This window comes from Saccostrea cucullata, unplaced genomic scaffold, assembly GCF_032062105.1.
Source record: "Saccostrea cucullata isolate Sc308-1 unplaced genomic scaffold, CSIRO_AGI_Scuc_v1 ctg495, whole genome shotgun sequence".
Classification (NCBI taxonomy): domain Eukaryota; kingdom Metazoa; phylum Mollusca; class Bivalvia; order Ostreida; family Ostreidae; genus Saccostrea; species Saccostrea cuccullata.
In genome coordinates, this window is record NW_026923961.1 from 1 (window position 1) to 58,372 (window position 58,372).

The 58,372-nt window shown below is 34.3% G+C and overlaps 3 protein-coding genes across 3 annotated transcripts; 2 read left to right on the forward strand and 1 right to left on the reverse strand.

Annotated features, from left to right (window-relative positions):
* The first annotated feature begins 1,429 nt into the window (after positions 1-1,429).
* On the forward strand, positions 1,430-5,852 carry LOC134265345 (calmodulin-4-like). The gene is made up of 4 exons (XM_062747564.1): positions 1,430-1,710; positions 3,413-3,602; positions 4,864-4,955; positions 5,297-5,852. Exons 1-4 carry the CDS (start codon positions 1,673-1,675, stop codon positions 5,511-5,513), a joined length of 537 nt encoding a protein of 178 aa, XP_062603548.1. The 5' UTR covers positions 1,430-1,672; the 3' UTR covers positions 5,514-5,852.
* Positions 5,853-5,994: 142 nt separating this feature from the next.
* Positions 5,995-14,693, reverse strand: LOC134265337 (uncharacterized). Its single transcript, XM_062747557.1, has 7 exons — positions 14,516-14,693; positions 13,003-13,038; positions 12,570-12,776; positions 12,040-12,086; positions 8,879-8,993; positions 8,514-8,724; positions 5,995-7,073 (listed from the first exon to the last, which is right to left on the reverse strand). Exons 1-7 carry the CDS (start codon positions 14,585-14,587, stop codon positions 7,006-7,008), a joined length of 756 nt encoding a protein of 251 aa, XP_062603541.1. The 5' UTR covers positions 14,588-14,693; the 3' UTR covers positions 5,995-7,005.
* A 241-nt stretch (positions 14,694-14,934) lies between these two features.
* Positions 14,935-31,302, forward strand: LOC134265343 (double-stranded RNA-binding protein Staufen homolog). Its single transcript, XM_062747563.1, has 16 exons — positions 14,935-15,093; positions 16,565-16,658; positions 17,052-17,264; positions 18,415-18,629; positions 18,984-19,188; positions 19,535-19,703; positions 19,941-20,140; positions 20,439-20,518; positions 22,649-22,867; positions 23,236-23,388; positions 23,501-23,653; positions 27,589-27,637; positions 28,092-28,202; positions 28,286-28,422; positions 28,655-28,803; positions 29,609-31,302. Exons 1-16 carry the CDS (start codon positions 15,085-15,087, stop codon positions 29,682-29,684), a joined length of 2,232 nt encoding a protein of 743 aa, XP_062603547.1. The 5' UTR covers positions 14,935-15,084; the 3' UTR covers positions 29,685-31,302.
* Positions 31,303-58,372: the final 27,070 nt, after the last annotated feature.

Genomic DNA, 58,372 nt, shown 5'->3' on the forward strand with positions numbered 1-58,372 from the left:
AGCTGTTGTACATTTTGCATTTTTATTTCAAAGCGGGGAAATTACCAGTATAGACAGTTACACAGATTGATAAGACTTACAATGATTAAAAATTACAGAAGAATCTTGTTTATAGATGATTACAGCGACTTTAGAGAGTGTGAAAAGTCATTGAATTATTATCAGAAGACAGGAAGACTGAAATAAGAGGGGTCGGAAGGAAATGTTTAGCATGGTGTCTGATTTCAAAAGAAATTCGTGTATCAGTTATGTAATTGGAAGGACACTGTCTTATTATACTGTTCAAGGAATTTTGACAACGGACTTATATATAAGTTATAAAAAGAGTGAATGCACAATGGCTACCAAGAATTCATTTAAGAATAGAAAGTTGTGAACTCATTCGAGAATCTCAAATGTTTATAAATATATAATTTTAAAAGTATCATTTACTTTGAAATAAAATTTTCAGGTCTGATTTAAAAAAAAATATAAAATAAGAAATAAATAATTGTTCCAACATTTATAGTTTAGTTGTTGTACGTCGACTAATTTTATTGAAGTTGTGATATTACTTTTGGATCAACCCTCGAATCACAGATGCTTGTGCATAGGACCAACCCACCCCACCCCCATTTGATTGTAACAAAAACTGTTGTGTCCCAAATTAAAATTCGGTCCTAATTCAAACATATCAAAAATACTCACGAATGAAAGGAAAAATTTACATTGGAAACTAAGACAAAAAATTAGTCAAAACATTAAAATATCCCCATTTATCCAGGGTATAAAGTTAGTCATTTTATCATCGTATTCGTATATACACGTAAGTATGTATATAATGAAAAATACTGAAAGTAGCTTTGAGCTACAATTGCTTTTTTAAAAAATTTTGATATTTATTCTGATTGTTTGTTGCTTTACCTTTTTGTTTGTATATTTTTTGCATCTCCTGGGAGAGGGTGGGGGGGAAAGGAGGGGTTATCTTCAGAGGAGGACAGTAAAATTTGTAACGTAGACTGTAGTTTAAATTGAGCTTCTGTGTCATACACTGTACAATGTATTAAAACAGAGTTACTTTAACAACAGTGTCCATAGAACTCTTGAATCTCGTCACTTTCTGACACTGTCACTACCTTTCTTACCGAAATTATGGAGATTTTTTAAACTTCATTTTTTTTTTATTAACTATCGCTTTATTAAATTGATACATGAAATGTTAATGTTTATACTTTGTTTATAATTTGTCGCCGATAAATAATTTAACGTGAGCATCTCGTCAGCTGTTGATATATCGATCAAACATATGAACATGTCAGACAGATTATATCTATTTTTATTACTTATTATTACTTACGATCAGAGATAAAGCTACAAACTTCATATTGACAGAAATGCAATTCAGTTCTGGTGTCGTCAATTTAAGAGCAAATACACAAAATATCTGTCATATAGTTATAGGACTATGCTGAATAACAGAAAAAAAGATATGGAATTAATGAGGAAAAATCATAAGGGCAAGTCGAAACATTGTCCTTTTCCGATTGTTGACTGGTATAATGATATCATGGATTGATACAGAAGTGGTACAGTGTTAGACTGTTACGGTGTGAAGCGAGGCGTAGCAGCCTGAGTTCGCTGCTAGAGGGAGACAGCTGTATGACTTTTTACTATATATGGGGGGACTGTCAGTATGGGAGGAAAGAAATCTAAATATCAGAGCATGGAGGGGTAGGTAACGCACGCGCGCTTCAAAGCACGCGCATAATTGCGCGGTATTTCTGTAGGATAATAATGCATTTATCATGTTATTTTCTGTAAGGAATATGCATGAGTTCAGCTGCAATGCTATTTTTTCTATTACTTAAAGGTAGGGACCTGACTAAAATCTGATGCTTTTACTTGTACCTGTAGGTGTTGATTGTTCTAACATTTAATTTTTTTCCTTAGTTTGTGAAACCTCGAAGTAATTATATAGATAATCTAGAATTATTATTATCTGCACAATTAAAGCAGAGCATTGATGCATTTCATACATGTATTAATTATTTGCATGCATCAAAGCAGAAATCGATGGCATCTAGTTAAGATTTTTTTTCTTTCTGCATAACATGATTTGATGTTACGAATATCTGCTTAAAAGGAAAGGGAATACGAACAGTATAGCCGTAATTTGATAACGAAGAGAAATGACTTCAGTGTTGTTTTTGGCTTTAGGCGCCCATTTAAAGTTAAAGAAACCCTTCAGAATCCTCGTGATTTATCATTCGAGCAGATGAGTTCTTTTTGATGTCTACTTTTTAGAGCTGACTGGTTTCGTGGCGCTTTTAAAGAACTGAAAACCTTTATTTCTCAAATAAGTCAAAAGTTCATTTTTTTTCCTGATAGGTACGAGTATTTTACCGCCGTTGTCTGTCATCGTCGATACTGACTTTTCACAATTCCATTCTTCTTCAAAAGAATAAGCCAGACTTACCACACAAAAAAATTACTGGATTAAGGGGGTTTCAACCTTGGGTTAGGAGGTTCAAATTTCTTCCCTTTCTTCCAAGGCGAGATGAATAAACATCGGTATAAATGTAATTATATCTATCAAATTTCTTTTTCATAGAAACCAAATCATTGGGCAGAAAAGATTAAACATAAAATCTTCATTACATACTGCAGATTCAAGTTTGTTCAAAGCATGACACCCTGGGCTAGCTTTATGGGACCACAACTGTGGATCAATGTAATACACAGACATGTTTAAGAATGAAATATATGGAGATAACGAGCAGAAATCAAGCTGTAGTCATTCAAAGTGCGGGTGTGGGGGTATAAATAGCAGCCAATGAGAAAAATGGAGGAAATTTCAATTTACTTGCCACTCTTCACTTCGCAGGAGATTTTTTTTTAATTATACAGAACAGGAGCAGAGCAAACACGGACCTCCAGAATATCCTAGATGGGATCAGGTGCACTGAAGGAGTAAGCATCCCCTGCCGACCGGTCACCTCCACTGTGTGTGCTCCTTGTCATGATTTCATTAATTTTCATTTCTGCTTTTCTCTGACAAGCGTACTCAGCTGAGCGATGGGTCTCTTTTTTGCTTATACACAGTATATAGAGTAATTTCTTCTTGTCCTCTTATTTATGCATATGTATTATACTCTTTACATTTATGTTGCACAAAATATCGATAGTGAAACACGTGTATCTATACGGTTAGTCACCTATATGTATTCTATTATAAAAGTGATGAAAAAATCGAACTCACTTTCATACTAAGCCTTCTTATAATAACAACGCTCAGGATATAATATTGATGATCGGTGTCTATATTTGTGTGCGGCATGTCATTTCAGAAAGTTGGAGAGAGAGAGAGAGAGAGAGAGAGTCATTAAAGTTTTGTGCATTCAATTTATTGTTGATAATAATTCTCCAATTTCAGTAAATGTACAACGGCTAAAGATGATTCGTCTGAAAAGAACGGGGCGGAGCCAAACCCGATTGATTACGAGAAGCTCTATTTCAAGGCCGAATTCACGGCCATGGACAAAGAAAACCGCGGGAAACTGACTACGGCAGAGTTCGTCAAGCTGATGATGTTTCTGGGGTACGGAGAAAGATGGAAAGTGGAGGTCAGTATAAAATCTAATTAAAACTAGATCCACCCCATGCACCTCACTAGACATTGTCCAATGTAGCGAGAACTCACTGTATCGTGTCTAACATCATTAAAATTAGTATATACCGTTAAAGTTTATCGTAAAGTATGTAGGGAGTACATCTTGCAAGAATCTAGCAAACCCACTCAATAATATACTTTTTAACTGTCTTATTTTACCGATACAAAGTTTATAAAAATTAGAGGATAAAAGATTACTGCAGAGATTAGCTTTCGGAGCGGGGATTAGCTCACTTGACTAACGCTCCGGAATTAGTCCATTAACATACGGTGTATTTTACCGATTATTAAGGATATGGAGTATTCTATATCAAAGTCCATAAAACAATACAAAATAGGAGCAAAGCAAAAACGGACCTCCAAAACATCAGAGGTGAGATCAGGTGACAAACCTAGCTACCTATTCGCACCGGTCAAACACACTTGTCATGAAAAAAACGAAAAAACACATTAGTGTTTATAATGGACTAACAATTAGTATGAAAAACGTCAAAAGATTTGATTTCAATGATAAATTGTATTTGCTTACAAAGTCATTGTATCGACCATAGAATTTAGGAAAAACGTAAAATCAAGAGGAATACGGATAACCGGGAATTAACTTTCGAAACAGGGATTAGCTCATTTGACTAACACACAGGAACTAGTCCAATCACAGTGATTTCTAGGGAATAATTCATATTTAACGATGTAATTTTTATATAAGGAAAAAATAGCACAGGTATAATAAACTGAAATAAATACAACAATTGTTTATATTATACTTTCATGTAAATTACTTGAATCTGATTTGTCGAGAAACATTTGATAAAAAACACTACTACCCGCTGAATAATGCAAAAAACTCCTGCGTAGCAACAGTCAACATTCTTGACGACGGGTGGTAACACAAAAAACTGCGGAATTTATGCGCGCACGGTTCACTGTAATATGTATTTGTATAAAACATTTTCATATAATATAATAAATATTGCATGCATAATAAACTGAAATAAATACAAAACCATTGTTTCTGCGCCTCTGCTGGCAATGGTTTTCTTGGGGTGAAAATTTTCAATGTTACACTCAACTACATGCAATATTTATATAATGTTGTTGAAATTTTTGTGACTAATCACCCATTCTGTCAGTTTCAAGAGAGTACCTCGTCAGTTTTCTTGTTTATATGAAGTTTTGCTGCCAGATTGACTTTATTATTATTTATGGACTTGTAGGAGCTTCTAAAGTCTATCAATACGGAGGGCGATGGATTTATAACTATTGACGAGTTCTATGACGCCATGGGCCGCCCAGGAGTAAAGGACGGGTGAGTGACGACTTATAGACACCCTGGTACTTATACACAGCTGTATATATATACCTACGTTAACATTATATCTACAAATATATATTTACACCATGGATAAGTAAAAGACAGATGGAATTTACAGCCACAATTGCATTAAAAATGGATTTTTAGGCACTTTGTATGCTTTAAAATTTATTCTAGGCCCGACCCAATCCAAGCTTTTTAGGTTTGACTGTACATTTTGTAAGCTCTTTGCTTCGATCATGTCTTTTCAATTTGGGTAGAATAATTTGTGACATCAATCAAAGATGCTGTAAAACAGTCGATACGTACACTCCTACTTTGTTATTTATTTTCAGAACATCAAGGTTACGCAATATCTTCTTTAAGTTTGATGACAATAAAGATGGGCGCGCGACAAAGGAGCAAATACTTCAGGGGTTCACAGACATGGGGGTCGAGGTCGATGACGAAATCAAGGACAAGGTCAACAAACTGGACACCAACAACGACGGGAAAGTGGCTTACCAAGACTTCGTACAGAGTCAGCTGGTGACAAAAGGCGTGCTCCACTAGTGTCCGAAATCTACACTAGGTGGAGATAATCAGCTACTGGCAGGCAGGTATACTTGTGGTCAGTTATTAGATTTGATGGTTACGGGAAGGTGAGCTCTACTGTGGACTAGTCATTTGTTGGATGTTTATGTAGAACATTGATAAAACAATGCTGGGATAACTGAGTTGATGTATTTATTTATTATATCATATTACTTTACTTTATTTATTGATTTTTATCTTCTTGAGAGAGTTTTTTTTTTCTATTGATTGATTTCAGTATTTAACAGCTTTAAGGAATAAAATGTGCAAGTTTTATCTATTCAATATTATGTATTATGTTTATTCATGTGCAAAATGAAAATAAATTTTAAAACTATTTACCATTTATTGTTTTTCGACAATACTGAAAAAATTGTCACAACAATACTCATAGCATAATATCACTGTATAGTACATAACTATCTAAGTAAATATATTATAAACATCTACAAATAATAGAAAAGAAAAAACATGTTCATCATAAAATCAGCTGTTAGTGTTTGACATTTGAAATATTTTCTGACAATTGATAAACATGAAAATTTGTATATACTGAAAAATTTCTAATTTCTGGTTTGTACATAAAAACAAAAAAGTAAAAAAAAATCTATCAAGAAGTCTTGATTGAATAATCTGCTAAAGATCATTGTCCCCAAAATTTCTCATTTGAATCTAAAAACAAAATACATTAAATATTCAAATACGAAGTAAAATCAATAATTTTATCTGTATAAAATCAATAGGAATAATGGTTATAATGTAAAATATTCTACAAATATTTAACTGTAAAGTATCATCCCAAATAAATAATTAATGGACGGCATGAACTCAACGGCATGTACACAATGCCAGTAACAGAATAACATCTAATACAAAACAAAGGTCCTGGAATAATAAATAAAACTAAAATCACTACATAAATACATGTAGTCAAAATATTACTGTTACTTGTTAAAATAAGACTAAAATTTAGCAATCACATTTTCAAAAGTTACATGTACAAATGTTTCTAAATTCTAATTACAGTATAAAATTTTCTCGAGTCAAAAAATATTCTAGAATCCCCTTCAGAGCACAATATCTTACCAACAACAGAAATACATGTATTTGATATCAAAGACAAAAAAAAATTGTGAATCGAGACAGTGATGTAAATGATGGACACTTAGGTTGATATCAGCTCTAGAATACAGTCAAACCTCTTTATCTCAAACTCTGTGGGACCAAGAAGGTTCCACATATCAAGGTTTCAAATAGTACATTAAGAATATAGTGGTAGGGACTTCGATTTATCTGTAGTATTTGAGGTATCAGAGTTTGAGATAGTGAGGTTTAACTGTATTTTATAAGTCGAGATCTATATGATTAACTGGACAGGACACGTCGGAATCTGAACATATATGGCTGACTGGTCACCAGGCTTGGAACATTGAGTGGACGTCTATAACTTGAGATATCTAGCTATGGAACATTAAATGTCTTCATCAGAATCCATACCATCAGGAACCTTCCAGGGCTTCTCTGGGAAAAGTCTGGCAGCTGTAGAGAGAGAAAAGTAAGAGATGTCATGATGATGTGTGAAGAGTATCTAGACAATGGAGTAACATTAAAAGATATATATCTAACCCACCACCTCAATATGGAAAATTAGGACATCTTGCTACTTGTCTAATTGCCCAGTGTCCTAAAAATTTAACACTTCAACCATAATACATGTATAAGTTTATATGTTAATTACATAGAAAAAAAAATCATTTATCAAGATCAAGCAGAGAAATTGGCCAAAACTTTCCATGGACACTTTTTTATGCTATACAGATTTTTAGGAACCTTCCATTTTGTAACTCAATAAAGAATATTTACATTTGCTGTGTTTTTCTAGTAAACCAACTGTGAAATTGATTTGAAAACCATTTTCGTGTATACTCATGCGTAGAAATATACACGGAGATAGATGCATTAACGTGACGTCACAATGAGGCTGCAGCGACGTTAGCAAAAATGCAATGATATAGGGCAGCGAGAAATTCAAATATTGAGTAAATTTTTGGTGCTTCCAAAGATGTAAAATGTAAATATAAGGAATGTTTTTCAGTTTAGTGTGAATTATTGGTGTGTGAATCACACAGACTTCCACGTAGGCATATTTTTCATGAAGCGCTAATGCGCTTCATGAAATATGCCTACGTGAAAAGTATGTGTGATTCAAACACCAATAACTCACACAAAACTTAAAAACATTCCTTAACAATTGTAATGCATACGTTGTTTTGTAGATGTAAATGATTTAATTTCCACCCTCTTACTACTGAAATGATGAAAAAGGTCAAATAAAAAAAATTTCAAAATTAATATAAAAATATAGTAAAGTATAGAATATGATTTAAAAAGATGAAAGCTGCTGGTATTTACATTTGAATCAATTAGAAATTGCCAATAAATTGTTTTGTTTACAGTGCTAGGTATAAATTAAATAGGTTAGGCCATAATAAATAAATTGCTAGATTCTCATCCGAATTTTTTCAAAAATCGGGGCGGGCGGGCGGTTTTTATTTTATATTTTTTATTTTTTGAGTTTTGCAGATTTTTTATTGACCTGGTCAATCGATGTAATTTTATCTACAATACCCGAATAAAAGTCATAGTAAAGTTTAATTATCTCTTATTTCACATCATCACCAATCTTTTTCAACCAATGACCCTTGTTTAAAATATATATGCATGTATTACAGCAATTACCATCTTTTCAGCTGTCAAAATCATGTCGACTTTCGCGGAATTTAAAACGAAAGTAGAATGGTAGATGAATACCGATCCTGATCAGAAATAAGACGAAGAAAAACAAAAAAAATCGAGGCGGTGGTAAAAATTCAGGGCGGGCGGTAATGAGAATCTAGGAACATTTTTATTGTGGCCTTACTGTAAGTAATGAATGAAATGTTGTATCTTTATAATTACGAATCATTACAATAAACTCACTCGGTGGGTCTCTTTCTGATCTGGCTGTTACGGGTCGTGACCCGGGTTTGATGGGTGAAAACGTCTGTGAAGAATTGCCGGTATTGCGAGTGGGACTGATGTTGCGTTTATTTTTATCTACGACCTTGGCCTCAAATGACACGTAGGGGGAGTTCATGGTTGCCCACTGCGGCCTCTGATTGGACATAGCATCCTCTGAATAATTTAACAGCTACAACAAAAATTCTAACTGAGTAAGCGATATTTTAGCAAGGCAAGGGAAGCAAACACGATATGTAAATTTTTATCTTTATTCAACTTTAATATCATGTGTTTATTCACTGAAATTTCAAGAATTTACTGATGAGAGTTTTAAAAAGACTTACCGACAGAGATTGGGATTTCCTGCTCTGGTTAAGAACATTAGTTCCAGTCTTCACTTTACTCTTGGCTTGCCTAGTAATCTCCTCTGCTTCGTATCCATAGTAACCCCGCTCTCTCCTACAACAAAACAGTATAAAGTAACTTCAGTTGTCATTATAGTCCAGATCTCTTTTACAAAAATTAAAAATATCAAAACTCTGATGACAATGCTCTTACAAACAACAAGAGGCCCATGGGCCTTATAGGTCACCTGAGCATCATGCAACAACTTTCAAATGATTGAATTTGGTTAATGTTTTAAGCTAGATGCTATGGCATTCACAACACTGTTACAGTAACACACCATTGCTTATCATAATTATACACTTAGCAATTGTTAAGTTTGTTTACTTAATATGGATAAGCAGGGTAGGGGAACAAAAAAAAAAGTATGTCAACTAATCAGTAATATTCAACAATAATCAGGAGTGCTCCTTCCACACAAGAACCACTGACCCTAGGTCTACACATTGCACAATTTTTGAAAACGCACACTTGCTTATCAAAAATGTTTGATTAATACCAAGGAGCAGATTTCAAACAATTCATTTTCAGTATATCAGTAACTATATTTAAATTTTGGTATCTAGATGACTTCAATGTTTTCCTTGAAATTCACAATTCATGTTTGAGGAAGAGCCCATCCCATCATAACTTTGTTAATAGTTCATTCTGCTTATTACCCAGGAGTAGAGAAAAAGATTTTAATAGATGTAATGTATTTTCACTATATAATCATTATAGAGCCACATCCTAACACCATAACCCCTGACCCTGGGGCCATAAAATTCAAAATTTTGATAGAAGCATTCTTTTCATCACACATGTCCTTAATATAGATTATTTAATACTCAGAAGCAGAGAAGAAGATTTTCAAAGATTTAATGACATTTTAGGCTATATAAAGAGTCTGTCCTAACACCAGAACCTCTTACCTATTGAGTGTGAATTTCACAATTTTTGACATTTATCATAATTATGTACTTAGCATATTCAACATTTGACACTAAAGGAAGAAGATTTGCAAAGAAGTAATGCATTTTCTTATATAATCAATCTCTGTTATCAAATTTATTTTTGTATCTATTTTTGCCTTAAGTCTTTTCTTATAGAGTTTGGTCTATTTCCAAATGAAAGGCAATGTCATAAAGCTTATAAACTGCGATGCAATAAAATAATTTGTTTATTTAATACCTCTTTGCAAATAGAGAAAAAGATTTTCAAAGATTTAATGCATTTTATATATATGCATAAGAGGCGGAGCTAACACAAGAACCTCTAAAATGGGGAAAAGTTACAATTTTTATATTTGGTGCATTCTCTCTCTCTCTCTCTCTCTCTTATATGTTTATCAAATACTATTATTTTTTAAGTTTTCAATTTAGTATATAACTAATAACAAATAACACCAGAACCCCTGAAGTAGCCATTGAAAATCAAAGCAATGGCTGATGTCATCATAACTATGTACTTAGTTAGTTTATTTAATACCTAGTAGTAGAGAAGAAGATTTTCAAAGATTTAATGCATTTTCACTATATAATCAATTGAGCCCTGTCCTAACACCAGAACCTCTGACCCTGGGGCCCTGAATATCAACATTAAGACTTTGTTCATAATTTTTTAGTTTTTATTTAATAAAAGCAAAGAAAAACGTCACAATTATTTAAGCATTTTTCTATATAATTTCTTCTCCCCATAAATTAGCGTGCGGGGGATGAATTTCATTTTTATTTCCTGGATCTTACTTTGGATGTTCATGTTAAGCAATGGTTCAAAACATAATAAATAAATCTCTTTTTTTCTTATAGACTACGAACATGTAGAGACATACAATACACTCGAAAATATGTAAATATAGTAGAATGAAACGCTTTTGAGATAAATATAAGAATAATCTTATAGATGTCTAAGAGAAAAAAGAATAACCCGTGGCTCGATGGGAATGGTTTGAAACAGATATGGACAATCACTATCGCCTAGCAGAATGCGTGTTTCCTTACATGTCACGTGATGGAATTTTAGTATTCACAGATTTACCTGGGTATAGAAATCACGTGGTTAATTATAATATTCAACAGGTAACAACGTGGTCAAAAAATGGCATTTTACTATATAGAAAGTGAACACACTTTTTAACCAGAACGCATGTTTGTCTTTTGATCTCCTTTTGATAATTTTGTTAACATGGTTAATATATATAAATATACAACTAAAATAAAAAGGTTAAAAAATACAAAAACTTGCGCTGACTATGTATTAAGCCTGTAAAAAGGTGGGCGTACTCATTATCCTATGGAGATTCCAGGATATGCAATGACCCCTCCCAATAAAAACTACTTCAAACTTCGTTAATACGAACTTTTAATTAACGTAATTACACAAAGTTGCAGTTAAGACACTGGCCATTTCTACCATTAAAAGAAATATGCCTATTTTTAAAATTAATTATGTCACAATTTCTAAGTTTCCTTAAGTGCAGTCATCCTTTAACCCAAAATGTGTATCAATCTGTCTGACTCTAAACAAGAGGCCCAGGGGCCACATCGCTCACCTGAGCAATTGGCTAGGAAAAAGCACATGAGATCAGAACTGAAAGTTTACTGAGGGGGGGGGGGGGGGAGGGGGGTCACCTGAGTTTACCCCCCAGGTGGTAAAAATGTTAAACAAACTAGAATCTACACTATCTGAGGGTGATTCCATATAAATATCACTAAGCATGATTTGAAATACTTGAAAAGAAGATTTTAAAAGGTTTCCCTATATATACCTATGTAAAACTTTGATCTGCCATTAGGCCCCACCCTACCCACGTGGGTCATGATTTGAACAAACTTGAATCTTCACTTCATGAGGATGATTCCACAGGAGTTTCATCTTTCATGTCTCAATGAGAAGATTTTTCCTATATATTCCTATGTAAAAATCTGCCATTGTGGCCCCACAATCACACTTAATCTACACTTCATGAGGATGATTCCACATAAGAAAGTCATTTGTTGGCTCAGTTTTTTAAATAAAATTTTTAAATATTTACATTAATTTCATATGTAAAACTATATTTACATTTTGGCCCCAGATAACCAATGTTTTCCATGATTTGAACAAACTTAATCAAGTTTACCTGAGAAATGATTCCACATGATATTCATCCTTCCTGGCCCAGTGGTTCTTGAGAAGAAGATTTTTTAAAAATGTCATTAATTTTTCTTTTCCACACACCAACTTGGAAAAGGGTGTGGTCCTGGCAGAAACAAACCAAATCGTAGACCTTTACCCAAGGATACTTTGTAGCAAGTTTGGTCTTGAAATTACCAGTGGTACCTATTGAGTGTGGATGAAAATGTGAAAAGTTAACGACTTTATCGACAACGACAACAACAACATTTGACACTAAATTCAACCCAAAATGTGTATCAATCCATCTGACTCTAAATAAAAAGGAGTCAGAAGAAAAAAATCTGCCTAATACAATGTAACTTCAAATAAATTAATCAATTACAAAGTATTTTCTCCACCCCCCCCCAAAAAAAAAACACCAAGCATACATACATATACTGACCTTTATGGTTTAAAAAAAATAGTCTATTCATTAATTGAAGGAAACAAACCATTTGATGATTGGTTTGGATTCCAAATAAATTGCTATCTTACCCTTGCACATCGACTTAGACTTCTAGGATCCAGGAATGAAAAAATGTAAACAGATAAAATTTTGGGCAGTTCTCGGGTAAAGTCTTCACGTATACAGGGCACTTTTTCGTTCACGATCTCTTGTACAAATTTTAATTGTTTTATTTTGGACCTATTCATCAGGTCTTCTAAAACTTTTCTTCTCTGTTCATCTGTCCACTTATCATACTGTCAGAAAAAGAATAAAACAAATAGTACACACAGAATGTGCTTTATAACTATAAAAATACAAGTTCAGATGTCTCAAGTGTGAAGAAATTTTCAACAGCATTGTCAAATTGATAAATTATAATAAAACTACTCAGTGTAACAGCTGATTAATGGTTAATTAACTTTTCTCTATCAGCTGAGTGTGAAAAACATCATTATAATAAAAGTCTGTTGGAACACTCACCCATTTTCCTAAAAGGGAAGATCTTTCTTCAAATATCTACAAAAGTAATAAAAGTGACTTACACATGTATATAATCCAAACATATATTTTGGCTAATGTCTATATCTATAATAGTATTAAAGAACATGTATCTGGGTAGGGGTGGATATTGCCAGAAAAATTATATTGCGATATATTGCAATATTTGATGGCAAATTGCAATATTGCAATATACTGTCTTGTTCTCTATTTCATGTAAACTTTTAAGTGAACTGGAAAATAGTGTTTTTTTTCATTAAAATTTAAACCAAAATACCATATCTAGATCATTGTATCCTATTATTCAGACCCAACAGCAGAGGGCAATAGAAAAAAAGAGCTATCCCAAGCACCGATCAGGAAAAAACAAATTGACCTTTTGCTTGTGTAAAGGTTTGGGCCATGGATATCATCTTGGATAGCTCAGTAAGCAGAGCACCTGACTACCGGGTAGTAATGCAGGGGTTCCGGGTTCGATTCCCGGTCCAGGAGGGCTGGGATGATATATCGTGATATCTGTGAGGACGATACGCATATCGATACAAATAAAGAAATATTGAAATATTGCCCATGAAAATCTGACTTCTATTTTTCTTTGTTTATTTAACATTTGGGGTTAATAAATATATAACATAAATAAGCTTAATATAGATGAAAACCACTTGAATGAAATATTTTTGTTTTACAACGTATAAACACTATTTTGAATGAATTATTCTTAATTGCAAAGAAATAATTTGTTTATTTCAATGCAAAAAAAGATTTTAATTCAAAAGTAATTAAACATATCGTGATACATATCATGGCTCAAATATTGTGATACAAATCGATATAGAACAAGTTGTATCCTCCCAGCCCTACCGTCCAGCCATATATTTTCTCCTTTCCTGTTACAGATTTGGTGCCATTGACCACCCCTGGTATTGCAGGTGAAAGTCCTGCCAGGGGGTAATAAGAACTTGGGTTGTGTCTTCAAGGGCCAAGACCATTTAAGGAGGGCGGAATGTAATGGTTTGGGCTGTGTATATCGGTCTAAATGGTTCAGTTGGCAGAGCACCTAACTGAGGATGCAGGGGTCCGGGGTTCAATTCCCGGTCCAGCCATGCATTTTCTCCTTTCCTGTAACACTTGATTTAGTCATAAAATAAAGTTAGAGCTTTGTTTTACTTACCTGATATTACATTTTCAAGGGAAAAATGTTTAATCATACTATCACATCTAAGAAATTACACATAAGTTTTGAATTTCACCTTTCAAAAACAATACACATGTATAAGCCTGTATTATTGTATGCTCTCCACATTATAAAATTGAACTTCAAATCAATAATTTAGATATTAAATAAGTATGCAGACCTTTTTCCGTTTGTAATTGAGTTAAATCACAAAACTAAATTGTTTACAAAGTCAGATACATAGATATTGTTGATTCAGGTCTACTATATAACTATTTGTGGATGAGAGAAGAACGGGCACCTGCTTGTTCCGGAGTTTACCTTATTGTTAGTTTCCTCGTTACTCAAAGGCGTCCAGGAACTCTTAGTGCGATTCTTTGCAATCATTGACATTTTGGCAAAGTTACTGTCGATGCTATTTAAATAAAAGGAGAAGAAGCATCAAATTATTGGCACAAAACAATACTCAATTCAACCCTTGGTCGCCATTTTGAAGCTATTTTCGTTGCTACTAGTAAACTAGTTCTCAAATGATAAGAACCAGTCAAATATCAGCCAACTAGCTTTATTTTGATGCAACGTAATTTTATGTTAGATTTTATCTAAGATTTATGTTATTGTTAAAATTTCTTTTATAAAGAAAAAACAATTCTCACATTTAATGTTCATATTTGTGATCAAATAAATGTTTAATAAACAGTGAAATCAGGGAGTCAATTCAAGCTCCTAAGTCACATTGATTAGATACTTTGGGTGCAGACAAAAACATGGTGGAGTGTTAGTCTAAGTTCTCTTTGCTGTTTGCCAAATATTTATCTTCTCTTTTACTGCAATGAACTTTTAGGCCATTTTTACGTTTAGGAAGGAACATTCTACAATATTCCATTAAAATGAAGAAGGTAATGCGTGTTTAACAGAACAAAATTTAAATTGAAATACGGATCATTAATTTCCTCATCACTCATCAGCACACCATGTATGGGGTACTACTAAACAGAGTACGCTAGAGTACGATAGAGTACTTTAGAGTACGCTAGAAAAATTATGTTATTTAATGCAATTAAATTGTTTATTTATGTATGTACAACTTGATTAAACATCATTATAAACTTATTTTCCAATATTTGTTTCAAATATTTGTTTTTTAGCGATATTTTGACAAGAAATAACATCCAAAATTAAAAACATGGTCATTAAATTGATTACCATTGGCTTATACCTATAGCTAATAACACAATCTCGATTAGGCCTATATGGTTGTTTCAGACTTTCTTAATCTAAAGTAACTTGCATCAAAATTTTTTCTAATAATATTAAATTAATGAAATGTGCATGTGTAAATATTTTTCAGAAACAAAAATATTCAAAAAGACATTTTAACGTTTCAGGTAAATGGCGGAGAGCAAGGCAGATCAACCGTAACCTGAAATCAAAAATTGAAAAAATTCATTAATGTCAGAAAAATTGAATGTTATTTTTTTAAAATATATATTCAGATGTTATGTTTGTACTAATGTAGAAAAACATAGGCATAAAAGTAAGTTTTAATTGCATATAAATTATAAAATATAACCTGCATACTCTAAAGTACTCTGTGTACTCTTTTTCAGTAGGACCGCCATGCAACGGCAAGGTTTGCCATTTTCATTTTGCAAAGATGACTGTTACGGCTGTATATATTTTAATGGAAAGTAAAAGTTATTTATTTAAAGAATTGGGTTATTTTGTTAGACTTTACTTTTATCAGTGTTTATATTTTTACATGGAAAAGGCATAGGCACTTGTTTCTGTAATGATTTTTAAACCCATAGTAGAATATAATAACACAAGGTATATAACTCTGAATTACGATGCCAAGTAAATTTGTTATCACAAAGTCAAAAAACATGTCATTTATGTCTATTTAAAGACACTTTCAGAGGAAAAGTGTTAGATTGAAGGCATGAAAATAATAAGGGGCAAATTGTTGTTATTCATTGACTTTCTACGCACCAAAATAAACACAAGCATAGGTCTGATACTATGGCTTTTGTCAAAACATTTCTTTTAGATCAAATGTCTGTAACAGTGATAAAAACTTTTTTTTGCAAGTCTGTCTAAGATAATTCTCAATTCTTGGAAGTAAGCATTTGATTGGATAATTGAAAGGTCATCAGAGGATGAGTAAGATGACCCTGAATGGAGTTTCGATCGTCAGATCCTTGTGTAGTGATCTGTGTGAGCGGATCAAAGGATCTGATTTTAATCAGATTGATCCACTGTCTGTGTATTTTTAGGAATATAATATGTTTAATAATCATTTAATTTACCATACAGGGTTACTAGATGACTTTTCTTGCACTATATAGACTTGTTTTCTTTCATTTATAGCAAACCAGAGGAATTTCAACTTTTCCAGCTAATGCAGGGATGGGTGTGCATGTAAATTCTAGTCAACCTTCAAACTCACAAACACAAAATCAGCGTATGTAATCCATGTTTAATACTTCAGATAATGTCTATTAGTAATATTTATGATTGAAATATTTTCAAAAAACTTAAACAATTTTGAAATGATATGAGAGTTTTGTTGAAACTTAAAACCTAAAACCACAATTAAACAAAAACAAGTAACTGTTGATGAGACTATTTAAAAAGTGAAAGCAAAGAGATAATTCTTTTGCTCAATAGTTTTGTATTCTTCCTAATGACAAAAATAGTAGATGTTTGTTTTCCTCTTAAGATTTGATTGAATTATTTTATGCTGTATGTTTGTTTTAATTATTTTATGTGGTGTGTTTGTTTTCCTCTGAAGATTTGATTTAATAATTATTTTATGCTGTATGTTTGTTTTTGATTTAATTATTTTATGTGGTAGGTACAAAAGGTGGTATGATGGGACCAGGCATTGTACACAAGAACACAGTTACCTCAACATTAGCAAATAATACCATGATGCCTGCTGCCAGCTATACCACAATGCACCAGATTCCAGCAGCCAATCATACTCCGGCAGTAACTCCCACACAAGTCCCATTGGCCAATCAGAATGGATCTATGGGACTTCCTGTGGGGCAGATTTCACAGAGCGGTGAGTAAATGCAGCAGCAGAAGAAGTAGAAATCTCTATCAGGAAATTTTCCTTAATGAGGATGCAGTGAAGTGTTCAATAGTATGAATTGGATTAACACAATTTTTAATTTAACTCTTTCAACACTGAGTAACTTTTACAGACCCAGCGTATGTAATTGAGTAATTTAAGCCATCATCAGAAAATCATCTGTCATTAGAAAAAATACTATAACTTGATTCTTTATTTAATTAAATATTTTAATAAAAACACATCATGAGAAAGAAAGACAGTTAGATTGTATGAAATTTATATGCATGTAAAATTATTTAAGAAGACAAAAGCGCCAATAAAAAAAAATATTTTGTATTTTAAATGACTTTATGTAATATTTTGATAAATTTACTGCTATGAAGTTTCAAAGATCACATATGTTCTTACCATGTTTAAATTAGAAATTATTCTCCGATTAAAATCAATGGAATATGTCATTATTTGAAAAAATTTCAAAAAATAAATAAATAAAAACATGGTGTTCTTTAATTATTTAGAGCTGTAGGCTTACAAAACGTGGTCCATCTTGGAGACCATATTGTTCCAAGTCAACACAGTGACTACCTCACAACATTAGCATATCAATGTATATGAACGTTTATAATATCCAAATCCCCGTTTTTACTTAAGATTTCGTTGTCAGCAACATCGGACATTTTGATGTTTACGCCCATTTTGCTAGTTTCTTTGTTTCCTTTAACATTCGTCTAATTTTCCCTTTTTTTCCAGTGTTTTTTGCCATATGGTCCGCCATATTTGTTACAGGATGTTTACATCAATCTATCCATAATTCATAGCAAAGATTTTGCATAGAGAATACTTTCTATTTCTAAGAATAAACATGTTACTTCAGTTTTGTGTCTGAAACCTCCACAACAGTCTTTCGTGTTGAAAGGAGAAATTTTATCAGACCGTTGTGGAGGCCTGCAGTGTTGCAAGGGTTAAAAAAATATTTGTGTAGACAACAAAGATCTCTGAAAGAGCATTTTTTGTTAAATTTTTTCTTCTTTATTTTCAATTCTAATGGCGGTGCAATATAATGATGAATGGGTTCATTTTGAAAGTTTACAGCAGAATGTTGTTGTTGTTCATTGACTTGATTGTATTTAAATTACAGGAATGGTGCAACAGCAAACAGTCATCAACAGCCCAGCAGCAACAATGCCATCGCTACAAGCAACCAATGCAACAATGCCACCACTACAAGCAACCAACACAAACGGTGCAACTCCCATCAACGCAACAGGTGACCATAATCCAGCAAAAGACTTGGCAAACACAAAAGAGAAAACCCCAATGTGTCTTATCAATGAATTGGCCCGATATAATAAGGTAAAAAAAAATCTCTACTTTTAATTAATAAAACAGTGAAAAAACCTTTCAGAGACATGACAACATATCTTCCTTAAATAATAAAATCATGTACCTAAAAAATCTAAAGATACACACTGTTGAAATCTAATAGAAATTTTGGTTCTATCCTGGAATTCTTCTGTGGTCAGTAATTCTGAATCTTACTGAAACCAATGCTGTACTTCCTTAGGAACTCATGAGATTTATGTTTAATAACAGTTTTTGTAATCTTTCCATGTATACATTATTATATAGATTATGTTTGTAAACTAGATGTTGTACTATTATTTTTGTTTGTTCTATAATGTTGTCTCTTTATGCCCTTCTCTGTAGATCTCTCACCAGTACACTTTAGTGGACGAGCAAGGCCCCGCCCACAAGAAAACATTCTTTGTCCAGCTCAAACTCGGGGACACGGAGGAATATTCTGCCTCGGGTGCCAGTATAAAGAAAGCGCAGCACGCAGCGGCAGGGGAGGCCCTTGAGAAAACCGCCTACCCCCACCCTCCAGCAAAACCTACCAAACCCCATCATAATGGTACGTATCAAAAAACCCCACCCTCCAGCAAAACCGACCAAATCACATCATAATGGTACGTATCAATTTATCAAACACCCCCACCCTCCAGCAAAACCGACCAAATCACATCATTATGGTATGTAACAAACACCCCCACCCTCCAGCAAAACCGACCAAATCACATCATAATGGTGTGTATCTAACACACCCACCCTACAGCAAAACCTACCAAACCACATCATAAAGGTACGTATCTACCCCCCTCCCCCTAACAATACCAACCAAACAATCATATTGGTACTTATCTAACATCCCCCTTTTTCCTCAGCAAAGACCTGTATTGTAGCTTATCTTTTGGTTGCAGGTTGGATGACTGAGTACGGAAATCAGCCCATCACTCCTACAGTAGAACTGAATGCCTTGGCCATGAAGCGTGGAGAACAAACCCTCTACAAACCACTGGAACCCCAGAGACAGCTCCCCTACTACCAGTGTCCCCCCAACTACAACTACCGGGGCCTGTATAATCAGAGGTTTGATATTTGTTCTTTTCTGTCAGCAGTTCTCTGACATCATTATATTCACCATGAGTCAGATTTTCGGCTGTTAAATTTTGGTTTAAAATTTCTGCATGTATGACTGACCACTACCCCCAGAAAAGGGTTTATCAATATTTTAACATGTTTAGTTATCTCCCTTTCATTAAATACCACAACCCCAGAAGCAGTTTGTTGTCATTTGAACATTTGGAGTTATCTTTCTTTCATTAGGTACCACTACCCTCGGATGATGCGGGTCTTCTACGTATCCCTGAAGGTGGGACAGAGAGAGTTCATCGGGGAAGGTCCGACTCGCCAGGACGCGCGGCACGACTCGGCAAAAAAGGCCCTCCACATTCTACGCAAGCTCCCGCTTCCCAATGAAGGGGAGAAGAAACCCGAGGGCTTGGTGGAAACCGATGGAACTCCAAGTACTTCTTACTAATTACTTATAAACATTGCATTGTACATGTATATTATATTGCCTTCTCTTGTCATAGAGACAAATGTAATTTTAAAAATCCATGCATTTATAAAGTTTTACTTGTTAAAATTGAATTGGGATCATAAAAAAGAAGAAGAAAGATTGATATGAAACCCCTAAGGCCTTGGTTAAATCAGACAACAAGAATATTTTTTTCTTTTTGGCTGCAGTGCTGTAATCTTATATACTTTGAGGAGAATACTTTTTAATAATGAAGTATTGATAAATGTATATTTTCTCTACAGATGAAAAAGATATTGTGAAGTCTGAGATCAGCCTGGTACACGAGGTAGCCCTCAAGAGGAACATGAGCGTCAGTTTTGATGTAAGTGACTGAATCATTGAGTTTATATAAAAATTTCAGGGATGGCAATCAAATACAAAGTTGATAATCAGTTAATCACAAGATTTTCCAACTGATTAATCAGTTAATTGTATCTAAATTAACATTTTTATATCCCCCGCAAACGAAGTTCGGGGGGGGGGGGTATATAGCAATCACCTTGTCTGTCTGTCTGTCTGTCTGTCTGTCCGTCTGTCTGTGCAAACGTGTCCCATCCATATCTTTCTTATGGAGGGACATTAGAATCTACTACTCCACACAAAGATTGCCCATGACCTAAGGGTGTGTCATGACCTTGAATCAAGGTCATTTGGGGAACTTCAAGGTCACTGGAAGAAAAATTTCATAATTGGTGTCTGGTCCATATCTTTCTTATGGATAAACTTGGTAGGTTCTCATTTCACACAAAGATTGCCCATAACCCAAGGGTGTGTCATGACCTTGAGCCAAGGTCATTTGGGGAACTTCAAGGTCAATGGAAGAAAAATTTCATAATTGGTGTCCGGTCCATATCTTTCTTATGGATAAACTTGGTAGGTTCTCATTTCACACAAAGATTGCCCATGGCCCAAGGGTGTGTCATGACGTTGACCCAAGGTCATTTAGGGAAGTTCAAGGTCACTGAAAGAAAAATTTCATAATTCGTGTCCGGTCCACATCTTTTTTATGGATAAACTTGGTAGGTTCTCATTTCACACAAAGATTGCCCATGACCCAAGGGTGTGTCACGACCTTGACCCAAGGTCATTTAGGGAAGTTCAAGGTCACTGGAAGAAAAATTTGGTAATTCTTGTCCGGTCTATATCTTTCTTATGGATAAACTTGGTAGGTTTTCATTTCACACACAGATTGCCCATGACCTATGAGTGTGTCATGACCTTGACCCAAGGTCATTTGGGGAAGTTCAAGGTCACTGGAAGAAAAATTTCATAATTCATGTGTGATACATATCTTTATTATGGAAAAACTTACTTCTGAAAAACCCAGCGGGGGGTATTTAATCCCGTTTGGACAGTTCTAGTCTTAATTTTTTTTCAAATCACTCAAGTAAACCCAGGTAAATCCTAGCCAAAAATCAGACTATAATTGTTATCAAAACACATTTCACACCTGTTGTTCTATACAAAACACATTTCACACCTGTTGTTCTATACCTAAATATCAAATGTGTGCAAAACGGGAACACACCAAATAAATATACATTTAGGACAGTTGGGGTTACGACACGGTGTTTTCACAGTAATCAACACTAAACAAATTAACTGACAAATTATCCTACGGTCTCAATACGGAAGGCCAAATTAACTTACATGTAAATACTGTAAATTCCTTATTTTTCGCGAGTACTTATTTCCGCGAATGGGCTCTTCAACGTCAAATCGCAAGAATAATAATTCGCAAATGAACGGTTGGTCACGAGATTTACATAGATTTCAGCACCATAAAAATAAAGCAAATAATTTTATTTTGTGTGTGATGCCTCTCGCGAAATTACGTGATAATTTATTCCACGCATATGTTATATACCGTAACACTAAATTATCAAACTCAGTGCAGAAATTTCTTATTTTAAGAAAGTTTTAAGAAAACTGTCTCCATTTTTTCATAAATTTTATTTTTTCCCACTAACCAATTACAGATTTTCTAACGGATTGCCATCGTTCCGACCGAGTAATCGGTTAACTGCTTGCCATCCATAAAAAATTTCCTTTAGGGTTCTTTTTAGGTAGGTTCTTTTTTAGGTAGGATTTTTAAGTCGTTTAATTTTCTATTTTTAAGTTATCCATAAGTCAGGTCCCCCCTGATATCCTTACATTTTCTATTTTTAGGTTTTCTGTACCATTACGTATAATTTACATTTTCTATTTTTAGGTTTTCTGTGAGTCGTTTCCTTACATTTTCTATTTTTAGGTTATCTGTGAGTCGGTCCCTCCTCATATCGTTACATTTTCTATTTTTAGGTTATCCGTGAGTGGGGTCCCCCCTCATATCGTTACATTTTCTATTTTTAGGTTATCTGTGAGTCAGGTCCCCCTCATATTTTTATATTTTCTATTTTTAGGTTATCCATGATTCATTCCCCCTTCATATCACTATGTTTTCTATTTTTAGGTTATCCGTGAGTCGGGTCCCCCCCACATGAAGACGTTTGTGACCCGCTGTAAGGTGGGGGACATGGAGACTGAGGCCGAAGGGAACAGTAAGAAGGTGTCCAAAAAGAAGGCGGCCGACCTGATCCTGGAGAAACTGAAGGAGCTCCCACCCCTCCCTCCCTCCGTGATCCGCCCTCGACCAAAGATCAACAAGAAAAAGAACAAAAACATCATCAAGGTAAGTCCAGTCATTGATACTTCTACTGCAGGTACATAATGTGTTTTCTTATGTAAATTAAATGCATAATTGGTGTTTGGTGTGAAAAGTCTTTAAGAATGGTGTTTACAGGAGCACCTTTTAAAAGAGGCCATGTAATCTGAAAATGACAAACTGGCCACTTAGGACCAACTTCAATTTCAGAGAAATTCATGTTATATCTGCTCTAGTAACCTCTTGTTTACTATTTAAATAAATTTAATTTAAAATTTAAAATGATATCAACAGATTACCTGTATATTAGAACAGCAAAAGATAAAATGTTTGAAATGGATGACAAGTGTACAATTTAATTTGGTGACTGAAGTTTTTATGTTGTTGTTATAAAGCAACAAATGCAGAAGGCTGATCCTAACTACGGTGTGGGAATCAACCCGATCAGTCGCCTGATTCAGATTCAGCAGGCCCAGCAGAAAAAGGAACCAGTTTACACCTTACTGACGGAGAGGGGACTTCCCAGACGCCGAGAGTTTGTCATCCAGGTAAAATATGAGTCTGAAGTCAAATTCCTGTCCTGTGTCGGTAGGTCTGTGTTAGTAAAGTTAGAGATAATGCTGCCTTGTAGGTACTCATTAGAGATAATTCTGTTTGTAGGTACAAGTTGACGACCAGACCTGTACTGGAGTGGGTCCCAATAAGAAGCTGGCCAAGCGGCACGCAGCTGAAGCCATGCTGACTCTGCTGGGATACAACAAACCCTCCCCTCAACCCGCTAAACCTGCCATCAAATCTGCCAACAACCAGGAGGTAAATATAACATCCAGGGACCAGAGTCATTAAACAGGCTAAGACAACATTTGTGTGAGGGTGTGGGTTATACACCCTGATGAACTTACAAAAATCAAAAGAAGAACTTTAAAATTTTAACAAAATTTAATAACAAAATTAAAGAACAAAGTAAACAGAAATTTTAACAAAGAATTTAACCAAAAAAAAAAAAAATGTACAAAAATAAAATAGATTGAAAATGTCTTTGTTAATTGGTCCTGGTCCTCAGTCAGTCAGTGCGCATGTCCCTTGCAAACTGAATTAAATTTCAAAGTTAATGTTACCAATGGTTACCTTACGTAAGTGCGGAAATCCTTTAAAATAGATTTTTACAGTTTCCTTTTTGTATGGCTGCACGGAACAATGTTAATTAATAACGGGCTGTGGCACACTGGGTTCCTGTCGGGTTCCAGAGACAATGGTCCGTGCCAGGCTCAACACTTTGAAATGTCTTTCAATGAAACTAAATATTCAGAATTATTTCCAAATTCACAATAGTTATAATTCTCAAACTTTCACAATGTTTGGTTCATATAATAACTTTAACTCAGATAATGAAATGTTAATGAGGGTCACCGCCCGATGATATACTAGTAACTCACAGAACGGGTTTTAGAGAGTCGGCGATAGTTCACTCACACGCTACGGTCTCTGTCACACACCATAACATGGAAATGGCTACTCTCAAATAAAGAATTTTACCCGACAGTTTACATATCTGTAACATTCTGTAGAGAGACTTTAGGCATGAAAATAAGGCATAAGACCCATGTGGTTTTCTATGGACAGGCCCCCTGTGTAGCACTAGAAACACTATTTGTTTGTCCCGACCATACACAGAGCACGCTTTAACCTTACTATTTAAAGTAAAACGAGGGGCTCCCCACAGGGCTGCTATGTTACTATGGGAACTAAAGGATTTAGGGGCTCCCCACAGGGTTATTACACAAGTTACCGGAAGGGTGAACCCAGGGGATTTATTTACAATGTAATGAAGAATTTCAGTTTGTTACAATTTGTTTTACCTGTGTCTAGTCCAAAAAATCTGATGTTTTCCTGGCTTTTTTACGATTTTGATATTTTACATGCCAGGAAAATGTAAAAGTGCCATTACGTAAACTGGGAATCACACCTCCAACCGGAGGCGACCATTCTTCTTTTGATTTTAGATACTTGCAAACTGAATTAAATTTCAAAGTTAATAGTTACCAATGGTACAATACTTAAAGAACTTACCAATATAGTTTTTAGCTCACCTGAGCCGAAGGCTCAAGTGAGCTTTTCTGATCAAAATTTGTCCGTTGTTATAGTCGTTGTCGTTGTTGTTGTCGTTGTCGTTGTCGTAAACTTTTCACATTTTCATCTTCTTCTCAAGAACCACTGGGCCAATTTCAACAAACTTGGCACAAAGTTCCTTGGGTGAAGGGGATTCAAGTTTGTTATACTGTAAACGCCCTTTTCCAAGGGGAGATAATCATGAATTTGTTAAAAATTAATGGCATTTTTAAAAAATCTTCTTCTCCAGAACCGCTGGGTCAGGAGAGATGAAACTCATGTGGAAGCATCCTCAGGTAATGTAAATTCAAGTTTTTACAAGTTCTCAAGGGTGGGGAAATATGGCCGAAAGTTTTACATAGGAATATATAGGAAAAATCTTTAAAAATTTTCTTCTCCAGAACCACTGGGCTAGGAAAGATGAAACTCATGTGGAAGCATCCTCAGGTAGTGTAGATTCAAGTTTGTACAAATCATGACCCCCGGGGCAAGGGTGGGGCCAAAATGGCCGACTAAAGTTTTACATAGGAATATATAGGGAAAATCTTTAAAAATCTTCTTCTCCAGAACCACTGGGCCAGGAAAGATGAAACTCATGTGGAATCATCCTCAGGTAGTGTAGATTCAAGTTTGTTCAAATCATGACCCCCGGGGCAAGGATGGGGCCAAAATGGGAACTAGTTTTACATAGGAATATATAAGAAAAATCTTTAAAAATCTTCTAGAACCACTGTGCTATGAAAGATGAAACTCATGTGGAATCATCCTCAGGTAGTGTAGATTCAAGTTTGTACAAATCATGACCCCCGGGGTAAGGGTGGGGCCAAAATACCTTTAACAGTTTTACATAGGAATATATAGGAAAAATCTTTAAAAATTTTCTTCTCCAGAACCACTGGGCTAGGAGAGATGAAACTCATGTGGAAGCATCCTCAGGTAGTGTAGATTCAAGTTTGTACAAATCATGACCCCTGGGCCAGGGTGGGGCCAAAATGTAACCAAAGTTTTACATAGGAATATATAGGGAAAATCTTTAAAAATCTTCTTCTCCAGAACCACTGGGCCAGGAAAGATGAAACTCATGTGGAATCATTCAGGTAGTGTAGATTCAAGTTTGTTAAAATCATTACCCCTTGGGCAAGGGTGGGGCCAAAATGGCCGACCCTAGTTTTACATAGGAATATATAAGAAAAATCTTTAAAAATTTTCTTCTCCAGAACCACTGTGCTATGAAAGATGAAACTCATGTGGAAGCATCCTCAGGTAGTGTAGATTCAAGTTTGTACAAATCATGACCCCCGGGGCAAGGGTGGGGCCAAAATGGCCGACCAAAGTTTTACATAGGAATATATAGGGGAAATCTTTAAAAATCTTTTTCTCCAGAACCACTGGGCCAGGAAAGATGAAACTCATGTGGAATCATCCTCAGGTAGTGTAGAAAGTTTGTACAAATCATGACCCCCGGGGCAAGGATGGGGCCAAAATGGCCGACCCAAGTTCTACATAGGAATATATAGGAAAAATCTTTAAAAATTTTCTTCTCCAGAACCACTGTGCTAGGAAAGATGAAACTCATGTGGAAGCATCCTCAGGTAGTGTAGATTCAATTTTGTACAAATCATGACCCCCGGGGCAAGGGTGGGGCCAAAATGGCAGACCAAAGTTTTACATAGGAATATATAGGGAAAATCTTTAAAAATCTTCTCCAGAACCACTGGGCCAGGAAAGATGAAACTCATGTGGAAGCATCCTAGTAACTTCAAGTGTTTTAAAAATTCATGACCCCCCGGCCCTGGGAATAGGGTGGGGCCAAAATGGCCGACCCAAGTTTTACATAGGGATATATCGGGAAACCTTTTAAATTCTTCTTTTCAAGTACTTCAAAGCTATGATTAGTGATACCCGGGGTATTTAGATGGAATCATCCTCAGGTAGTGTAGATTCAAGTTTGTTCAAATGATTATCGCCTGGGGGGGGGGGGGAGTAAATTCAAGAAATGATGTGCTTTTGTGGCCCCTGGGCCTCTTGTTATGGTTCATTTATGAAATAAATAATCCGTTGAAAAAGGTTTTATTACACTGTCAAGATTTGTCTTCAACTCGTGCATTTTAAAATCTTGCATGTCCTGTTACGAAAAGTGGAGTGATATTTTCTTTTCATCGATATTGGTGAGTACTAGAGACATTGTGGTTTTGATAAATTCTGATTTCGGCATTTAGTTCGGTTCACAAGTATCGAAAATCAACTCCAGTTGAAGACGGCGAAATTTCCAGTTTTCGTAATGGTGCTGGTTCTGACGTTTTCCTGGCGTATAAAGTATCAAAATCGTAAAAAAAAAGCCAGGAAAACGTTAGATTTTTCGGACTAACCTGTGTCCAGTAAAACTTTGTTTGTGACCATTAAATCAGCATTAACAGTCAACTATAAAAAAGTTATTCCCTAATTTGACATATGATTGATTTTTCAAATTAAATCGAAGTCTGCTTCTTGACCCAGAACAAGGTTCAATAGCTTTGTCTTGAAATTATTGGAAATTATATTTAATGGACATTTGATAATCCATTCCCCACATAAAAGAGAATGAACTATGAGACTCACACCTCAGTAGATTGTCTTGACCATTCTTCTTTCTGTTTCAGGAGACAGGAATTAAAAAAGTGACATTTCAAGAGATGACAGAGGAAGGTGGTGAGTTTCTATTTATAGAGTTTCTATTTATAGCTGTAGTGAGCAGCTTTCTTTCAGAGTTTCTATTTATAGCTGTAGTGAGCAGCTTTCTTTCAGAGTTTCTATTTATAGCTGTTGTGAGCGTTTTTCTTACATTTCACTTTATTGGTAAGTAGTCCACAACTGTATACTGTAAAATCAAAACGAAAAGTTTTATCACAATTATCACTGAATTCAAACTGACCAATTGTGAATAAAAGATGACACCAATAATAGTAAATTGGTTTACAGTTCTCATGTGAAATATGAAATCCTTATCACCAGCCGAATACTAGTAACATTTATAGACAAGGATAATTATTTGTGGAAAAACGAAAATACGGACGAAAACCATATGATCCTGAATCTTCAATTCCAGGGTCATAAAAACGTCTTACATTCCTGTAACGTGTCATTGTGGGATTAAACATTTCAGGAACAGAAAGTGTTGCTAACGGTAAAAGTTCTGGAGGCCGTCAACTGGTTCCCGGCCTATTACTGCTGCCCGATTCTAAATACAACGGAACAGTCTACAGACAAACTCATAGTAAGTATACAGTCTGTGTACCTGTTCTCTCTATATCTTCCCTGTGTATGGTTTATTATTTTTTATTGTCTGATTTTGTTTAGGTGGTACACAACCCTTGGATGGACACGCTACCTTTAACAGTTTGACAAAGACAGCTACGAGACCCGAGATTCATCTCCGACAACTGACCAGCAGGAGTAATCTGGACATCAAGTTTGACGAATTTCAGTCGGGGCAGGTATGTCATAATTTTAGCCTGGGCAGAGGTGCTTGATGTAATTAATATAATGATATCACTGGAGCACTTTATAAAATAAAGTCTCCAGCTGGCAGAGAAAAGACAAACCATTCAAATTTATAAAATACTTGCTTATATCAGATGTATACTGAGTGTAAATACATGTACAGTGTATTGCAGTAATTTCATAGAAGTGAAAATTTAAAAAAATAAAAAGTGTCTATAATCGTAGGGAGCTACGAGTGAGTATCTGAGTAGAGTTTCCCTCCTGTCCACCCCTCCCCGCGTGTTTCACGGTAGTGGAATGTCGACAGAGGCGGCACGAGATTCAGCTTCACTGGAGGCGCTCAAATTTCTAGAAGAACTTGGCAAGGGTGATGGGTAAGTCAAGATTGTTCAACAGCACAGCTCAAAAGTCGAGCAAAAACCAGTCTTCTAATCATCTGGCAAATTGATACATAGGATAGCTCAAAAGTCGAGCAAAAATCAGTCTTCTAATCATCTGGCTACTTAATACATTATTCTTTTATCATTTTTAAGTTTGACGGCAAAACCCAAAGTCAGTTTTTTTCATTCATGAAATACTATTCAGTTTGATGCAATATTCATAATTTTAGAGAGTTACTTCCCTTCTTATACACATATGAGATAGTTGTAGTTCTGCTTAACATTAATACCTTGTATTTATGGAGATGGGCTATATTAAGACTTTCTGCTTCTTTAGAAGATTTCCAACTCTTAGTTTAAATAAAAAAAATCTGCAATGCCACAGTACATCAGTTGTTTTGTCTCTCTTCAATTGAAAAAAAAATCTCTTAAATGTAAATCACAGACACTTGACTTCCTTTTATTTTCTTTTTAAAATAAATCGATACCCCCTGCTTAATATTGAAATTCACCAATAATATACTGTATAAGTGGAAATTTTAGCGAAACGCAAATTTAGCAATTTATCCTTAAAATAATTTTAGCGATTTTTAAAATGCTCACTAAAAAAGCTATTACAAATTAAACACAGTTTATTTTTAGTGATATTTAATTTTAGCGATCTCAGAACCCTCCCTAATATTAATGCCAAAATTAAATCCTCGCTAAAAATTCTCCTTATACGGTATGTTTCGACCATCTTAATTTTTTGTGTCACGAAAGTATAAAATTAATCCCCTTTGTTTTATTTTTCTTCCAGTCCACAAGTGAAGATGGAGGGAGATCTGGCCAGCAGTTCCTCACCAGGTGGCGCTGCACGAGGTGCCACCCTGTAGAGGGACCACCTTTAAACTTTGAACTTTTCTTCATGTTGAGGGTTTTACAGAGCTTGACCTGGTTTGTGGATGATTTGAATGCCGTTATTTGTTTTTTATAGCCATGATTTTTAGGTGGTTTTTTCTTTTCAAATTATCCATTTTCCAAAATTTTGTTTTTTTTTGAATATCAGGAAATTTGTGGATGTTAAACATAGAAGACAGACAGTCTTTGTGTATTTGTATTGTTAAAATTAATGCATAAAAACAAGTTGTTTTGTATTTTTTGCCAGTAATTTACTTGTTATTGTGCATTAAAGCCTTGAAAATTTCCTGTCATATTTAAATTTGAGATTTTTTAAATGTTATTTTTTAAAATAAGCTGATAGCTATATTTTTGCTTTTGAAAACCCTCAAATACTTATAGGATGAGTGGCTTCCCCCGCCAATAAGAATGGAATATGATTTATTGACCCCCCCCCCCCCCCCTCCCTCCACAGCCTCCTCATTCTACTAATTGTTCAAAGTTTAGTTTTGAATTTAACTGGATTCAATTTATCTTTTGTTCAGTCCCAAAATAGTACATAAAACAACATGATCAAATAATGGATTCCTAACAAATATCAGTGCTTGTCAATTAACTCAAATCAATTTTTTATTTGCCTTTGGTTATTAAATTTGTTATTTTGGTGATTGACCATGTTAAATTTAATCCAGGTTTTGTTTATGAATATTTGTGAAGACAAATGTTAAGGAACTTGAACACAATTTTATAAGACAGGAACGTAAAGTTTTCTCTTAAATGAAGAAAATTTTACTCGATAACTTTGCTTGTATTAACTACAAAATATCCTAGGACATTTTTTCACATTAATGCTTTAGAATGTAAAGTTTTAATAGAATCTTGTTTCTCAAAACCTTTACACTAATTTTTTAAGCAGGTGCTTGGAAGGTTTTTAACATCTTGCCAGTTTTATTGTGAGAAAGACAGCTTCTTGTGTCTAGTACATCTGTACATGTATGTCTCTTACATCTAGGGCAGAAATGTGGTTTGTAGTTACTATTACTAAGGGTCATGGAGATATACATGTACCCAAGCTGTGTTCAGGAAAATCCTGCTATTTGATATTTGGTTTGATAAACATGTTTGGAGCTTATATTTTCCAATTTTTTGCCATGCATAGAAAAAACCAACACCCGGGATGTTTGATCAAACTTTATATCACTGTTGTCATTTTTGCATAATTAGATTGTCTTCATTTATAGTCATTTTGTTTTGTGTGGGTGTACACAAGGTCATGTGAAGGTCAAACTAAATGACCCGTGTCTGGTGCTGTTTGATTTGACCTGTACAGCCCTTAAATCTAAGGTAAATCAAGTATTATCAACCTCCAGGATAAAATGTAGCTAAAACTCTTTAAAAAGGCACTTTTAAAAATCTCATGATTTTTTAACCTAATTATTAATGGAACTAAACAGTTTTCTAGGAAGTGATTTTCTTGGTAATCCAGTTTGTATATACTTGATTTACCTTTAAAGCGTGTGTGTTTTTCCGTTGTATGTATTGCTTTACTCACTGTCTGCAATGTAAAAACACACAGAATTTTTCTCTGTATTCATTAAAATATTACAATAAGAATTTGAGTTGCGTGCTCTGTTGTATAAAGATGAAACCGGATGCCTGTGTAAATGCAGGAACTTTATAGAAATCTTAAAAGGCTTCGTCACCTAAACGTGATGGAGAACGTTTCAATGTCATCGACTGTATCACATTTCAGCAACCATATCCTTCACACAGCAGAATCAGTTCCAGGCCATTGTCCTCATTTTTACCGTGGATTTAAAAAAAGAACTTTTCCCCCCTTTTAAATATTTTATTGTTACTTGGAGCAGAACTTTAAATCAAGAAATAAAGAGATAACGAACAATAATCAAGCTGAAATGTACTACTTGTATATTAACATTCAGTGTTATTTTCTTTACGAAATCGTATGATAATCTGGATTGGGATCAGTTGCAATGGAGCAGTAAGCTTCCCCAGTCGACCGGTCACTGTCCTTAAGTTACAATCATTAAGTGAAAGATTAGAATAAATACATGTATCCCCTTGACAGCTTTCCTGCTCACTTGATAAGTCCGTTCAAAATCGATTTTATAATTAAAAACTTCTAGATAAAATGCGAAAACAGAAGGGCTTTACATATTCTATATAATTTGCCCTGGAAAAAAAAAATCGCAACCAAATTAAAGAAGAGATGTGTATTAAACGCTTATGCGCCCCCCCCCAATAATTGGAATTTTTTTCTCCAAGTCCAAGGGCATTACTCTGTCCAAAATGACTCGATCGTACCCAAAACAGAATTTGACCTAGATACTCTTATGATAAATCTGTAAACAAAATTTCAAATATGTGCATCCTCTGCAAAGAAAATGGACGGAAACTGAGGGGCACAACTCTGTCCAAATTGGTCGATAGTGCCCAAAACAGAACTTAAATATTTTTATGATAAATCTGTATACCAAATTTCATTTCAATATATGAAACCTCTCGGAAGAAAATGAACGGAAACTGATGGTGGATCTACAGACAGACAATCTGACCGACAAACAGCAGCAAAGCGATATGTCCTCCCTTCTTCGAAAGGGAGGGGGCATAAAAAGTTAATTGTCCAAAGTTCCCCAACTTCTTTCAGTACTAAATATTCATTCCCTTATTTTACTGTACTGGTGCAAAAAATGCGTTGTATGGGAGGGGGGCGTTATATTCGAAAAAAAATGGTTCGTAGTCCCATCTGTTGCCACGTGCCAGTGGACAATGCTATCACTAACATTAATATCACGTGCACCGTGATCAGCACTTATTTCCCGGGACGACAAGAAAGCTTAGTATTATATACAGAGATTTCTCAAAATCTTAACATATAAATTATAAGGGGGAAATATCGCCAATTGTAACCCCAAAGAAATAAACAATATGGAGAAATGTATGTTGATGTTTAAAATAACAAAATTGTAAGATGAGTCAAGTCTCCTTGGTCCCAGCTGCAGGTTGAACGAAGTAGACGTTCATGATCTGTTTTCCTCTCCGTTATAAAATGTATTGATTCCAGGTAGTACACACAGATTTCATTATATTCCTAAATAGTCGAATTCTCGCACATTTAATTAAAATTTTCATAAATTTTCAAGCACATTTTTGTTCAGAAAACACTCTAAACAAGTTTGCTTATCTTCCAAATTTATATACATGTACATGTATTTCTTGCACAAGTTTCAGATACATCCATTGTATAAAATCTCGCACATGTTTAAATTTTTTTATCAAATAAGGCGTCACATTTGATCTTAAAATATTCTGTCGTTTTTTTTTTATTCCTATGATTTGGTAAACGCAAAACTTGGAATGTTAACAATTAAGATATACACAAACAGATATATAGAATACTATCAAAAAATTTTACAACAGAAGACTAAATAATTGGGACCAAATCAACAGGAAAGGTTTCTGATATGAAAACACTGTTCCTGTTAAAACAATCCCAAACATCTTCTGCACTCTGTGTCCTGATTGGTAGATCTTATGTACTCTGTATCTTGATAGGTAGATCACATCATCCAACTTCTAAATGTACGTTGTATCCTGATTCTGTATCCTGATTGGTAGATCACATCCACCATCTCCTGTACTCTGTATTCTGATTGGAAGAACACATTCTCCATCTTATGTTATCTGCCTCCTAATTAGCAGGTCGCATCCATCATCCTCTGTACTCTATATCCTGATTGGTAGATCACACCCTTTATCGGCGCATGATCGAAAATTATTCCAATGCAGATCGGTTGGGGCATTTGTCCAGCGCCGATTGGTTAGAGATTTCTGAGTCCAGCGCTGATTGGTCAGACATTATGCGGATGAATGTTTACCCGGTGATGGTGTTTAGCCTCATCAGACCGAGTAATCACCATCCGCACAAAATCCGAAAAGTTCTTCCGTTCACAGATTGGTGGAAAATTTTTCCACAATTCTTTCTTCCATGCAATGTGCTATGAAAACAAACGGAGTTTTATTAAACAACATCTTTTTTTAGCCGTACATAAATAAAGCTGTGCAATTCTAAATCAGTTTATTTCAATGCACAAGAAAATGAATCTTAAAACTTCAGTTACTTTTGCGTTACACAACAATAAAATCATTGCTAAGTCGTTATGATGTAAAGTCTATTTGTTTTGTCTTTCTGATGTGAGAAAAGCCCCTCCGCCTCCCTGCCCCTGCTTGGACCTAAATAGGATATCTTGATGCCGTACCCTCTCCAAAACTCGCTGATTAGCTCTAGACACCGACATCGTGCGACCCACCTCTTATGTCATTTAAACTATAAACTCAAAGAATCTCAGCAACAGACAACATGTCATTTCACCTAACTAAACTCAGGAAATCTCAGCCCCAGACACCTTGACGTCGTCTACCTATACTCACAGAATCTCAGCCTCCGACACACTGACGCCATGTCATCTACCTATACTCAGAGTTTCTCAGTCTGACACATTGACGTCATCAATCTATACTCACAAAATCTCAGTACCAAATACATTGACGTCATCAATCTATACTCAGAGAATCTCAGCCCCAGGCACCTTGATGTCATCAACCTATACTCACAAAATCTCAATACCAAATACATTGACTTCATCAATCTATACTCAGAGAATCTCAGTCCCAGACACCTTGACGTCATCTACCTATACTCACAAAATCTCAATACCAAATACATTGACGTCATCTACCTATACTCACAGAAACTCAGTCCCAGGCATCTTGACGTCATCTACCTATACTCACAAAATCTCAGTACCAAATACAATGACGTCATCTACCTATACTTACAGAAACTCAGTCCCAGACATCTTGACGTTATCTACCTATACTCACAGAATCTGAGCCTCCGACACATTGACGCCATGTCATCTACCTATACTCAGAGTATCTGAGCCCCTGGCACTTTGACATAATGGCATCTACCTGTACTCTCAAAATCTCAGCTCCATGCAGACACATTTGACCGCTCGATCGTCGCTGGACCTTTGACTCTATATGCTTTGATCCTCGCTGTAAAGGGACTTGATCCTCGATCGCTGTTAAGGGATTGTGATACAGTTAGATTTATCCTGTTATATTAAACATTTTTACTGAAATCTGAACTTTAAAATAAGCCATAACTACTACCGGATTAAGTAATAAATGATCGATTTTACAAACACTTTGTGTGGTACTACATGTTAATCATGCTGTCGAAGTAGAAATCTTTTTCTGTACCCCCCCCTCCCTTTTGACATCAGGAGGAGGACAGATACAGACCAAAGACATTTATCGCTATCGCAGGTAAATCATTTCATTATAAAATGCCATTGTTTCAAGAGTCAAAACTTACTCCCTGTATTTAATTCTGTATTATAACTGCTTTTATTCTTTGTACACTAGCTCTAAATCGATGAGATATGGCGATAACGAAATGTAATGCCAGAAAATCCACTGGAAGCATACAAATTGGGAGTAAAGCAACTAAGGACATCGTAACAGTGAGTTTTATAAATTGTAAACGATTTTGAATATCTGTGATTTTTGAACAGTTTAAAAAATTAAGACTTCACATATTCCCTCAGAAAACTGTGTGTTCAGTGACAACTCTGTTCACTTGGTGAATATCAAGATTTAGAATTATTTTTTCATTTTTGGGGGGGGGGGGGGGGCAAATTGTAGAACATACAATTTTGAAATACTTGTGCAATGTCGATATAAATCTTTGTTCTATCTCAATTAGGAAAATTTCCCCCATATCAGATTTTTACCTGGATGACAGGTATATAGTAACCACCCCCCCCCCAAGTGGAGAAGAGCTGATCTATCTGGTATCTCCCCTAACAAACCATAGTGAGGTTACCTCCTTAAGTGTATATAACTACATTAGAACCGTTTCATATGCTGGAAAAGGTAAAAAATGAGGGCGATATTGGAAAGTGGAATTTTCATTAGTCCGTTGGTCCTATATTTTTGCATGCAAATGAAATAGTTCAGCGCAGTGGGGTATTTGTGCTGGTATATATAATGAATGCTATGGAATGTTTGTGTGGATAGGGGTAGTCCGTCCTGATGAATAGGCCAGTCATTTCATTGTGAAAGCTTATTTGTGTATATTTTAAGCCATCGCCTTAATGTCCGGCCTGTAAAGGGGTATTTGTATGGATAGGGATAGACGGCCCAGTGGGGTATTTGTGCTGGTATACCGGTATGTACTATGTAGTGAGTCCTAAGGTTTATTGTGGAGGGTTTAGTTAGTTCTGTGGGGTATTTGTGTTAGTATATGTATAGAGAGTCCAGTGGGCTATTGGGGAGGGGCATCGTCAGATACCCACGGATGATCTCCTCTTTTACTCATCATGTAGAGAGATCTACAGAGTCCTGTGGTATTAGGGAGGGAGTAGTTAGTTCTGTGGAGTGTTTGTGTGGGTATATGTTGCGAGTCCTCTGGGATATTTGTGTGGGTAGGGGTAGTCCGTCCTGATGAATAGGTCACAGTCATTTCATTGTGCCCCAACTGTTCACATCATTTAACATTAGATCCTTTTCCGTCTGGCTTTCTCATTCATATACTGGGTAGGTGTCCGCTCGTATGATGCAATGTCACTACTTTGTGCTGCCGCGTATTAAGGACTAGATGGCGTCAGTGTGCCTTAATACAGCAAAATAAAACATTCACTGGAGTTAAAGTCCTATTATTTTTAGTAAACTGTGAGGTATCCATTACATGTAGAAGACATGAGATCCAACAATGCATATTTTTGAAATTCATGTAAAATATACTTTGACAATTATAATCATTTATATACATGTACAGATGTTCCACATACATTGCGTACCCATACTTGTCTGCTGATCGTTTAAAAAAGAATAAAAAAAGTTTATATTTTATTCATAAATTTTCCACTCCAATATCAAGTCTCTTCTCTCTTAGATCCGCTCTCTGTTTTTTTTTATTCTGGCAAGTGGAAATTATCCTTTTAAAAGACGGAGGAACAAGTCTAATCTTAAGATCTAACTTTAATTCCACTGAAATTATGCAAAATTGCATGCGTAAATGGAGCGAAATATTCCCATGGAAAAAAAAGAATTCCATAAAAGCTGTTCCAATGGTTGTAAAACACTTTTTATTTACCTGATTTGTGCAGTTTCTTCTAGAGATAATAAAAAGAAATGCCATATTTGGAAAGAAATTAAAATACACGTATAAAGATAAGACAGACTGCCACTTTTTTTCTATCCAATCCCACGTGCTATTTAACAAATGTGTAGTTGAACCCTATCTCCTTACAAATCCGCAGGCAGAAAAAATGTCTTGAATTTTCTTTTAACAAACCGCTGCATTATTAGCGTCATTAAAGGCAGCAACCCGGTAGCTGGATTCACGTCAGTGGTTTTGAATATACCTCGGGAAAGGGGTGCCCGAGGGAAACGCCAGAATTGCAGAACAGTGGCTACTAACTTTTTATTAGACACGTGTTTGGAAATAGAATTTTTCATGCAGTTTTCGATTTTTACCTCAAAAATTATCATAAATTTTTTTGGAGTTTATGGAAATATCAGTCTTCCTTTACAAATATTCCTCAGGTTTTATAATCTTTATAATTTGAGCTTTATTAAATTTCATTTTTGAAGTGTCTTATAAAATGGAAGGTTACTTTTAAATTACATCTATATCGCTTAATTTCAAACATGCATGTAGCTTAACAAATTTTCTTCTATATATGTACTCTTCGGAGTTCCAGCCCAGTTCTGTATTGACAAAATTCTTGGAAATTGTTATGTAAAAAAAAAACCTATTGAAAGTTGTTAAAGTTAACTCCTTACAACACTAAGTGAAGAACCTTTAAAGTTGTCAATGGAAATAAAGAAACTTCGCCTGTTTCCATTTTTTAAAATGGCAATTTAAAGAAATACAAATTCTCAATACTTCCTCTTGAGAAACTAGACAACTTCATGGTGACAAAGTTTTGTGTAAATACTGTAATAGTTTTGTGTTTAACTCTGCGATCGATACCCTCTGTACGGCGGTCCTATTAAAACGCTCCTAGCGGACCGATCACCTGTAATGGACAAATAGTCGTGGCCCAATGACCGTTCAAGGTCACGGACAAACAGAATGACGAGAGGGGATTTGTCGTCTGCTGATTGAATGCGCATCTAGGGCGCGTCCTCTAAATGGGGACTACCCGTCATGCAACCCAGACAAGAGGCTTAGTTCTTACGAAGAAATAAAACACCTCTTTCCTTTTCAGATCGCTCTTCTGATCGGCGTTGCATGCCGAGCCCGGCTGATATCTGGGGTAAGCATTGTGCCTGATCACCATCCGTGATGGTAATCTTAGTACATCGCCCCCCAAAAAAGCTTGGAGTCCTGAGAAAACCGACAATTTAAATATTTCTTTGAGCTTTTCTTCACATCCAGAAAATAAAATTACTCTTCAAGAATATTTTTGATTTTTACTTTTTTTTTATAAACAAGAAGTAATATTTGTGCCAATGGAAGCTGTCAAACTCAATGAGACATCTTAGCGTAGTATTTCTTTTCAATAAAAAAAGTTTATTTCTTCTTTTGCTCTCTCGTTTAAACATAATTCCATTGAAATGCCGTCACACAGCGCCTTTGTTCGGGTATATAAAGTATCTCTACTTTTTGGGAATATATTTTCTCCTTGCCTTTATATTAAATTTCATTGCATTCTTTTCAGAGTTTGTCAACCGTAAAGTCATTGCATTTACCTGGTCAACAGCGATCAAAACACCCCCTTTTACATTTCAAAGGGGCTCTTTAAAGGGAATATAAGTGCATATAAATATATTCATTTTTTATATTCCATAAATTTTTTTTCGATCCACTAACCACAAACTTTTTAATAAATCGATTATAAATTCCACGCCTTCACAGGACTCGATCTTTGCGTTTAGAAATTACTCACTTTAAAACCGAAAGTTTTTTTTCTTTGAAATATCGATTTCCTATTTTTAAAAAAAATACATTAAATGCTTCCATGATTTAGTAACTCCGCACTTACAAAACAACTATATATATTATGGATCATCATGAATATACATATCCATCTCAATTTCTCAGGCCTTATGACCTGGTTCTAATTATATAAAGCATGCAGATTTTGACAGTCTAAGGAACTGGACCTAATAATAAAATGCAGTTAGTGACCATAAAACATGAAAGTTTACTTCACGGCGAAAGTATTTGGTCTGAGATGTTTATCTAAGGTATTTACACGCAGAAAATCAATGGCTATCCACTTCACAATTGTAGGGGTCCCGTAGGGGGTTGCGCAATTCTTATATAACTCGCTACCGTAGGGAAAATCCTATTGTTAAAAATAAATGAGTCTGTGAAAGTCATTGTTGGGAAACAAAATAAAAGATTTATTCCCATTGTTAAGCTCGAAATAACCGCGTAGTACCATAAAGCAATTTATGTTAATTCTTTTCAAACAATATTATAATTTGTGTCAGCTTTATTCATTGAAAAGTACAGTACACACACACTCTCTCTCACGACACTCAGCGTTTTTGCAAACTTTGCAGTTGTATCCCCCCGCTCGGATGAGTGTGGATCTAGTCATGGCTTTGATCAACATGGAATAGACACACACCCATCCGAGGAAGGGGCAGTGATTGTCCCTAGATTTACACCTCTTAATCCGGGAGGGATAAGTGTACCAGCAGACGATAAGTGTACCAGCAGACGATAAAAAAATCTCCGTCAGCACGTGCCTCCTCACTAAATTTAGGGGTTTCCCGCCTTTTTGAACACACTGTGCCCCTTCGTTGGCCTCTTCAAATGCTATAAGCAGGTCACAATATCAATTTTACACAAGGATTTGACGATTTAATCCGTACCGGGTTATATATTTATACTGAAACGAAGCATTCTCCTTTAACACCGCTGTTAACTGTTCGATACAGATTCACTGACAGATTAAAAACGTGAAAAAACAGTCATTCCTTTTGGTTTGCCAAGCGTGAACGAAATGGAACTTATATATTTTTGACAAGTCATATAGCCTCAAATGAAAAAAAAAAACTGAAAGGCCAAATAGCATAAACTGTTATAAATTCTACCGTCCCAAATTCCCTTCTCGTCCATAACGCAGGCCTAACTGTCAATGCTCGCGCTTCAGGTGGGACCGCTCGCGTCCAGGTGTGAGCCTTACCTGTCTAAATATACAGAGGAAACTATCCACAGTAAAAACAGGCTAACGGACAGAACGTACAAACGAGGAAATGGCAGGGTCTTCCATGGTTGCCGGAACTTCCACGACTAATCGGTTTTTATGAACCGTGCGGGCTCGGGGACGCGCATTCCACTGCTCGCAGCCCTGGCATAATAACTTTTGAATTCATTCGAACAATGTACGGTGAATGGATTTAGATTGTCACCTGTGCGCATGCGCTTACAGGATATATACTGTGAAATTTTATCCTTACTTCATTCCGAAGAGAAAATTGTTATTTAAAAGAAATCCGCCGCGAATAAAAATAATTATTTTTAAAAATTCTGAAAAAAATTCACTGTTCTTTTTTAAAAAAATGGATTTTATCAGAAAAATGAAAAAATACAGGGTCACGACAAGTGCGACGCGTTAGGACGGCTCGGTCACTAGTTGAACCCAATAACAAAAGACTACTCTTCTATAAATACACTCTGAATAAGCGACCGCTTTTAAAAATCAGGTTTAGAAAAGATTCGCTTGGCTTGGCTTTAATACTACGGTTTCTGAACTCCAACAAAAGCCTGCATATTTATACAAAGGATTCTTCTGTGTTTGCTCAAGTCTTGATATTTAAAACTCGAGGATAAATGCTCTTTTTAAAATTAGGAATGTCTTATCCCTTTTGAAATGAAAGCAATTATTTAGAAAACTGTAATTCGACAAGATTTTAAAAGAAATGAAAAGAGTTAAAACGCCAATAGTTAATTTTCGCAAAATAATTTAATAGAAAAAAAAAACATGAAACACAAATGAATAAAATTTCTTAATTTTTACGCAGATCTATGAACGAAAAAAAAATAACCTGCAAAGTTTGCAAAATCACTAGTACCGTCTCTCTATTTTTTCCTTTTTTTCACTCTCTTTCTTTCTTTTTTTCTCTCTCTCTCTCTCATTCACAGATTGTATATACATATTATAATCATAACACGCTATCCCCCGTGCGTGGGGCCCCAACAAAGTGTTTGCAATAAATTTTAAAAATTCCTTCTGCGTTTTTCAAAGCCGGATATTGATTTTTTTGTCGTTTCAATGAAGCCCAGGTGAGGTGCTCAGAATGAATTAGAGTTATCTCGCTTGACCTATCCTGAGCACATTTTTGCGGATGATGGCATTCCACAGGCATGCTCTCGTGAATCTTCTCTTTTTATCAAAAAGGCATCTTCATCAAAATTATTTGGAACAGCGTGTCCTTTACGTTAGAGTTAATTAGGAATCAGATATCGTCCTCACGCCATTGGGTCCCGGGCCTATCCTCATGGTCACGCCTGACCCGTGATATTACTAGGAGGGGCACAGAGATATAGTTAACTTCATTAACATTCCAGAAGGCCTAAATAAAATCATAAAGTTTCTTGAATTTGTAAAAACATGTAATACTAAATCGTAAATGATTGCATCAAGTGACATAAAAAAATCATGAAATGAATGTTTGTCCTTAGCTCCTGCTACATTGTTACACAGTAAAATCTAAATGTAGTAACGAACTCCTGTCTGCTGTAGATAAATGTAACAAAATTTATGTATAGACTCTCCCATTAAAAGTTACCAGTTCTATTTTTTTTTTTTACGTTCGCTGTTCATCTACCAGATATGTGTTGTAATATTGAACAAAATTCTCCCGATATTATGGGATAAACACTAAAATTTAATTTCATTTTAAGATTAAAAATATATCTGAAATATTTATTGGAAAACATAAATAAACAAAATGTATTCCCCTGTTTTTTTCTTCCGTTTTTACAGTTGACATTACTTAAGGTTCACCGATACTCTGATAAGAGAGATATTATTCCGGTTCTTTTGTCAAGTTGACGTTTTTTTTTCTGGTCCAATTTTGCTCCACAAGGTATTCTATAACTGTTTTGTATTTTACTGAACAAATACAGTTCTTTTGGACAATCATATTTGAATGAGTGAGCAGAGGGTTTATGAATCTTAATAATTTTTTTTTATGTCTGAACGAATTCTAAATTTGACTTATGTTCAAGATAATGTTGCACATTTCGCTCCTCTGTGTGTGTTCAAACCCATGGACGATAAATCGTGATAGGCTAACCCTGTCTCCCGAAGAAGAATAATCATCAGAAAAGTATAACTCAGGTATCAAGTCCAAATCTCAGGTATCAAGTCCAAATCAAAACACATCGGAAATCGCTTGATATATAGATCTACTATTGTAATATGGCCATCACTAGAAATCTAGAGTAGGTATCACATGTTTATATAGTGACAAACAGCTACAGAACTTAAAATTAAATTCTAATTCAAACACACGAAGGCAAGTAAAGACGAGCTACACCTATATCCAACACATCTCAATATTTAAAAAATAATGTACACAAAGTTTAGAAGAATTCCAACAGACCATCCCACCCATCCACAGAATGGGATTTGGGAATTTGGACAATCCGGATCCCGCGGTTGGTTTCTTCCATAAATGGACTAGTCCGATAACTAGAAAACTGACCAGTCAGCAAGGGCCCCGCTGAGGGGTAGAAATATAAGGCTGCAGCTCATTGAATGAGAGTTTTACTTGATTACTTTTGAAAAAAATATATGAAGATTATAAGTTACAACTGTTACAATATTTTTAAAATTTCAAGATAATTCCCGAATGTCCCAAAACCTGTAAATAGTAACCTTGTATTTACATAAAACAGGGAAAACCTCATGTCTATATAAAAACGAAGTTAAATGTGTATTTAAAAAGATTTAAGCAGGTGTTTTATAAAATGCAAGCTTTCAGTGAATGCAAATATCACCCAAGGTTGACCTCAACTTCAAAACAAACATCAGTTACAGACAAAGGTGTTCATTAATCTTCATGTGACAGATAAAGATAAGCCTCTAAATTTTCTGCAGCAAGCACGATAATTAATCCCAGGGGATTAATTGTACTGCTCTCTCATCCTTTTCTTCTAATTAACAATAAGAACTTTTTTCAGCTCTGAGAGAATGTGGATACTATTTGATTACCTATTAAAATTAAGAGCATAAAGGCAGCAAAAAAAAAAATGAAATAGTGATATTAACAAAAAAGAATATCTTAACATATATCTTGATTTTAGAATTCAATAAAACTAACATATATCATTGTGTATGATATTCAACCTAAATAAAGTATGAATATTATTTTAAATCCATATCTAAGAGAATGTGCACATCATCCAAAATTGACCTTAACTTAAAAACAAAGTTCATTTGCAGACAGAGGCTACTGGTACAGTAATTAATTTGAATGTGATACAGTAGATAAAGATAATGCTTTGGATTTTCTTCAGGAGGAAAGCTAATTAATCCCAAGGGACTCATAGCAGCATTCACTTTACAATGGGAACATCTATATGCCCATTCATTATTAGTTAAGGAATCTACCCCACCACCCCAGCTCCAAACCAGAAATAGAGAAACAAACTTAGCATCAAAATAAAAAGAACTACCATACCAAATTTGAACTTGATTGGGCAACCGTAAAAAAAGTTATTAGCAAAAAACAGAAAATTTGTACAATGGCACAATATGTAATAAATGTCTCTGAATACACACAGTAAATAACAGAGCAGTGAAAATCTTGGATTTTACTTTCCACAAAGGTCTAAGTATTGAATTTACTTATTTCATTCTCATTAAATTTTGAACACACATTACTACTGTTTACTTCAAAGGAGAAAATACACTCCAACAAAATGTGTATTTAATTATGTCCATCTTTTAAAATGTTTACAATGCATGATTTGATAACATATTTTATAATGTAAATGTATGTAGGTGTTAATTTAGATCCAAGGGCAGATCACTCCACTAGCAGACCCCCCCCCCCCCCCAATAACAACTCTTTAGTATGCAGTGTAGAGATGATTCTTCAACAAGTTAAATAAAATCAAGATTTCAATTACACAAGGTTCTCAAATTAAATATAAAGTTAGGGTATGTTTTAAACTCACAAAAGTAAAAGAGCGATTCACCCCTTTTGTAGAATATAAATGGACTGATCCGGTAGTATAGAAATGCAGAAAACAGGATACACGGAACGGTGAATCACATGGAATAATCTGTTCCATGCAAAAAGAGTAAAGGAAGTAAACTGCAGTATTTTGCATCAGTAATATTATTCTGTTTTCTGAAAACTGTTTCTTTTAAAATGCAGGTAAAGAATTCCAATGCAAATCAGCTTGCATAAAATCTAGCTCTTTAGATATGATCGCACACTTTCGGATCTTGGAAATCTCAATCATTAAAATTCTGTAAAGAAGCCTCGAGAAATTAAATTGAAAAATCTTCATTGTCTCAGACACTTTGCGAACAGTTAACAAAGGAAGCAAAGCCAATTGAATTGAATTGTTAAATGTCACATGTACTATTTCATACTTGTCTGTTATGGGCTCTAAATTAGAAATAAAATGTTCTGTTTCTGTTTCTGTACTGATAGACTTATTTATAGGTCTCTGACTATTAATATGAAGATCAGACCAACCCTCAGCTAACATAAATATATAATCGACACGTTCACTTTATATTAATTCAACTGCAGGTATATCGAATCGTTGAGCATTTTTTCTAACATTGTTAAATATCATTTATGATGGTAAGAACAAAGTACGGGACGACCCGCTCCGTTCAAAACATTTTAAGAAGCTTAGAATTTTTAGAATCAAATGATATATAATTTATATACCTGACTTAAATTTATGCATTGGAAAAATAACGCTGAATACAGTACCTTTTAAAAATAGCGAAGAATTTTCATACATTTATACAATACGTAATCTGAAAATTTCCTTATAGGACACAGGTTTCATTATATATTGAAGAAATTAAGTTGTTGATTTAATAATACTTTTCTCGTAGATATTTACTCTCATTTTATTGCAGGTCTCAATAATAATAGTATCAGCTATTTCATGTATTTCTGTTAAATCAATTGAGAAAAATCTACTAATGAAACTTATGTACTGAGGGGAAAATTCGAGTGTCCGGGGCTGTCCTTAGTGACAAAAAAGTTCAATTCTCAAAAATATGGTAAGTAATGTGCACAAACAGTTGGAAAAAAAAATCGAATGACAAGAAAGTTAATATTTACATCTAATTTATGATCATTTAATGGTATATACAGGAGAATTCCTCCTTCTAATTGTCAATTTTGCTACAAAACAAAAATTTATGATTACATCTTGATTTTTAAAAAATGTTAAACTTTTAATCATATTATATCTGATTGTTTTCTGTGATAAATTCATTTATACCCTGCTTCGTGACAGAACACTTGTTCTAAATATTGTAATTTTAAATGCCTTACAATATATTTTGGCTTTAATAGAACTGTATAATCATATTTAAGACTGAAAAATGAAATTTTGTTTGGAAGGGGGATTGGATTTGGGGGGGGGGGGGTTATACATAAAAATCTCAACAGAAAAATTAAATGAAGAAGTGTACGCGTACGTCAAAATATATACAAGTACAAACTTACTCTCTATTTATTCCAAATATATGATACCATATTTTATTAGGTTTAAAAATGTTGACACTTTTTTGTGTGAAAAATTGGTAAAGAGTGCTTCCTTGTATCTTCATTTTTCTACAATTGAACTTGTTCTTTCTGCGAAAAGACTTACGTACAATACAATCGCGTATTTAAAGAATATATATACATGTTATACTACATGTAGTATAATATGTATTGTTTAGTAGTCCCTATCCCCAAAATTTTCTTAATTTTAAGGCAATTATGTAATATATAGTGAGCAAAAAAAACACACTCACCAACTATTTGCAATCCCCATTTCCGGGACGCACAGGCCTTTCATATATTGCATGGCCCATGACCCCCCCCCCCCCCCCCCCCCCCGCCGTAAATAGGTACTGAGAGTGTTAAAACTTTTTATTATAGAAAAAAAAATTGAAGCTTTATGTAATTCCGTATGTCCCAATTCACACCACCATTTTCTCTGTACAAAATGCATAATGTTATGAAGTGGTGGCATTTAATTTACATAAAAACATGTACTAATATTTGATAAAGATAGTGGAAGTATAAAAAGAAGAAACTTTTTCTAACGTACATGGACATAATTCAAATTAAAAAATGTTACACTAATAATATGGATTTAGGTTTTGCGATATCTGTGTACATGTACATCAATACTTATTTTATTTATTTGCAATTTATTTTTACACTCTCTCTTTGAGGGGAGCCTTTAGCTTGATTAATCAAAATCTGCTCTTAAAATTTTCAGAATTCCTATAATTACCCCCCTTTTCCTGGTGTTGCTCGGAAAATCCCTTAAATTACACAAATTTTATCATAAACGCATTAAACGGTATATCTTATGCATATTTAATCCCTCATTATTAAATACAAGATGATTTAGTTATGTCCTGTCTGGCCAAAAACGACATATAGCAGTGACAGTTCTTTTGGAGGGGTAGAATATAATAAACTTACCCTGAAAGATCCAAGCGGTTTGATTTGGAAATCATCTTCTCTCAGAATTAACATTTTGAATGAGTGAGCGGAGAAATTGGAGGAAAAGTCAACATATTTAAAGTGTTCGTTTACTTTTATCAAAACTATAATTACATATATACAAATTATGTAAACCTCTGAGAGTATGTAAAGTGACAAGTTTAATTAAAACTATTGTGAAACAATAAGCCTACATAAATTTGACGTATTTTATGTTCAAGATTTCGTTTGTTTAAATGTTGCACATTTCAGCTCAATGGCTGTGTGTGTTGGCAAAATTTTGAACCCATGGTGAGGAAACGAAATAAAAAAATTTTTGAAGATTATGATAGCAACCATAACAGGATAACTTTGGTACACACCTGGAATGAGCAATGATGTAAAAAATAATCATAAAGAAAAAAAATATGTTTTATATTTTGCAAGAATTTTCTTTAATTTTTCAGCTATTTATATTTGTATCAAGTCCAAAATCATTAGATTTAATAAAACACATGATATAAAGATCAAACACTACTTATATGTATACACACACCATCAAAACCATATTTATTTTTAGAAATCTTAAAAAAATAGAGAATTTTCATTATATATGACTTTATGACTTTTATATCAAGAAAATGCTTTCTTTGATATAGAATGAGTATAAACAGTTTTCCATTCCACGTTTTAGAACTTAAAAGTTTCAAAAATAAATTTGTGTAAACATGTAATCTATAACTTTGGATATTGCTGCATGAAATATTTGCCCCCAAAAATAACATTTAATAAATTAAACATTTGTATTTGTATGTGCTATTTCGGACTAATAATGTGCATACTACATGTATCTATAAAGTATTCGGCAACTTTTTTACGTGTATTGTTTTGTTGAACTCCTATCAACTATACTGCAGATTTATTATTATCATGAATATTTTAATATTTACACATAAAAGGCTTTAAAACATATTTAATGTTAATGCTTTTAATGTTACAGATTAAAAAATGCATATACATTTCATTGTATTTTTTAGTTCGGAGGTCACACTATGACTATAGTAAGACTATACACATGTACATTGATGAAGACTCGTAGAAAATATAAATATACTGAGGTATTTCCGATTTTTTGTCCCCCGCTTGAAAAGATATGGGTTTGGTCCGTCCGTCCGTCCGTCCGTCTGTCCGTCCGTCCGTCCGTCTTTCTGTCTGTCTGTAACGCTTTCGTTTCCACACGATACAACCCTTTGAGCTTTTGCAATGAAATTTAGCATAGCAACTCCCTATGGACTAAAGAAGACCCCTATTGATTTTGAGGTCAAAAGGTCAAAGGTCAAGGTCATAAATAAGCAAATTCTGTCTGTTAAAACACTTTCGTTTCCACACGATATCTCTAGAACCATTTGAGCTATCGCAATGAAATTTTAAAACTAAAGAAGACCCCTATTGATTTTGAGGTCAAAAGGTCAAAGTTCAAGGTCGTAAATTTATACATTCTGTCTGTGTTCGATATTTCAAGAAGTGATAATTATACCAAAACTCCCTAAGTCTCTCGCCCCTCTCAAAGTGCCCCGCCCCGTTTGTTTTATTAGTATTTATAGTATTACATGTCGCTATTTTTAGCGCAGGGGCATGAGGAGAGTTATTGCGTATAAAACAGGTTCTCGGCGGACTTTATGTTCTTATTACATCTATTATAACTGTTTAATAAAGGCTAAATAAATCAAACACCATGGATTGTGTAAAATTTTGAGAATACCGAACATGAAAACATGAATATATACATGTATGTGACTTGTTCTGAACAAGATGTGGAGGTCCTGGGATCGAATCTCGGTCGAATTTTTTTTTTTTTTTTTTTTTTAAATAGCTAAATGATAGTATTCAGCATGTGAAATGAAAAATTTATGAGGTTATAAAATCATCATTATAGTGTGAATAAAGAATGCAATCAAATCTTTATATGCATATTGACATACATGTATTTTACTCAGTATATGACTTAATACAAATTATAGGTCTCTGAATTAGCTTGTTTAAATTAATATTTTAATAAATTAAAAAAAATATTGTCTATTTCTGAGGTGTAAGATATTTTAGTACTGTTGTTCACTACTGTATGTACAACCAACGGACACTACAGACTATACACTTGTGTAGATGATGTACAAACAGCATAAGTATACAAGCGGCATCTTTAGGTACCATTTATTCTTTGTTTTCAAAATATTGTATTCATATTCACTTTATATTATCTGATTTTGTATCAAACATTAATATCAAATCAGGAAAATTGTGTCGGTAAAAGTCTTTTTTCCGAATATTAACTTTTGCAAAATTCATATTGATCACATGACAACCAATACTATTTTAATATATGCGATATGTAATGATGAACTTATATGCGGAGTATAAAAGTGGTTGTTGCATGTGAAAGGGTCTAATTTCATATTTAACGATTTTACACGACCATTCCATGTTTAGCGCGCATTATATCATTTAAAAATTGTCATGTTTGTGTAATTTAACATCAAAAAATTGTACAAAGAAGATTAAAATATGTATTTTTGGCGGCGAATTACTGCTAATACCGTACTTTGTTCTTTACATAAACGATGAGACCCACGCAAGAGCGGGAAGTGATGATATGCTCATGTTGAGAAACCATTTTCTTCCAAGTCGTCTATACTGACAATTACATTGGAATAAAAGGAATTTCTCACTAATAATTTAGTGAAATAAGGTCAAAACACGAAACATGTTTTTTTTTTTTTTACAACCATCCACAATCAATTCAGAAATGTATAATGTAGTTAAAATGAATAATGTTTTCCCATGCTTATAGAATCGGGGCGAGGGGTACGTGCCCCCCCCCCCCCCCCTCGCTTTTCTTTCGGAAAACAATCACTCTCTGTTTATTGTACTTTTTCATTGAAAATCATCCCATTTTTGTTGGAATACAGTCAAAGGTTAAGCCTCTGATGTAAATTCCTAACCCACTCATCCAGCTGTTATTTGGGTACACGGAATATACACCTTAAATTTACACCCACTCATCTAGCTGTTGTTGGGGGTACACGGAACATACCCATAAAATTTACACGCACTCACCCACCGCACAAAACAAATCTTTTTTATTTGTCAATTAAATTTTTCTTGTCAATTGCCCCCCCCCCTTAAAACAGTGCTAAAAATAACTAAAGATTTAAATTCTTTGTCTTTCTGCCTGTCTGTCTGTCTCTCTCTCTTTTTTCAAAAAGAGACATAAACAGCGACATAATGAAGTTTTTGCCCACATTCTCTCACACATTTCATTTCCCCTTGGGAAGGGAAAGTCTCTCTCTCTCTCTCGTCAATTTATGTCCGATCCACGGCGTCTGAAGCTTTGCAATATAGTAAAATTGTAGACCTACTCTTAATGCTTCCCGCTACACTGAACCATTGTTCGTCTATTTTAGCGAATGTTTAATAGAGAAGGAGAAAAGCTATACTTTATTGAGACAAACAGATTTGTTTTATTTCAAAAAAAGTTGGTTTTAAGGTTCTGAGCGCGTCGAGACTTGGTATTCCGAGTTTAGTTTACATTATACATGCTGAACATGGGATTTTGTTTAAATCTCAGAATTTTTTTGGTAAAGAAGGGCGATCAAGACGCAAAAATGCCCAAAGCGTTAAATGTCTAAAAGCCGTATTCAATAGGTAAAGTAAGCATTCATAGTAAAGTTCATAATAAAAGGTATGAAATAATAACAAACAAAGTATTTTCTAAGGAAAATTCATTTAGGAAAAATTAATCAATAATTTAAAAATAGGTAAGTGGTATTTCCTGGGGTTCGAAACCAATCAATAAAATTTCTGTATATCTTTTGTTTTTTTCTTGAAGGCTTACACGCTAATGACTACGCTACACAACTCAGACACTTCAAATAACCGCATTTAAATCACGTTTAAGAAATGACCTCCGACTAAATAGACTTCTTTTTTTTTTCTCGGAAAGATATATATTGTGTAATATATTTAATTTTTTTTTCTGGTATAGTGCGTCTTTGTCCTTTCTTCCTAAACTGACCAAACCATGAAAAGTTTAAACGCTATCTATAATTTTTTTGTCCCCCGCTTGAAAAGTGGGGGATATTAATTTGGGTTTGTCCGTCCGTCCGTCCGTCCGTCCGTCCGTCCGTCTGTCCGTCCGTCCGTCCGTCCGTCCGTCCGTCTTTCTGTCTGTCTGTAACGCTTTCGTTTCCACACGATATCTCGAGAACCCTTTGAGCTTTTGCAATGAAATTTAGCATAGCAACTCCCTGTGGACTAAAGAAGACCCCTATTGATTTTGAGGTCAAAAGGTCAAAGGTCAAGGTCATAAATAAGCAAATTCTGCCTGTTAAAACACTTTCGTTTCCACACGACATCTCTAGAACCATTTGAGCTATTGCAATGAAATTTTATATAACAACTCCCTGTGGCCTAATGAAGACCCCTATTGATTTTGAGGTCAAAAGGTCAAAGTTCAAGGTCGTAAATTTACACATTCTGTCTGTGTGTAATACTATTATTTCCGGGCGATATTTCAAGAAGATTTTGAGCTTATGCAATGTAATTTTATATCAAAACTCTCTAGGACGTCTCTCGCCCCTCTCAAAGTGCCCCGCCCCGTTTGTTTTATTAGTATTTATAGTATTACATGTCGCTATTTTTAGCGCAGGGGCATGAGGAGAGTTATTGCGTATAAAACAGGTTCTCGGCGGACTTTATGTTCTTATTACATCTATTAGAACTGTTTAATAAAGGCTAAATAAATCAAACACCATGGATTGTGTAAAATTTTGAGAATACCGAACATGAAAACATGAATATATACATGTATGTGACTTTCTGCATATACTTCGCACCAGGTAAAGCATTGTTTCAAGTGTGAGAGGTGATCGAATATCGGTCGAACCTTTCTTTTTTTTTTTTTTTTTAAAAAAAAAATACTTTTTTTTTTAATAAATGATAGTATTCAGCATGTGAAATGAAAAATTTATGAGGTTATTAAATCATCATTACAGTGTGATAAAAATTCCATATAAAGAAATCTTCTATACACATAATGAAGAATAAGCAATCAAATCTTTATATGCATATTGACATACATGTATTTTATTTGCTTCAGTATACATGTATACATTTAATAATTCTACAAATTCAACTTTTTCCCTAAGCGGGGGACACGAATTCTCTGAATTAGCTTGTTTTTAATTAGCAAAGTCCAACTCACATTGAAGAGAAATGGTTTAACAGAATCAAAAAATGAATCATTTTTGCCATATTTGCTGAGTTAATGCTATTTCTGTTTGAATAATCTCACTTTTGTTGACATTGTTTCAAATTGAGGAGATCTTACAAAAAAGTATACTTTAATGTTAAACAAAATAAAAAGCTATTATTTTTTTTTTTCAAAAAAAGATATTTTGCGCGCCCATTCTTTTTTATATAAATCTAAAATATAGGTTACATTTTTGCTGTTCTTGTACATCTGTAACTGTTAAAATCTCAAGATTTAGTTAGTATATTTAGACCTGTAAATTACTAAGTCGAACACAGGTTTATCCCGGTCAATGAACCACGGCAATTAGTTTTACATCATGGAATACATTTATGCACAGTATTTTAATATCATGTTTCCCACGTAGTCTTGCAGAACAATAAAAATCGAAATGAAAAATCGAAGGAATTACAATGGTAAGAACTGTTGCTGTCTCGTTTGTTTATGAAGAAAATCTTTTCCAGAGAACTACATTTCTGCAACTAGCATTTTAGGTAATGCAAATTTTTCTCTATAGAAAAGGGAAATTCAGTTTGAAGCTGCTGTTCAGAAAAAAATGAGATTGGGACAGGGGATAAACAGCTGATAAACCCCAGAAACAGCGAACGTATGATTAAAAACAAGGAACAGTGATTGGATAAAATGGAACAGGGGATAAAATCTCAGAAACAGCAAACATAGAGGTGGACACAAGGAACAGTGATCACTGATCTATTAAAAAAACAAAACAGTAAAATCTGTAAACAGAGCATAATACACTGGGCCCTGGAAATCCCAGCGGTGGGATCAGATACCCGGGAGGAGTAAGCATCTCTTGTCGTGTCATAATAACTATTTACGCTCAAGCATTCGTTTGTGTACGTACATACATGTATTTTGGATTCTTGGAGCAAAAAGGAAGGATAATATATTTTGTTTAAGAAACTTAAAAAAACACAGGTAAAAAGACACGTAGTACAATATATCCATTTTTACCTCATTCCAAAATATAATTTTTTTGTTCAATACATGTACCAGATATATAAGAACTTACCTTTTAGCTGTTGTCTTTAAAGGCTTCAATCACAATATTGCTAAGAAAAACAAAATTATCCCCCAGAATGGCAAATAATTACAATACTAGTAGTCTGTATCATCTCATCTCGGTAAATTGATTAAAGTTTTCTAACATTAATTCTTCAAAATCAATATTCAATTGGAAGAAAGGGGCTTGCGAAAAACATCTTAATGCTTCTTTAAAATTACAGTATTATATACCAGTTTTTGAAAAAGGGGGACAATTGGAAAAAAAAATATTCTTCAACTGCAAAACACATTTTAAAAAGACATTATTATAATAGAGACATCAAAATCAATATTAAAGAATTCTACATGTATATTTGATTTTAATCCTAACGTTACATGCTTTAAATATGATTTTGAACTTGACCTTAAACCAGCTGATAAATAGCTAGATAGACAGTGATTACAATTAAGCAATAGATAACATATTATTTAAACATATTCTGTATTTAGGTTCTTTTCTGCTATACAACGGCAGACATGCACATCATGTTTATATATCAGCAAGATTTCCAAAATGCAAAGGTAATCATTGGAAAAGACACATTTTATTCATCTGAAATCATTCTCATTCTGGCCGTGTGGTGCAGTGGTTAGAGCGTCTGCTCTAGAGTCGCGAAACAAGGAGTTGGTCGTTAAATCGCGGGTTCGAATCCCACTGTGGGACGTGGAGACCTTTCCTTCGGATGAGACCGAATAAACCGAGGCCCAGTGTCGCAGAAGGTGCTGGCACGAAAAAGATCCCTCACTGCTCAATGGCCCTGATTGCCGAGCATAGGTCAAAATTTGTAGCTCTCCACCGGCAAGTGGTAGCGTCTCCATATGAGTGAAAAATTCTCGAGAGGGACGTTTAACAACATACAACAAATCAATCAATCATCGCTTTCCTGAATAATACCACACACGTACACAGTATAGACGTACCTGAATACCCGATCTTTCAGGGGCAGCGGCCACCAGCTACATATACCCGACTCGTTAGTCTCTGGCAATCTTCAGATAATATCTGTAACACAATGAAAATGACATTTAAATTGAGATTAACTAATTTAAATTGTATTTTTATGTTAACATATATAATACAGGCACGTAGTATCGTTTTTGAAAGCATTGGATGGCATGGGTTGAGGGACAACCACAGAAAAAATTTAGGATACCACTTTAATACCAGAAAAAAGTGTGTTTGTTGGGTGGAGGAGGCACCCCTGATACCAGGTGCCCGTAACTCGATAATAAAAAGTGCCCCATAATTCCTTCACTGACATGTATTGAAACAATAAATTTTCGTAAGTAACGCTGTAAACTCGGTATTATGCGTAGTATACATTATAAGCAAAGGACAGAACGAAATTCATACTAATATAAAATGTTAATCTAATAAAAATAAACTCGGTCAATTTTTTTTATTTTTGCGTAAGTATCGGTACATTATAAGTTTTAAAAAGTCAACATGATTTTGACAGCTGAAAAGATCAAGTTAATTGCTGTAATAATATATATTTTAAACAAGGGTCATTGGGAAGGGTTTGCAAAATTGAAAAAATAAAAAATATAAAATAAAAGCCGCCCGCCCGCCCCGATTTTTGAAAAAATTCGGATGAGAATCTAGCAATTTATTTATTTTGGCCTGAAATGTATTTTATTAACAGACAAATTAGACGATTTAAACGGTCATTTAAACTTTATACAGATTTATAAAAGATAATATAAAATGTTAATTAAACACAATGGTTTTCTTAACGAAATGTACTTTATAAGTAAAAGACAAATTAGACGATATAAACGGTCATTTAAACTTTATACAGATTTATAAAGAATAAGCATATTTTCCCCTTTCAAGAGTGACCTGCCTTATCAGAGTATCAATGAACCTTAATTTCCTTTTCCTGGAGTAATAAAAATAAAGTCTCCTCACTTAGTTGATGTAATTATTGAGTGATAATTTTATTTCAAGAAAAATTAGCTCAGGGACAAACCGTGACATTTGGAATGTTTACAGTCTTACACACTGTATAATAAGAAGGCGATCTGGTAAACTCTGTACCAGAAAATCTCAGTGCATTTCACTTGAGTAGAGAGAACTGAATATATAAACATGCAATAAGGATAGTCATGATTGTCTAAACGTGAAAAAATTGTACATATTTACAATACATGATACAATCTGACGCCTTCTGTAAACACCGACATGTATACGCAGCAGATGTACTCTATATACTTAGTACACTTCTAAAGACGTCATTTATGAGCACCATATTTATAACCTAACCATCTATCATTGAGTCGAATGTTGACCGGCGCCTGAATTCGTTCGGCCCTTAATTTCAAAAAGATTGTGGATTTTTTTCCTTTACCCGATCATGACAAGGAGCATATAAGCGACGTGACAAGTCTATAGGGAATGCTTACTCCTCCATGGCATCTGATCCCACTTCGTCAATCGCATTTGCATTGCTCCTGATTTGTAGTTCGCCCCGTTATTAGCAGACGTGATTTTGTTTTCATATGAAGCAGAATTTGTTAAAAATCTTTTATGTGTAAAGAACAAAACACTTGGTGTGGCCTTCATCTCGACATTTAGATATGCCGATGACGTATTGACAATGACAATTAATTAACCATTCTTTTCCATTCTTATGTCGACATGGTATACTTAGTATCCCGTTGAGTTTTTAAAAAGTTACCACAGAGTCTGAAACATCTGTTTCATATTTGGATATTTTACTAGAAAAAAGACGTTGTTGGTTATCTTCAGAACTTTATGATAAACGTGAAGACTAAATTTCCATTCGCCAACTCCGCTTACTTGTGCAGCAATATACATTTGTCACCTGCACACGGAGTTAAGATATCTCTTAGCTGATTCGATACGGAAGAGCACGTTCGACGTATGAACAATTTCTAAATTGAGGTAAGTTATTGACAAAAAAATTGAAGAAGGAAGAATATCAGCAGTCTCGTTTAAAGTCATCATTTCGTAAGTTCTATATGGTCGAAAAAATGACCTTATCGGCAAATACAATTTATAATTAAGTCAAATGGTGACTGACTTTTTTCATACTGACTGTTAGTCCATTATTTACATACTGAATTGTCGACGGATTTTTCCTGTTTTCCCCCCGAACATGGCAAGGAGCACATGGTGGGCGTGACTGGTTGGCAGGGGATGTTCACTTATCCATGGCACCTGATCCCACCTCTTATGTTTTGGAGGTCCGTGTTTGCTCTGCTCCTATTTTGTATTATTTAATGGACTTTTTAGCTCAAATACAGTTCTTTATCTCCATATATTTCATTCAATGGGCTTTTGATTATATTCGTTATCTTTATCTTTCATTTGAAAACTTAAGCCAGTATTCAATGTATGAACACTTTTTATGTTGATATAAATATTAAGCATTCAGTTATCAAAATCTGTACGATATGTTTGGACGCAATGTATGACTACTTTTCATGACGCAAATAGACGCATTTATGTCAATATGAACAAAATTGTGGACAAAAATCACGATATGAAAGAATGAATACTGTAAAAGAAACGGAGGTGTCACTGAACGCCTGTGTATAACATGTGGATGCAAAGTAGGAACACTGCAGGCCCAAATGAAGAGATTTCAGTTCCCCTCGGATTGTACCAAATGGCAAGCTATTTTTTTATTAATCGAACTTTATAAAAACTTTCACATAATTTAGTATGTTTGTTTGATGGATTTATTTTTTGATGGCGAATTCAAGGACACATGTTGCCTATTTTACATTAACATCCGAGACATTTATGCTGCTGTTTGGTTACAGTAATTCAGTAATCAAAGTACTGAAAGTACACATAGGGGTTAAATGACATACTTCAGTCTTTTATTTTATTAAATAAAGGTACTTTATGAAGACCCTGTTGTATTCCTATTCTAAAGTTTTGTAATAAGTATTCAAGGGATTTTTTTTATTATGAAAAATACATATCCCATGTAAACAAAGGCACAGGCATGATTTTCTCTTCAATCCACACTATCAAAAATCCATAGTAATTTAGTTTTTATTTCGTATAAAAGAAAAATAAAAGTTTGAAGTTTAAAGTTTGATGCATAAATTAATCATAAAATTTATATACAAAGTTTAAGATTCCTTCAGTTTTATTTTTATCTGTTGCAAATTGATTCATTCCAAAGCGGTGTATAGACTTTAACCTTTGATAATAGTATAGTTTTTTTTTCAAATTTTCGTGAAATTTTACTACAAGAAAGAATTAACAATAATGAGCAATGCGTGGACTACTGTATGAACCCATTCAAAATGCCCAAACTAAATCAGGCAGTTTTCTTTTTTTACGTTCCTTAATAACTTCCTATACACACGGTACATATATATATGTAAATTCCTGTAGATTTTGTTAAAAATAATCATATCATGCCTTCTTATTAAAGCTGCATGTGTACATTTTGGCTCAAATTTATTTGGAAACTGGTGAAGCTTAATTTTTCTAAAGTTTTATCTGATATCATTTAAAATATTGCAGATTATTTATACTACAAAACCAATCTACATTTTTTTCACTTTTTGATAATTTACTTACTAGTATCAGTTAAGATTTTTTTTATAGAGTATTATTCAAAATACAATTTTCGCGTTCAAGAAATACATTATGATTTATGAATACACATACATAACAATATTTTATAATGGTTATGAAAACAATAACCTTGTAACCAAATCTAAAAACAAAAGCACGATATCGTTATAAATAAACTTATAAAATCAAAAAGTGATAAGAAAATGCCCAGTTGTTTTGATGTCAATTAACCATTAATTAAAGGAATATAATTTAAAATATTTCTTTTGAAACATTTTATATTTCATTAAATCAATGTAATCATAATGAATTAAAGGTTTATTTTTCTGCCTAAAGTCAAATTCAACTCTGTGAATTATGACAATAATGTACACCACTTTGTTTTTCGCCAATTTTTTTGACCTTGCTTCTCATTAACCACAAACGCCAAGGTCAGAGAAGGCCTTACATAGCAATGCGAACTTCCGATGACATGAATTTGTTTGCAACATTGTGTCTTTAAAAACCAAGTCAGCAAAATGATGAATATTCATGAAAACAACTTTTGAGAAGGACATGTTAGCCATATTTTACTGTGAATATAAGTAGAACTTGGTTTTACCAGCAAGTTTAAACTTGTTAAACGTTATTATATTCAAAACCCAGGCTTAGAAAATTTAACCAAAAGAATTTCAGTTTATAAGAAGTGATTAAAGCGTGCAGTAATCGGACAGGACCTTTCAACACAAATTTTACAGGGCTTTGACCGGAGACGCCATTTTGCCACGTGACCTTTTCTCGGGTTCCAGGAGCTCTTATGCCTGCATCTATTTAACACTTGGTTTCTATTGTCAATTTTAAAAAAAAAAAATATAAGGAAGAAAAAATAAAGAATTAGAATTCTTTTACTGTCATCCAGTAATGTAAATCAAAGACAATGTAGCGTAATTTGAGCAAAATTAAATAAATTTCAATAAAATTTCACTCCAAGAAAGATTCGAAAATTACCATCTTTAAATTAATTT

Coding starts and splice junctions, on each gene's coding strand:
- LOC134265345 (XM_062747564.1), top strand. CDS start 1,673: ATGGGAGGAAAGAAATCTAAATATCAGAGCATGGAGGG. Junction 3,603..4,863: donor GAGAAAGATGGAAAGTGGAG/GTCAGTATAAAA, acceptor ATGGACTTGTAG/GAGCTTCTAAAGTCTATCAA. Junction 4,956..5,296: donor CGCCCAGGAGTAAAGGACGG/GTGAGTGACGAC, acceptor ATTTATTTTCAG/AACATCAAGGTTACGCAATA.
- LOC134265337 (XM_062747557.1), bottom strand. CDS start 14,587: ATGTCAATGATTGCAAAGAATCGCACTAAGAGTTCCTGGACGCCTTTG. Junction 12,777..13,002: donor CTTCCCTTTTAGGAAAATGG/GTGAGTGTTCCA, acceptor TTTTTCTGACAG/TATGATAAGTGGACAGATGA. Junction 8,725..8,878: donor GGAAATCCCAATCTCTGTCG/GTAAGTCTTTTT, acceptor TTTTTGTTGTAG/CTGTTAAATTATTCAGAGGA.
- LOC134265343 (XM_062747563.1), top strand. Junction 20,141..20,438: donor GGAAACCGATGGAACTCCAA/GTACTTCTTACT, acceptor TTTTCTCTACAG/ATGAAAAAGATATTGTGAAG. Junction 23,654..27,588: donor AATCTGCCAACAACCAGGAG/GTAAATATAACA, acceptor TTTCTGTTTCAG/GAGACAGGAATTAAAAAAGT.